The sequence below is a fragment of the Ostrinia nubilalis genome, chromosome W (assembly GCF_963855985.1).
Source record: "Ostrinia nubilalis chromosome W, ilOstNubi1.1, whole genome shotgun sequence".
Taxonomy (NCBI): domain Eukaryota; kingdom Metazoa; phylum Arthropoda; class Insecta; order Lepidoptera; family Crambidae; genus Ostrinia; species Ostrinia nubilalis.
The window spans coordinates 245,346-306,969 of record NC_087118.1 but is presented as its reverse complement, the minus strand read 5'-3'; the positions used below and the strand labels follow the sequence as shown (position 1 = coordinate 306,969).

Below are 61,624 nucleotides of genomic sequence, written 5' to 3'. Positions count from 1 at the left end.
CCCAAAGATAAACAACTCGGGTTCCGAATATACTCTATGGTATGTTTTAACTGCTACTCGTTAAATGTAGCTTAAGCAATCATTTAGAATACGAAAACGATGCCTGTGAATTTAACTCCTATTCCTTCAATTTCAAACACTACTTCTCGTATTGGGAATGACTCTGGAGAAAAACCATGATTTTGAAGTCATTTAGTAAGAGAAATTTGGTAGATGGAAAATCCATCAACGCGGGTTTAGATTTTTATAATGAGAGCACTCTTTTACGCAAAACTGACGCTGATGTACTTAGTTTGGCGAAGCATTTTGACAATATTTCAGTTGCAAAAGATTTAGTCAATTATCATTCTTACCTATAGATAGAACTAACATTTAAGCATGAATGTTAAGATTGACGTTGTTGTAATGTTAGTGATCAATGATGTATAGGTATGTAGACCACTGACAAATGGTCGGAACTTCTCGGAACTGTCATTTCTCACGGGTTTGAATAATAGTTCTACACTAACATTCTATTAAGGTCGTAATCAGAATATTTTTGAGAACCACGAAGACTTTTTGGCACTTTTTGTTACTGATACAATAGAAATCACAGATACAAGCGTACTAATTCTGGTTTTACCGAGGATAGTTACAAATTTCTTAGTCTCCTCTTGATCAAAATAATTTCGTGGGCTTAATTCCCACCTTAGGCAGTTGCGATATCATTGATATTTATTTATTTATTTAAGGTTCGCAAAACAAGTGATATAATAGTGATAGAGGAATATAATGTAACTAGCGCCCTTATGTTTTACCCCTAAGAGGTGGTTTCGTAAAATCCTTTCTTAGCGGATGCCTACGTCATAACATCTACCTGCATGCCAAATTTCAGCCCGATCCGTTGAGTGGTTTGGGCTGTGCGTTTATAGATCACTGTCAGTCAGTCAGTCGGTCAGTCAGTCACCTTTGAGTTATATATATTTAGATTAACCGGATGCCGAGTACCGGATGTTAAGTCCTTTTAATCCACAACGGCATAGAAGTCGTTGTTATTTATGTCTCCTTGTCCAACAATACCTCAGGCAAATATTTTTATAGCTAGAATAATGCCATAACCAAACCACGTTAAAGTTAATAAGAAATTATTTTTAGTGATTCCACGTAATGCTAGATGAGACATTTGTGTGCTTATCGTGATGAAATCGCATTACGGATATTCAAACACTCGTAAGAATACAACAGTATTGGTTTCCAAAACAAAAAAAAAAAAAAAGGTTAGGGCATACTTAAAGTGCGCTTATAATGAAGAGAATATCCAACAAAAAAAAAATGTTGAAGTACAGTTTCGCACTTGAATGGATTATTTGGATTCCTCTGTGAGGACGAAAGACGGTAACACAACCGAACTATATTTTAGGTAAAACACACATCGTTACTGTCGTAGATGCATTTTCTAAAATGTTTTTGTGAAGGCCGTTCGCTATAGAACTGAAAACAAAAAGTGCAAAGATCCTGTCAAAGTTTGTTGGTCCCTATAAATTGACAGAAATTTTAGGAAATACGATACATAGGATAGCTACTGGTGTTTGTAGTAAAGTGATAAATAAATAATGAACAGTATGCTCTTTAGGTAGGCATATTATCATGCTCTCTGTGGGCAATTAAAGTTAATATTATAAGCAATAGGTATTATCTAAGGAAAGTTATTGTGTATAGACTGCTGTACCCAACAGTGTGTGCAAACATAATTCTTATGTAGTAAAGTGATAAATAAATAATGAACAGTATGCTCTTTAGGTAGGCATATTATTATGCTCTCTGTGGGCAATTAAAGTAAATGTTTAAAGTAATAGGTATTATCTAAGGAAAGTTATTGTGTAGAATGCTGTACCCAACAGTGTGTGCAAACATAATTCTGATGTAGTAAAGTGATAAATAAATAATGAACAGTATGCTCTTTAGGTAGGCATATTATCATGCTCTCTGTGGGCAATTAAAGTTAATATTATAAGCAATAGGTATTATCTAAGGAAAGTTATTGTCTATAGACTACTGTACCCAACAGTGTGTGCAAACATAATTCTGATGTAGTAAAGTGATAAATAAATAATGAACAGTACGCTCTTTAGGTAGGCATATTATTATGCTCTCTGTGGGCAATTAAAGTAAATATTATAAGTAATAGGTATTAGGTATATCTAAGGAAAGTTACAGTGTAAAGACTACTGTACCCAACAGTGTGTGCATAGTACCTAAGTTACGTGGATTAGTTTTTAAGTTTCCTAATGTACAATATTAAATAAAATTCAGGATCTTCTACCTTTTCTTAACAAAATTTGCACATGATAATAACACTTATTTACAAGTTGTATAAATAATAATATGATTCATATTGTTTCGAAAATTAATAGTAATGATTTTAGAATATATCTTTATTAAGACTACCAGAAGACTTTTAAACTGCGATCTCCAACCCGCCTGCCTAGCGTGGAGATTATGGCAAAACCCTCCACTATAGTGGAGGAGGCTCATAGTCCAGCAGTGGACTGTAAAGGGCTGTTGATGATGATGATGAAGACTACCAGGCCGAATGTAATGATTTTAATATCTTTATGAGACGTGAATGCCAGGAGGCATCACGGTGACGGATGGCCGAATGTAATGATTTTAGAATTAATATTGTATTTTATACGATTATTAGTTGCTTTTAAATAGTTATTGTAATAATTTTGGTAGAATTTAAAAACCCATTATTAAAATTAAATACTTTACTTGATTACTTCCTGGACATTGTTGCAGATATTAGAATGGTTTTAGAATTTATTCTATATTATATTCAATTACATATTTCATGTTTATTATTTAATGTAATTATTTTAGAATTTTTATTGTATACAATTTAGTATTTTAGATATAAATTGTTATTTAAGTATTGAGTTTGACTACTTCCGGGGCATGCTGTCGATAAGTCGTTTCGAGCCGGTTGACTTTGACGAATGGAAGGGGAAGTTGCCTTATCGCGGGCATGCCGCCGGACAGTCAGTTCGATTGGAGCATTCAAAGCAAGAAGTACTAACTTTAAGGTGTTATAATGTTGGAAATGTATAAATTAGTATCTTGAATAAATAAGTAATTGATCAACAAGTAACTTTTCATTATATAAGTATCCAGACTAACACTCGCTAAACCTCGCACAGGGCGCCGCCCCTCTCGCGGATACGAAAGCTAGTTGACGGGACGCGGACCGGGCGCGTGGCTATCCTTTTCATTGCCATTAATTACAAGCTTTATATTGACTTCACTTGTTAGTATGTGTGGGACAAATCTTGCAACTGAATTTAAGACCACTTCTCCTCAACCGATTGAGCTGAAATTTGGTATACTTATGTAAGTACGATGACAATGCAATGTTATGGTACCATTGAGCTGATCTGATGATGGAGTCAGGAGATGGCCATAGGAACTCCTGAACGAAACGGCGGAATCGCATCGAGTGTCGGTTCGTTGGATTTGTCTTTTTGAGCAGTTTAGTGCTAGATGATGTCTAGGGTCCTGATGATGGATTAGGGAGGTGGCCATAGGAACTCCTAAACGAAACGGCAGAAACTCATCGAGTTTGGGTTCGTTGGATTTTTCTTTTCGAGCAATTTAGTGCTAGATGATGTCCAGGGTCTTGATGATGGAGTCAGGAGGTGGCCATAGGAACTCCTAAACGAAACGGCAGAAACTCATCGAGTTTGGGTTCGTTGGATTTGGCTTTTCGAGCAGTTTAGTGCTAGATGATTTCCAGGGTCCTGATGATGGATTTGGAAGGTGGCCATAGGAAATCCTAAACGAAAAGGCAGAAACTCATCGAGTTTGGGTTCGTTGGATTTGTCTTTTCAAGCAGTTTAGTGCTAGATGATTTGAAGAGACGCGCGCTCGTCGCAGACCGACGTTCGCGATCGGGCAGTATCGAGCGCATAAAGCGCCCGATCAGTGGCGAACCCAACTAGAGGGTTGCCCACCGCGGTGTTGGACCAAAGTCCAGCCTACGGTGGGCTCACTCTAGTGGGCCCGATCGAGGGGGACTACGGACGCGGCCTGAGGGCGCCACGGTAGGCTCGGACCTCGGCTCAGGCCGTGTCCGGGGGACGGATTGGGGAGAACCGGCCCGGTACATGTCTGTACCGTCTGAAATGGAAGGCAGGGCCTCGTACTCGCCGGCGAGTACGGTGTAACGAGCTACTGTGTTGTGGATGTCTGTGTTCAGAAATTCGGTAATAGGATCGTCCGGGTCGTCTAGGACATGCCTAGGTTGTCGGTATTGGGCAGCGACATCTTTCTGGGGTGTGTACGTGGCGGCGCTAACGATAAGAGGGTTCTTGTGGTTGATCGCTTTATCAAAGTAGCGGCGAGAGGATTCTTTCATAAAGTGATCAATCGATGGGATCTCGAAATCTCTATGGAGATTCGTGTTACGTACGAACCACGGGGCATCCGCGGCTTGGCGTAAGAATTTGTTTTGGAGGGTCTGGAATTTCTTAAGGACTGTGCAGGACGTGTGAGCAAACACCGGACTGGGCGTAAGTCAACACTGGACGGATGCAGGTTTTGTAAATTGTCAACTTATTCCTAAGTGACAATTTACTTTTCCTTCCAACTAGGTGGTAGAGTCGGTGGGTGTAGTGGTTCGCATGGCTCAAGACACGTCTGAGGTGCGGAGCGAACGATAATCTCTGGTCGAGGGTGACACCTAAGTACTTGGCCTCACTCTTCCAAATAATAATTTGTTCAAATAAGGTGAGATGGGTGGGGACATTAGGACGAGTGCGAACCGGAGGACGTTTCGCAGACAAAGCCCTAGAAAACTACACTGCTGCACTTTTTTCGGGATTTACCTCGATACGCCACTTCCTGAACCATTCGCCTAATTGTGTGACTGCGCGTTGGAGCGCCAAGATGACGTAATTCCGATTACGTCCGGACTTGTAGAGTGCGGTGTCGTCCGCAAAGAGGGCTAAATCCGTATTCGGATATTTGGGGATGTCATTGACGTACAATGAAAAAAGAATGGGTGCTAGATGATGTCCAGGGTCCTGATGATGGAGTCAGTAGGTGGCCATAGGAACTCCTAAACGAAACGGCGGAATCTTATCGAGTTTGGGTTCGTTGGATTCGACTTCTCGAGCACTTTGGTGCTAAATAATGACCCAGAGATTGAGATACAACTAAAAAGTGTAAAATAAAATTATAATAAAAAAAACTTTTTTAAAAACAAGCTTTATCCTGAAATGCAGTTGTACTAAAACGAAAAAAATAATTGTATGCTTGGTTCAAAGAATTTCGAAAGCTTGTAGCGCAAACAGAAAAAAAGAGGAATAAATTCCATGCGCGATACAAGCTTTCGAAATTCTTTGAACCAAGCATACAATTATTTTTTTCGTTTTAGTACAACTGCATTTCAGGATAAAGCTTGTTTTTAAAAAAGTTTTTTTTATTATAATTATAATTGTGGAACAACCTGTAAAGTAATTACTCGTAATAATAGAGGCGTTTTACCTACCAATAAAACGCTTATTAATTTACTTACCTTATTCGAAGCTTAATTAATTGAGATAGGCACGTCATTTCCCGCCTCATATTGCTATCTCTTTCTACCCTATAGAGCTATCTCTTTCTACCACTACCGCCTGGCAGGGGCGAGACCGACCATTGAAGGAAGGTCCGCCATTTCTAGAAATCATTGAGTCGCTATACTACCAGGCAGAACTTATTCATAAGCTTCGAATAAGGTAAGTAAATTAATAAGCGTTTTATTGGTAGGTAAAACGCCTCTATTAACCCATTAACGCCCGCCGTACAATAAATAGTACACAACTTTAAGTTACGATAAATCTGATTTAGTGGGTATTTTTACTCTGGAAATAATTCCAATCAGTAAACAAAGGTCTATGCATTATATCCTGAGATGAAACAGACCATAATTATACGATCTTAAGGGGGTGTTTTGCGATTTCGTTTCAGTGATTTTTTCGTATCCTCTAGTGGGTACTTGATAATTTTTTATGCAAGGTTTAAGTTACACAAAATACCAAATATGTTGTTTGTGTATTAGCTAACAACATATTCTAATAAAAAATACCTAGAAAAGTTCATTTCATGGATTTTTTTTCATGCTATAACTCCCAAAGTGATGCTGTACTAAGTTTAGTACAATGGGCGCTTGACATGTTACGTAAAATAGTACAATAACGGCATTATTATTAGAGTGTTTACTTGTTTCTTCATAGTTTTTATATGTAATCATTGCTTTCTTTTTTCGATAACATGGCTCTTTATTTATGGGGTTACAGACAACAAAAAGAAACATATTGTTTTCCCAATTACGAGCTGTTTGTCGACCTAAAGAGACTTAGTTACATAGTTTTTGGAACCACACGTGAAAACAGAACCAAACGGTATCCTTTGATTACTTATAAAGATTTTCACAAAAAGCCTAGAGACAGATTCGACAAGGCAAAAATAATTTTATTAGTATTGATTGAAAGATAATAATGTGGGTACTATTGGAACAAATTTTGATGCTTTAGAACCATTGGGAAAGGTCATTATTATGGGGTCTCTTGAGAAAAAAAAGTTGAGTTAGGCACCACAGGGTGTCCAGCTCCAGTATAATAAGAAGATCAGTGGGGTAGATCAGATGGCTAGTCTATAGAACTTTACCAAATTGAGATAAAAGGAAAAAAAGCGGTGGATGGGTCTTGTTCGCTTATATGGTGGACATGACAATTTCAAATGCATGCAGTCTGCACTGCATAGTAAGCCCATATAGTCGCTTAGATCAGTTAGCATTTCGTAAATATATAGTACGCATATATTTGACCTATAAAAGATAAATAAAAGTAGGTAGTCTTGCTCTAGTTGGTGGAGAAAAAATATGAAATAATGGTTATAATCAAAATAAACCAGCAAACAAGCTGATTTGACAGCTTAAAATTACTGTGTGTTTCAATAGAGTCAAAACAGCTTATTGAAAGTGCCTGAAAACACTATGACAGGATGGAGAAGACTTTGCTCAATATGACTCATAAGCGCCCATTGTACTAAACTTAGTACACCCCTGAAAACCTAACTTCTGATTTTGTTTTTGAATTTCTTCCTGTTTAGTATTATTTCTAAAGTATTTTTATAAAGAAAATAAACATTGGCTATGTGAAATTGACAGTAGTTTTGATTTGGGCGTTAATGGGTTAATTTGACTTGACCGTTATTCGAAGCTTAATTAATTGAGACTTGTTTGTTATCGCCTGGTGGTAGTGGAAGGACGCCCAATGTGACATTTTTATTAGGTATATTCGTAGGTACTTTCTAATTCATGAAAATACATTTTATATGTATAATAATGTATATTTAAAAATAAACAAAAGAGAAAAGTATCTTCTACAAAATTATAGGTACATAATAAAAACCATAAATCATAATTCTTAGATCTTGATTAAAAATAATACACATAATTTGTGATATTTTTCAATCTACAGCACTAAACAAAGCCGTCACTGATGGCGTGATTGATGCAGGCATAACTTCGCGTCGATAGAATTTACAAAAGGTATTTGTTGATCGCCAGTTACCTCTTGACAAAATATCTTCAATCGGGTAACTATCCAACCAATTCTTGGAGGCGACAGCAGAACGTATAGGTACTTCCCGGACTGGCAGTTATGCCTGCGTCCTTCAAAAGACTTTTGATCCACCCTGCTATTATTGCCCGCGATGCAGGCCTAGGGACACCTTTCGTGTTTACAACTTACTGCATTTGGCGGAATCTCTATGGGATTTAAGCAAATCAATTGTCTGATTTATCCAAAACACTGGATTTAAATTAATACAAGCCGGATTATGAATCAATCTCCAACCTGATTGCCTGTAGTTAACAGAGTCAGTTTTAGACCCAAATGCTGGCCAGAAAACTACAGAGTCGTCTGAGAGAATATAGTGATTAGAATCAACACAAAGTAAGGTCAGATCATGAATTCTTCGTCCCGAGGTTAGCAGTAAAAGGGCAGCTGTATGTCGTTGTGTTTCAAAGGTATTATTTATATTGACTTTGTGCTTTTCCAAAAAGGACGCTAAAATATCTATATTCCAAACCGGTGGTTTATGACATATTGGTTTTTGTAATGCTATTGATTTTAAAACATGTTTAACCAAAACATGAGAACTTAGCACACCTGCACATTCAGCATTACAAAGAGTAGAGATTGCCGATTTATGTAGTAAGACAGTATTGTATGATAGTTTATGTACTAAAAATAAATCAGACAAGTATCTCGCCAAGTCACTCCCTGAAGGATTAGATGAATCTATTTTGTGCTCCTTAGCCCACACTAACCATTTTTTCCAAGCAGATTCATAAGTTTTCTTGGTCGAGAATCGCCATGATTTTTGAAGAAGGTCAATTTGTTGACTATTCCAACCTTTTAGATTTTTCGTCCACCCCCACATTTCCAGACCTCCAATGTCATGTCGTGTACATTCGGAGGTGGAAGGCCTGTCGACACATCGATCAGGACTTCCTCTAGGTTCAGAAGCGTGAGTGGAGGGGCTATTACTCGTGCTTTCACGTCTGCTCTCCAAAATACCCGATCCCAACGAGGTACTACTAACAGGTAAATTCCCTGACACTGATTGAGATGGTTTAGTACCCTGGGAATGAGGTAGGGTGGAGGAAAAATCCATGCCAGAGGATAGTTCCATGTTCATGAGAATGCATCGTGGAACAATGCCTGATGATCGTTCAGATCCAGCGATGCATAATTGATCACAACATGTGCTCGATTGGATGCAAATAGATCGATTAAGGGGATCCCCCATTGAGAGAATACTTTCAGAGTGCCCTTGGGAAGAAGATGCCATTCTGGGGCTTGTCGCAGCCTCGACAGATGGTCGGCATGTCCATTGTAAATTCCGGGAATGTGATAAATTTTCACATGTATGCGATATTGGTCCAGAATTTGATAAATTTGATATGTCAGGTTTAACAGGGGGGGTGACTTGGTACCTCCCTCGTGTCGAAGATATGCAATTACGGTCTTGTTGTCGCACTGTATTAGTACCGTACTGTGACTCAGGTACTGAGAGTGATCTTGTAAGACTTTTAGGATTGCTAACATTTCCTTCTGGTTGCAGTGAAGGACTTGTTCGTTTTTTGTCCAGAACCCTGTCAATGATAGGTGATCTAATCGAGCTCCCCATGCTATGTCCGACGCATCGGTAGTCAGGTAATGTGAAGGTGGTGGCATGTGAATAGGTGATGGCAGTTTGCAATTCCGTAGCCACCACTTTAGGTTTTCTCTGGCGTCCAGAGGAATGTAGTGTCGTGGTTTGGAGTTCTTCTTCAACATTTTGTTAAGTAGATTTAACAGAGCGCGATAGTTTAGGCGGCCTTGTGGCACAGTAAAACTGGCAAAATTGAGAAGTCCTACCAGACTTTGTAAATTCAAGAGATTTGTGCATCTTTTTTCTAGCATCGCTGTCAACTTGGCTATCAGTGATGGAAGTTTCTCTTCGGGAAGCTGTTTCTGGTTTGTCCATGGGTTCCACATAATTCCCAAGTATGTCAGGGCCTTTGACGGCACTAGAACCGACTTGTCGTAGTTGACCATCCAACCTAATGACTCCAAGAGCTGTATGGTCAGGCGCACGTGATTTTGGAGTATATTCCTGTCCTGATTTGCGATCAGAAAATCGTCGAGGAATACAACTACCCGAATATTAATTTTCCTGAGAACCTGAGCAATCCAATTCGTTAAACTGGCGAACGTTTTTGGTGCTGTACTCAGGCCAAAGGGCAAACATGTCATTTCCAATAATTCGCCTTGATAAATCAGACGAAGGAACCTCCTGTGGCTGTGAGCGACTGACAGGTGGAAGTAGGCTTGTGATAGGTCTACTTTGCACAGCCAATCTGACTGCTGCAAAAAATCTGGTATACGGGTTACATTGATCAGTCGGAATTTTTCCGCTATTATGTAACGATTGAGGGCTTTTAAATTGAATATTGGACGGGGCGTACCATCGCTCTTGGGGACCAGAAAAATTGAGGACAGGAAACTCGGACCTGGTGCAGCACTTTTTAGGACTCCTTGGTCTTTCATTTGAGTTATTACAACAGACATTTCGTCTGAATGTGGCACGCTCAAGTGGTGTCTTAATACTTTTGGATGAACTAGCGGTGGTTTTCGATAAAATGGTATGCGATACCCTTTTAGAATCTTTAAAATGTAATTTGGTGCTTTTAATTGTTCCCATCTGTGAATGAAGTCCTTGAGACGGCCCGCCCGAAATTTGATCGAGTCAGAATTTTTTACGTTTATTATCTTTGTTATATTCGGACTGCGATGATTCTCGCTTTTGTCCAGATCTATTCTGTCCTTGACCTCTTGTGTTTCCTCGCGAGGAACGGCCACGAAAGGAATTTTGATTATTCGCAGTGGCGGAATGAGAATATCCTTGCGAAGGATAGTGTGCATTACATCCACCTTGCGGAGGTGGGTTATGGCAGTAGGTGGCATGTGCGAAGTGCGCACCGCTATAAGGGCCATGAGAACAACCTTGCGTAGGTGCTCGACGGGATGCAACCCCCTGCGAGGAGGTGCTTGGTTTGTTAGGCTCAGCCTGCGAGGTAGAGCTATTTTTTGCCTTCTTTATTGGCTAAAAACACTTTCGGACTCCCCCAGCCTTTTCGATGGCGCTTGTAAATTTTTCGGCATCAAATAAATTTGAGGCTGTCGGTGGAATCTTTTTCAAGCAGGTTTTGACTAATGGATCCTTCACATATTTCGTAACACAGTCCCTTCTCATTTGAATTACTTCAGCTCGATGGCCACAAACAAGCTGTAATAAATCTGATGACGTTTTAATAAAGTCACCTGTGGAAAAAAGGTCATTGATTTTTGCACTTAGTCCCTCATATGAGAGGTTATCAGAATCTTTAGTCCATAGCAATAAATCTCGTAAAGCTTTTTGCAATGATTCTCTCTGTTTAACAGCACACATCGTTAAAGCTGCGAATGCTTTGTCAGCGTGTAATAAATGACGCGGACATTCGTATATTTTCACCTCATCGTTTAAATCCAGATCAGTGTAACCTGGGAAATTATTATATAATTTCTGGGTTTCTAAGTACCTAATATCATTCCATTCAGTACTATCTAAATGCTGAAAATCATTTAGCAATTTTAGATGCTCAACAGAAGTTTTAGGCATAGTAGGCTCCTTGAGCTTCGTTTCAATACCGAAGGTAAAAGGTTCTTGGTCGTTAACAACCTGGCTATCGCGAGGTGAAACTGGCAACTCATTATATAGGTTATGGCTAACTCCCGAAAAAATCGAAATAGCATCATCGTCAGAAACATAATCACGGGTACTTACAGTTTTCCTTTCTTTCCTCATCAATTGTTTCTGTAGGTTTCGCACTTGCTTTGATAATTTATCCACTTTACGATCGGAACGGTGTTTTTTACCCCTGCCTCTTTTTCCTTTTTTGCGGTGAGTACGTCCCCTAGTTGAGGAACTTGACTCACTTGAAGAGGAGGTACTGCTGCTACTGCTGCTGGAAGATGAACTCGTACTATCCTTTCGAAATCGTCGTTTATTACGCCCGGAAGATGGTCCCGGTATTGGTTCCGAAGCTGGCAATTCATCTACATTTTTGTCGTTAATTTCCATGCTAAAATTTTAGAACACGATTAGAAACTCAACTCAATAACTCATAATATTACTTGTATAATGAAAAGTTACTTGTTGATCAATTACTTATTTATTCAAGATACTAATTTATACATTTCCAACATTATAACACCTTAAAGTTAGTACTTCTTGCTTTGAATACTCCAATCGAACTGCCTGTCCGGCGGCATGCCCGCGATAAGGCAACTTCCCCTTCCATTCGTCAAAGTCAACGGGCTCGAAACGACTTATCGACAGCATGCCCCGGAAGTAGTCAAAATCAATACTTAAATAACAATTTATATCTATAAAATACTAAATTGTATACAATAAAAATTCTAAAATAATTACGTTAAATAATAAACATGAAATATGTAATTGAATATAATATAGAATAATTTCTAAAACCATTCTAATATCTGCAACAATGTCCAGGAAGTAATCAAGTAAAGTATTTAATTTTAATAATGGGTTTTTAAATTCTACCAAAATTATTACAATAACTATTTATAAGCAACTAATAATCGTATAAAATACAATATTAATTCTAAAATCATTACATTCGGCCATCCGTCACCGTGATGCCTCCTGGCATTCACGTCTCATAAAGATATTAAAATCATTACATTCGGCCTGGTAGTCTTAATAAAGATATATTCTAAAATCATTACTATTAATTTTCGAAACAATATGAATCATATTATTATTTATACAACTTGTAAATAAGTGTTATTATCATGTGCAAATTTTGTTAAGAAAAGGTAGAAGATCCTGAATTTTATTTAATATTGTACATTAGGAAACTTAAAAACTAATCCACGTAACTTAGGTACTATGCACACACTGTTGGGTACAGTAGTCTTTACACTGTAACTTTCCTTAGATATACCTAATACCTATTACTTATAATATTTACTTTAATTGCCCACAGAGAGCATAATAATATGCCTACCTAAAGAGCGTACTGTTCATTATTTATTTATCACTTTACTACATCAGAATTATGTTTGCACACACTGTTGGGTACAGTAGTCTATAGACAATAACTTTCCTTAGATAATACCTATTGCTTATAATATTAACTTTAATTGCCCACAGAGAGCATGATAATATGCCTACCTAAAGAGCATACTGTTCATTATTTATTTATCACTTTACTACATCAGAATTATGTTTGCACACACTGTTGGGTACAGCATTCTACACAATAACTTTCCTTAGATAATACCTATTACTTTAAACATTTACTTTAATTGCCCACAGAGAGCATAATAATATGCCTACCTAAAGAGCATACTGTTCATTATTTATTTATCACTTTACTACATAAGAATTATGTTTGCACACACTGTTGGGTACAGCAGTCTATACACAATAACTTTCCTTAGATAATACCTATTGCTTATAATATTAACTTTAATTGCCCACAGAGAGCATGATAATATGCCTACCTAAAGAGCATACTGTTCATTATTTATTTATCACTTTACTACAAACACCAGTAGCTATCCTATGTATCGTATTTCCTAAAATTTCTGTCAATTTATAGGGACCAACAAACTTTGACAGGATCTTTGCACTTTTTGTTTTCAGTTCTATAGCGAACGGCCTTCACAAAAACATTTTAGAAAATGCATCTACGACAGTAACGATGTGTGTTTTACCTAAAATATAGTTCGGTTGTGTTACCGTCTTTCGTCCTCACAGAGGAATCCAAATAATCCATTCAAGTGCGAAACTGTACTTCAACATTTTTTTTTTGTTGGATATTCTCTTCATTATAAGCGCACTTTAAGTATGCCCTAACCTTTTTTTTGTTTGTTTTGGAAACCAATACTGTTGTATTCTTACGAGTGTTTGAATATCCGTAATGCGATTTCATCACGATAAGCACACAAATGTCTCATCTAGCATTTATACGTGGAATCACTAAAAATAATTTCTTATTAACTTTAACGTGGTTTGGTTATGGCATTATTCTAGCTATAAAAATATTTGCCTGAGGTATTGTTGGACAAGGAGACATAAATAACAACGACTTCTATGCCGTTGTGGATTAAAAAGACTTAACATCCGGTACTCGGCATCCGGTTAATCTAAATATATATAACTCAAAGGTGACTGACTGACCGACTGACTGACTGACAGTGATCTATACACAGCCCAAACCACTCAACGGATCGGGCTGAAATTTGGCATGCAGGTAGATGTTATGACGTAGGCATCCGCTAAGAAAGGATTTTACGAAACCACCTCTTAGGGGTAAAACAGAAGGGCGCTAGTTACATTATATTCCTCTATCACTATTATATCACTTGTTTTGCGAACCTTAAATAAATAAATAAATATCAATGATATCGCAACTGCCTAAGGTGGGAATTAAGCCCACGAAATTATTTTGATCAAGAGGAGACTAAGAAATTTGTTACTATCCTCGGTAAAACCAGAATTAGTACGCTTGTATCTGTGATTTCTATTGTATCAGTAACAAAAAGTGCCAAAAAGTCTTCGTGGTTCTCAAAAATATTCTGATTAGGACCTTAATAGAATGTTAGTGTAGAACTATTATTCAAACCCGTGAGAAATGACAGTTCCGAGAAGTTCCGACCATTTGTCAGTGGTCTACATACCTATACATCATTGATCACTAACATTACAACAACGTCAATCTTATCAACATTCATGCTTAAATGTTAGTTCTATCTATAGGTAAGAATGATAATTGACTAAATCTTTTGCAACTGAAATATTGTCAAAATGCTTCGCCAAACTAAGTACATCAGCGTCAGTTTTGCGTAAAAGAGTGCTCTCATTATAAAAATCTAAACCCGCGTTGATGGATTTTCCATTTACCAAATTTCTCTTACTAAATGACTTCAAAATCATGGTTTTTCTCCAGAGTCATTCCCAATACGAGAAGTAGTGTTTGAAATTGAAGGAATAGGAGTTAAATTCACAGGCATCGTTTTCGTATTCTAAATGATTGCTTAAGCTACATTTAACGAGTAGCAGTTAAAACATACCATAGAGTATATTCGGAACCCGAGTTGTTTATCTTTGGGGCTGGATGAATCTGATCCTATGATCGATTATTTGCGAAATAAACTGGCTTTAATGAGAACAAAAGTCTGGGCAAGTCTTTGGGTTTTGTTATTTCACGCCTATTTAACCATCCTAGTTCGTCATAAAAAATCATCACGTAAGTTTTCATCCTTTCAAGAAGCAAGATCCAGCATTTCCTCAACCGTAACATACATAATTCTTTTAGCTAGGAAAAAGTCACTGCCACTCACTTCAGGCATAGATTACCATCAAATCCAACAAAGCCTCAATCTATCTTTTGGCTAGGTTAACTAACTTTTGCAATGAAAATTGTACTACTTATTTCTCATTCTAATTATTTGCAGAGTTGAATTCAGGGATTACATTATTAAAGCTGTTATTGAAAGAATAATAACTACTAGACATAAAATAATTTCAAAAAATCTCTTCACTAGAGAGTATTTACGAATCTAAGCTGCTAACCTGCTTCTTCAGTATAGCTGGAAGAAGATGAGCCCCTTTGCATTCTTTTCTTGCAACTTCACCCCATAGAAGACTGTCGTGGTGACGCCTCCTTACTTTGACAACGAAGACAACTTCATCCTTTTAGCTCGCTTATTTGATCGTTGGCTGACGGGCGTCCTCGGTGGTGTACCGGCTTTATTGTATTCAGACGGCATTGTCCTCAACTGTGAAATAAAGTTCTCGACGGAATAAACTGTGTCTGACAAGCATCAACTTAAAATTTTATGGGGCTATGTTCAATTTTTATATCATATTAAGCTCTTGATTAATTTCCTATTCAAAACCAAAAATAAAATCTAAAAATATATTGCTTGACAAATATTGTATGCTCTTCTTTGCTTTGCCACTGTTACATGTAACAATTTTACTTATGCTTTATAAATAAAGATGTTAAGTTTCTATTTTAGTCAGTGCAACCCTCATACACAACTGCGACGACTGGATGGCTCGCTTAACATACCAGCAAAATCCTGCCCGAAGTCGGCAAGCACACCCAGTGCGTATCTTAACCTACAATATTAGGTGGGTAATACATTATGAAAAAGAAACTGGAAAGGCTAAAAGCTAGCTATCAAGCTAAAAAAAATGGAAACAATTATCCACTATGGGCACAACGCTAACGCTTCATAACTAAAATCAAGGACACACTTGGCCCATCGGCACACCTGGCCGCTAGCTTAAAAATTATGGACACACCTGGCCCATCGGCACACCTGGCCCATCGGCACACCTGGCCGCTAAAGTTAAAATCAAGGACACACCTGGCCCATCGGCACACCTGGCCGTTAATATAAAATCAAGGACACACCTGGCCCTTCGGCACACCTGGCCGCTAACTTAAAAATCAGACACACCTGGCCACGCCTGGTCGCTACTAGTTGTGGAACATACATAGCTCCAATGAATCCTACATAGCATTTATGAATTTTACAAATGAAGTGTCTTTTCATCAGTCAAAGCAGTCGTCGGTTCGTAAAATCAAAGTTACCTATCTTTATTCGTGTAGACTAATTAAATTAGTTACTTACAAATCGTCAAAATGTTCTTAAGGAGCCTAGTGCTTCGAGACAAATATTTAGTAAAAGAAGCGTATCAAGAATCGCTTCATAAACTATCAAGGAGTAACCTAGACCGAATAATGAATCATTCAAGTTTTTTTTTTGTGCTAGTATAACTTTGTTCTTCTGTATAGTTTAAATGTACTTTAATGATAGATCTTATCAATTCTACAACAATATAAAAAGTGGCATCTAGCTTTATACCAGAAACGTGTCTAACTTTGTACGAGTAATTGTAGGCGCATCTAACCGTACGAGTACTTTGTAGTCGCATCTTGATAAACTGAAGGCGCATCTAGCCTGATAAACTGAAGGAGCAACTAGTCAATTAACAATCCATCAATGGATCAATTATTTCACTAGCTTTTGCCCGCGGCTCCACCCGCGTGAAATTTAGTTTGTCACAGATCCGTCATAAATCATAGTCTACATGTTATTCTAGGTTATAAAGATTAATACTGGAAAGTTTTATAAAAATCCGTTCAGTTATTTTTGCTTGAAAGAGTAATAAACATCCATCCAGACATCCAAACTTTCGCATTATAATATATGAAGTAAATTTATGAAAATTTAGAGTACCTTTATTGGGGACTTCTAATATTATGCGAACTACTAATCTAATATTATTGATGATTAAACGAACTTACGTAGTACGTGAAGTTCGATCACAATTATACTAAGTGCTTCGTCCGAAGAGATTAGTATACTTACCTATTTATATTAAACCTAACTTTATAACAACACTATGTAGTAACGCCTAGCGTAGCCACTTTTGCACTTAGTTTAAATTTATTTATCACTTCCGGTTTGAGATTAAAATCTTCAAACGGAAGTGATACAACTGACGGTTTCTATTAAAAAATTAAAAAGGAACCGGAAACACGATTTTCCCCCTCCAACCGACCCCGCCTCTAAGAGACACTGTGGCGCTCTCGTCATTCAGTTGAGAGTGTAATATTTCCATAACTTCACGGGAAATGTTACTTAACATTTTTGGGGTGGGAGGGAGAGTGTATACTAATCTCTTCGGACGAAGCACTTAGTATAATTGTGATCGAACTTCACGTACTACGTAAGTTCGTTTAATCATCAATTATACACGTGCTTCGTCCTCGAGATTAGTATACTTACCTATTTATATTAAACCTAACTTTATAACAACACTATGTAGATGTTGAGAGAATTAGTTAGGGAAATATTATGCCTTATCGAATACAAAGACATTTTTATTTAATCAAATATATATTTGCATACAAAAAATAATTTAAATTATCTTTTTGACGAACTCAGAGTTCGCGCAAGCAAAGTAAAATCATCATTGCTTATTACAGGCCTATTATAGAATTGAGCAAAGACTGTGGAATTGCCGCTCCAACCTGCAGTTTTTCTTATCAAATCAATATTGACTCCGTCTCTGTGTGCGAGTGATGTTGATGCATGACGAGTGCTATGAGCGGAAAAAATTGAGACGTCAATTCCACTGTCTTGCATTGTGGATTTAATCCACCTGCTTAATGATTGAGAACAAACAGGCATGTGCGGTTTTCTAAAACTAATGAACAAGGTATTACATTTTCTTATATCCTTAGTTTTATTTATATATGAATTAAGAGTGTGTGCCGGACATATAGAGACTCTATTTTCAAAAAAAGGCAAGTGTAATGTTGGTTGCATAGAACCAGGCCTGGAAGTTTTAATCAAATCTGGAATTTTGATTACAAGTTGTTTTTCTAGTTGTACTAAATTATCAATTTTTATTTTTGATAGAGTCTGAACTCTATGTCCGGTTACTAGAGCCAACAAAGTTGCACATTTTTTCGAAAGATTTTCTAAAGTAATTTCGTCATTTGGATACAAGGAAGATAAGTAATCCAGAACTGTATTTGCATCCCACGTTATATTATATCGTGGTAATGGCGGTTTAAGTTTATAAACGCCCTTGCAAAACCTTGTTAACAAGTCGTCTTCTAAAGACCCCACTAGAAGTGATATTGCAGCCTTGTGACAATTTATAGTTTGGTATTGACTGCCAGTATTTAAGACATCGGTAAGAAATTGAATTATATTCGGAATAAATAGTGTATACATATCAATTTTATTTTCATTGCAGAAGGCAAACCATTTTTTCAGACAGGAATCGTACTGTTTTAAAGTGTTCTCTGATAGGGATGCCATCATGACATCTATGGCAGCTAGCGGGACATCTCTCCGTAGGAACCCCGCGCGGATAAGAGCGCGGCCTCCAGGGTAAGGTTGTGGCGAATGTTCCCGCTGGAATGAGGAATAATTATATCTGATGAACTAAGAACTATTATATCAGAGATAACAAGACGTCTAAATAAAGGGTACCACGGTTGCGATTGCCAGGCTGGTACGACCATTATACCTTGGGCTTTGTCAGATATAATTTTTCTAAGGGATTTTAAGATGATGGCCACTGGTGGGAACGCATAGAAGAAATAATTGGACCAAGAGAATGTGAAAGCATCCGTTGCGAAGGCGTCAGGATCACGAGCCCATGAAGCATATATGTGACATTTTTTATTCAGTCTATTTGCGAATAAATCAATTTGTGGAAACCCCAGTGTTTTAGTTAATTTTTCGAAACCTATGCTTGATAGTTCCCATTCAACATCGGGATGTGAGCGTCTCGATTCCCGGTCGGCTATAACATTATCGGACGATTTTACATAAGCTGCCGTAACATGTATATGGCGAGCCTCACACCACTGCCAAATACTTCGAGTTATATTATTCAGATGGGGATATTGCACTCCACCCATGCGATTTATATAACTCAACGCCGTGGTGTTGTCAACACGTAGAAGTATCTGACAGTCGTTAATATTTTTGGTGAAGGTTTTAAGCGCAAAAAAGGCCGCTAAAAGTTCTAAACAGTTAATATGCAAATTTCGTTCCGATTTTGACCACTGACCGCTCGCTGTTTGACCATCACAAGTCGCTCCCCACCCCGTTGTTGAAGCGTCAGAGTATATTTCCATTAGATAATTATCGTCTTTAATTCTGTGAACCGAATTATCGATGGCTTGTAACCACCAGTCTAAATCAGAATGTAAAAAATCTGGAATATTCATGTCCCTATCATAATCATCGTGCCCCTTAAGATTAAGGTACTTGCAACGTTCCAATTCCTTGGTATATAACCACCCATATTCAATTGCAGGACAGGCTGAGACTAACAATCAGACTAGTTGAGCAAATTTACGAATTTTGCACCTCTTGAGGCTTTTAATTTTTAAAATTTCTGTTTTGATGCGGGAACGCTTTTCACTTGGTAGGGATATGCACCAATTATATGAATCTATTATGTATCCGAGATATTTGCAACTCATGGAAGGTATTAATTTACTCTTTTCATCATTTATTATAAATCCCAAAGATTGTAATAATAATTTAGTAGCTTGAACGCTTTCTAAGCATTTCAAGTAATTTAATTCGGTTATGTATAGGTCATCTAGATAAATGGATGACAAAAAACCACAAGATCTTAACAATTTTACAACAGGTTTCATTAACTTTGTAAATATATATGGTGCTGTACATATCCCAAACGGTAAAACGTTGAATTCGAACATTTGCTCACTATTCGGATTGGATTTGTCCTTTAAAATGAATCTAAGATATTTTCGTGAATTAGGATGAATGTTGATTAAAAAATAGGCGTCTTTAAGATCTATAGTCGCCATATAAGAATTTTTTGTGACTAGTTTTAAAACTGTGCGCAAATCTTCTAATTTGAAATGTTTAACGTTTATATGTTTATTTAATTTTTTCAAATTTAGTATAAATCGCATTTTGCCGTTAGGTTTAGGTACCAGAAATACACGAGAAACATATTGGCCTTGGCAAGGTTCACACGGAGAGATAGCTCCAATAGATAGTAAGTTTTGAATAGATTCTGAAAAATGAGATCTTTCAGACTCAGTCACTAATGTAACGGGAGGGTCTAACTGATTAACTGGCTCATCGAAATCTATTTGATATCCGTCAATCCATGAAAGGACCGCTCGATCTTGTGTGATGAGCGACCACTGACTATAAAAATGACGCAGTCTACCTGCGTAGCGTACCTCGTCGGCGGCTAGCGCCTCCTCGTCTCCCTGCGCCGATAGGACGACGCGGTCGAGTAGTGGCCGCGCGCTGGCTGCGGCGGCGGCGGCGGCGGCTGGTAGCTCGTCGTCGCTCGAGCTGCAGGCGGCTGGTGTCGCGGCGGGCCCGGCGCCGCCCGACGATTCCCGGTGCCCGACTTGCGGTTTAAATTCTTGTCTTGCTTGGGTTTCTTGGCGGAGTCAGCCTTCAAATCTGAAGACGATTTGGAGACGGCTTTTGCTGTTTTCAGGGTTTCGGTTAGATTTTGTCCAAATAAATATCCATCTATCTTGGTACTGGCTAGTTGTTCTCGTAATTCTTTTTTCAGAGAATAGAGTGCGTGGTTTCGTCTGGAACTAGACTGCAAATATTGGACGTCGCATAGGATTCTGCCGACATCCACGAGACTTTTAACTAGTTCATTGTCTCGGGCAGGGTTGTTGATTTGAGCATTTATTATTTGCCCAACGCATGTGATAGCTGCTGCAATTTCCTTTTGGTTGATTTCGATCGACTTATCGCGCTTCTGCACGTACTCCGGAGTTGCGGCTTTTATCTCCGGATTCATTTGAGGGGCAGATAAGTTTTTGCAATTTGCGGGTACGAGATATTTTTGTAATAACTCCTTGCGAGTGTCTTTATCAAGACCCGATGTGGCCATGTAATTGAGGCGGTTAGCTAACTCCTCGTTAATATTAGGTCCGTATTCCACGGTAGCGGTCGGATCTATGCCCAATATATCCAGTATTTCAGGGTCCAAGCCCGTGTCCAAGCTTGCAGGAGTCTGCGTAACTTCAACACTCGCGGCTTCTTGAGGCTGCGTCGCGGGCACACTGTCCGATGTCCCGGCGACAGGTTCGTTTACCGAGGCAGGTATGGGCATGGCAGGGTCTGGACCCATTGAAGAGGCTTCTTTCCGCTGGTTCCGATCTGAGAATAGAACGGATTTACTTATATTGGTATTTCGCCAACATTTAAGCGCCATGGGCGCTGATTTCAGCTATCTCGTACTGATAACACCATAGGTGTCGAATGCAACAGAAAATTTCCATTGGAAATGCATTCTTTAACATTTTAAGTTGTGGCACTATGGGTGCAGAATGTTGCAGAGATAACCGCATACATTCTGAGGCGACTGCACCTCACATCAGTCGTGTAGACTGGAAAGACACCATGGGTGTCGAAAATGCGGGTAGCATTTTGTAAAAACTAACCTTGGGATAACGCCAACAGGGTTTGTGGAGCTGGTGAAGGACTTCGTGAGCTTGCGGGTGAACTTTCTGAACTCGACGTACTGGTAGATGATTCCGAAAGCGTCGTTCGTCTTTTTGAGTGTTTCATCTTCTTTTCAAGTTTCTTCAATTTGCTTGCTAGGTATTCGATGGTATCTCCATGTCTTCTTTTCGGCATTTTGGAATGAAGCGTGCGAAGTGGCTGAGCACTAGTTTGCGAATGACGAGAGCGCCACAGTGTCTCTTAGAGGCGGGGTCGGTTGGAGGGGGAAAATCGTGTTTCCGGTTCCTTTTTAATTTTTTAATAGAAACCGTCAGTTGTATCACTTCCGTTTGAAGATTTTAATCTCAAACCGGAAGTGATAAATAAATTTAAACTAAGTGCAAAAGTGGCTACGCTAGGCGTTACTACATAGTGTTGTTATAAAGTTAGGTTTAATATAAATAGGTAAGTATACTAATCTCGAGGACGAAGCACGTGTATAATTCTAACTATATACTAGTCTTTGAATTATCTTCATCAGGACATAGCACACTTAACTAGTTCTTAACGAAAATAGACTACACACTAAATCGGTCAAAAGTAAAATAAAATTTAATTTTATTAAGTTAGTATCATCAGAGGATAGCCCCGTCATATACGAACATAATAATTTGAATACTAATGTGTTCCGTATTATGTCCGTTCCGCCAGAGAATAGCCCCGACCATATACGAAACACAATACAGCACACAAGATTCGAACATGCACTTCAGTAGGTTTTAAAATATTATTACAGGTACACGCTTCATTATGCTAGTATCATCAGAGGGTAGACCCCATCATATACGAACATAATAATTTGAATACAAATGTGCTGCGTATTATGTCCGTTCCGCCAGGGAATAGCCCCGACCATATACGAGACAATACAGCACACAAGATTCGAACATGCACTTCAATAGGTTTTAAAATATTATTACAGGTACACACTTCATTATGCTAGTATCATCAGAGGGTAGACCCCATCATATACGAACATAATAATTTGAATACAAATGTGCTCCGTATTATGTCCGTTCCGCCAGAGAATAGCCCCGACCATATACGAGACACAATACAGCACACAAGATTCGAACATGCACTTCAGTAGGTTTTAAAATATTATTACAGGTACACACTTCATTATGCTAGTATCATCAGAGGGTAGACCCCATCATATACGAACATAATAATTTGAATACAAATGTGCTCCGTATTATGTCCGTTCCGCCAGAGAATGGCCCCGACCATATACGAGACGCAATACAGCACACAAGATTCGAACATGCAGTAAAAAAAAAAAATGTTTAATACTATCGTAATCTTTTGTACGAAATAAATGTTCTTTTAAAAATATATTGCTACATACCTTTGTTTGTGAGCTGAAGATGTGGATCACATTCCCGCTTCCGATATATAATGAAAAGTTACTTGTTGATCAATTACTTATTTATTCAAGATACTAATTTATACATTTCCAACATTATAACACCTTAAAGTTAGTACTTCTTGCTTTGAATGCTCCAATCGAACTGCCTGTCCGGCGGCATGCCCGCGATAAGGCAACTTCCCCTTCCATTCGTCAAAGTCAACCGGCTCGAAACGACTTATCGACAGCATGCCCCGGAAGTAGTCAAAATCAATACTTAAATAACAATTTATATCTAAAATACTAAATTGTATACAATAAAAATTCTAAAATAATTACGTTAAATAATAAACATGAAATATGTAATTGAATATAATATAGAATAATTTCTAAAACCATTCTAATATCTGCAACAATGTCCAGGAAGTAATCAAGTAAAGTATTTAATTTTAATAATGGGTTTTTAAATTCTACCAAAATTATTACAATAACTATTTATAAGCAACTAATAATCGTATAAAATACAATATTAATTCTAAAATCATTACACTTGTATGAGGGTAGACAAAAAAGAAAAATTTTCGAACGAACATTCGTTAAAGTTTAGCATTTAAAATAAAAAGTAGGGTATAAAAATATTTGTTACTTGCGTTGCAACAAAATTAGTTTATAACGGTTTTGTAAAAAGAAAGAAATCTTTGTTACTTACGTGGGTGTGTGTTATACTCAACTTATTATTATAACTCACTTATTGGATTTTCCAAATATTAAATGTAAATTATTTCGATCCGAACAAAAAATACTCGTAGACCTTTGGACTATAATATTTTACACAGTATCTGTCGGAAGTGCAGAGCTCTGCACACGGCGGGAAACAAGACGCCAATGATTTCTAGAAATGGCGGACCTTCCTTCAATGGTCGGTCTCGCCCCTGCCAGGCGGTAGTGGTAGAAAGAGATAGCTCTATAGGGTAGAAAGAGATAGCAATATGAGGCGGGAAATGACGTGCCTATCTCAATTAATTAAGCTTCGAATAACGGTCAAGTCAAATTAATAATAAACTTAGAGTCAGTGAAGTTAGAATAAGGAACCATTGTGGAACTAGAAATACAGTGTCATTGTGTTATTGATTGTGCGTTTCTATGGTCTATATCCCTGTAGGCATCCCGGATAGGTACACATCCCTCATCGCAGAAGGCGAACTGGGACTTAGTACTAAACAGCGGGCTGTCAGACTGAGCTAGCTAAGACGCCCCGTTGCAATGGCGCCCAACTAAATAACCCACGGAACCTACAGGGACCACCAGATCGCTAGAGAAGCGAAAGACCAAAAAGGAAAGCAAAACTTCGCACCAAATTGATAATCACACATGTCAGAACCGACATCTTGGATATACAAACTCAAGAAGACAGAACTTGAGAACGAGTGCAAAAGAAGAAACATAAAAACGGAGAACAGAACCGTACAAGAACTGAGACAGAACCTCACAGAAGTACTCAGAACCAGAAATCAATCCGAAACAGAAGCCAAGCAGTCCCGCCAACCAGTCCAGTCCGCCAGTAAATCCTCCGAAGAACAGTCTAACAGTGAGTCAGAAACCAACCGATTTTGAAGACACAGAGATGCAGCAAGAACCAAACATGTCGTACACCGTAGATCAGACTGAAAGCATAACGACCAGATGGAACCTAAGTTTTGACACATACAACGACCCAGTGGAGTTCCTAGAGCAACTGGACGAACTCATGTCATCGGGCGAGGTCAAACCAGATAAAGTGCTCAAAGTGCTCCCCAGATTCCTGAAAGGAAAGGCCGTACTGTGGTATAGAAATAATAAAAACTCGTTCACTACATGGAACGAATTCATAGAACTCTTCAAGTTGACATTTGTGAGCTGTGACAGTGACCTGTTAGCTAAAATAGTGAATTATAGGCAACATCACCGCCAAAAATTCACAGACTACCTCATTGAAATTCAAACACTCATGCGCAGACACGCAAAAATGTCAAAAGAGGAAGAAATAACTAGAATCTACGAAAACATGAACGCAAAATACAAGTTCTATATCAAGAAATCAGAAGCAGACTCGGTAAGCAAATTAATACAACTGGCAAACGACTATGAAAATGTCACAGCAGAACGTCAAACTAGCTTCACAGAACGAGAACCACGTAATAACTACCACGAAACAAGCACAAATCAAGGACACAAGGAGACGGCATCATACATACACAATTACAACACAAATACTTGCTGCTGGAGCTGTGGAAAACAAGGACACTCGATGAAAGATTGCAGAAGTAAGAAAATACTATTTTGTAACGGTTGTGGCAAGATCGGCAAAATGAGTAAACAGTGTTGTAAGAAAACAAGTGAGTACACACAGTCCATGACAATGAACACAAATCCGCAACTTAAAGATAACCGTCCTTTCGTAGATGTATCGATACTAGGCGAAAAATATCAAGCACTCGTAGACACCGGCGCCACAAGATCATACATCAACGACCAAGTATACAAGAAATTCGTAAAAAGAAATCTGAAACCGAGAACAGTAAGCATAACAGCTAGCATGACAGATGGACACACAACTCGAATTAAAGAAGCACTAGACTTGCAAATTAATATAAAACAATTAACCACCAAGTGTTATATCATCCACAAATCACGACTATACTGATCGGCATGGACATATTGAACAGAATAGGAGCCAAAATAGAATGGCCTAAAGATAGTATCAAACAAGCGGAACAAATGGGAACGTCAAGAAAAAACACAGAAGCCAACATCGTACCTACATACGAAATGGCCGAAACACCAAGAAAAAACACAAGATCAAACTCGCACACGAAAAACCAATCAAGAAAAAAGACTTTTCACGGAACCCTAAAAATCAAGAAGTAATAAATAAACACGTAACACGCTTAAAACAAGAAACAAAAGAAGACTGGATCCAAAAGAAAATTCAAGAAATACAAAAAACCGGAAACAAGGACTATAAAATGTCAAACAGCAAATTATACAGGAAAATAGTAAATCACGCATACGGACCAAGAACAGAAACATCATCAGACTGGAAATTATGCATAAACAACAATGAAAAAAACCAGATTCTGAAAGAAAACCACGATACACCAACCGCAGGCCATCTAGGAACAGCAAAAACACTGAACAAAATATCACAGAGATATTATTGGCCCGGTATGTACAGAGATGTGTCAACGTACGTCAAGAACTGCAAAACCTGCCAAGTTAACAACGCACGCAAACCCTGGAGCGCAGTGTCTACAGACCCGAGTAGACCACTAGCCAGATCATCAAACCGGTCCACAGACTGGACCGAAATCCTCGATGTCGACACCGTCGACCACCCACAAGACCTGAACTGGCGCGAGTCCGGCCCTGGAGAGGAGCCGACCCGAGCTGAGGACCAGACCAGGAGGCGGCCGGGGAGAAAGAAGAGGCGCGGCCAAATCCAGAACCAGCTAAACAAGGCCAGTAACATTTACTCGTAGCTTAACTTTATACCTAAGTTAGGTTTCTAATAGATAGGTACAAAGTACTTAGTAATTGCCTAGTCAGTTCTCGTTAAAGTAAATTCATCAATATTAAAAACAAGTCAATAATGTAAAATTATTAATTAACATTACAAAGCAACCCCGTATAACCTAGATCATTCAGTTCTTGAATTTAATCTCGTTAAATACCACATAATAACCTATAAGTATTAATTATCATTAGAAAGTAACCCTGTATAATTTAAATCGTTCAATTGTTCTATTTAATCTCGTTAAATAACTATTGACGCAAATCGCATTGTTATTTACTCGTAACTCGCAACCTAAACTCACATAAATAACAAACCGGTTTGTTACGCACCAATAGTACTACCAGTTTCTCGATAACTTTTAAATAGTAAACAAACATTGTAAGAACGCTTCACCGAGCGAACTCATTTGCATATTATCAGTGAAACGCATTTTTTCTATTCGCCACGGGCGATCAACAGCACTCGTTTACTAGATGAATCATAACTAGATTTTGCCTGCCTAATGTTTGCGCGCCGCGCCAGGCTGCATTCCATTTACGTTAAGATATAATATGTATTATTGTAATTAAAACTTAACCCCTTAACTGCCATTGTCTTGTATAACTTTTAATAATTGTAGAAATTATTAACATTAATCAGATACTTACTCTGAGTATGCTAGTTAAAATAATTAAACCAGTTAACTAGAAATAATAATAACAAGTGCCATACATACTATTATTGTATTAAAGAAATATTTCAAATAATAATTGAATACTCGTAATAACAAAGTAAACAACTCGTTAAATTAGTTCATTGTAAGCAAAAAAATTAAAGGTATCTTAATAACATTGTTTCAAAACTAAGTTAGCTAAAATTAGCGTTTAATTAGTTCATTGTAAGCAAAAAAAATTAAAGGTATCTTAATAACATTGTTTCAAAACTGAGTTAGCTTTTGGGGCGGGTCACTGTCTATGCTTTAATAGTTGCGTTGCCTAACTTGCACTTTGCTTCTGCTTTGCTGCTTGTCTAGTATAGATGCTGGCCTTCCTTATCCGCATCACTGCGGGTGAGGAGGCGAATGGTCTTGAGGGAGAGCGCAACGGTCGTGAAGATCCTCAAGGCAAGACTGAAGGATTGTCCTGCACGTGGTTGCCGCCCTGCTATTGGTCTAATTCCTTATGAAATAGACGTAACGGAAACCTTCTGTCGGAGTACCGCCGGGATGTCGAGGTCATGTCCTTGCGTGTCTATCATCAAAAAGACGATGGTAGATGGTAGAATGACATCCTGCACCTAGGTCACACCTGAGGGTCCATTCTCAGGGGGCAGGCCTGATGCCACCGGGATGCAGAAATCGGGCAGCTCATCTTGAAGGGTGCTGGGGAGCCAATGGTGTGGTATACCCCCTAAGAAAAAGCGCTGTAACCTGATGATAGATGAGTCATAGCAGCGAACTTTTATAGGCACCGCTGCTGAAACAAAAGTCCTAAGCTACCGAATCAATGGCGGTATAACCATTAACCAACCAGAGGTTGAGGAGGCGCGGGCGGCCTTGGATGGACACAGAAAGGACCCAACCGAACAGTGGCGGTATAACCACAACCGGCTACCACAAGCCATGCGATGGAAAATCTGAGCAAAAAGTGTGGCAGTGGTGCTAGGGGAGGCATCACGGGTTTCAAAAATATCCCCAACAACCAACATGAGCGCAAAAGCAAAAAGTGATTTACCCCAGGAGGGTACCAGCAAGGCTGGAGAATCCCTCCCTGAGCATCGCTCAGGCTGCCCTACGTATTCTGGGGGGGGGCAAGCAATTGCGTGTTGGAGGAGCTGCAGGAGGCAGCAGGGGCCAGACCAAATTGGGAGGGCCAAAGGTCCCGAAAGGGATAAAGGCACCGAAAGGTGAAGTGGAGGGCGCACCAGGTGCAGGGAGTGGGGTGGCACCGTCGGGGAATGCTCCCCACATGGGGCGGGCACCTAAGCGGAGCGCCGAGAACCCACGGGGTCTCGTTGTGCGAAGCGAGGGCGGCCTGAACCAGGGGGGCGGCTCTGGCAGTGTAGCTCCACACAGTGCACCACCCGAGCAGCGACTGCCTGATGTGCGTGAGGCGCTAGGGCCGCAGGGTAACACCAGTGGCACTGCGCTTAATGCAGCGGAGGGCGGCGATCTGCAGGGGAGAAGGAGGCGCAAAAAGCGGTCGGGATGCCAGAGGAGGGTGAAGGCTGAGTTGCGGAGGCAACAGGCTGAGGACGCCACCTCAACGGCAGACCGAACTAAAAGGGCGAGGGAAATCAGCGGTGAGAGCCAAGTGCTGGTCAGCGCCAAGCGTGCTAAGACTGAGGAAACTCAGTCCTATGCCGCGGCTCTGAACATCTATAAGATGGCGATCACCGCTAAGGACTTTCCAGGGACCTGGCTAGGCGAGGAGGAGTATCTGGCGCTTCAGGGTATCATTTTTGATAAACTGGAGATCACGCCGGACCCCATCCCCGTCGTCAGCATGGGAAACCTGAAGTCAGGGGCAATTCTCTTCAGGTGTGAGGGGGAGAGCTCTATGAAGTGGCTTCGCACACTTGATGGTACTGCCGTCAATGGTGTGGAGCTTAGGGTGGTGGAGGCTAAGAACCTCCCAAAGCCGGTAAAGATGGCCTGGAAATCCAGGAACGTCACGAGGCAGGACACAGGGCGGGTCATGAGGTTGCTGCAGAGGTTGCATCCGAGCCTGAAGACCTTGAACTGGAGCATTGTTGGCTCCACTGTAGAGGGGATGACGGTCAGGAGAATCGTCCTGATGGACGAGGCCTCTGCGGCGTACATTAAAGCCCGCCAGTACATCCTGAACACTGGGATTGACCGGAGCATCTTCAAGCTCCTCGAGTACGATGTGAGGCGTGGGGATGAACCGGTCAGTGCCAGTGTGACGGCTGAACAGCGGGGGGATGCGGTGGCGGTGCCGGAAGACTGCCCGGGACAGAGGAGCAGGCCTTGGAACCGATAGCGGGACCTAGTGCGGGTGAAGGGCTATCCGGAGGGACTGGGGGTGGGGAGGAGGAGCTGGTGGTAGATGAACCTGCTGCCGCCCCGTCTCCCGCATCCATAGGCTCGCTGGAAGCCATAGCTGACCTGGACCTGGGACGGTCCTCGCCGCTGGAGTATGATATCTCCGCGGATGAGGAGACCGAGCTCGGGGACAGAATTTGACGTCTGCAGCTCTCTTCGGGGGTTTAAGGTGCGTTCAAATTAATCTGCATCACTGCAAAGCGGCGACTGCCATCATGGCACGAGAGCTCAAGGTCAAAAGATATGATATCGCCTTAATCCAAGAGCCCTACCTGTACAAAGGTGTGGTGAAAGGACTCGGCGGCACAGGTGGAATATTAATATATAATTGTTCTACTAATGATACGAGGACTTGCATTTATGTCAGAAATGGGATAAGTGCGATTCCTCTATCCAGGTTTTCTTACAGGGATCTCACAGCAGTGAAGATCCAAAGGGAGGGGGATTTGCGAGGAGTGATAGTGGCATCGGCATATCTCCCATATGAAAAGGCAGATCCTGTGTCAAGGCAAATGCAGGATCTGATACAACACGGCAACCAAGAAGATCTGGAAACCATCATTGGCTGCGATGCGAATGCTCATCATGTTGTGTGGGGCAGCTCAAACAACAACGCCAGAGGAGAGAGGTTACTGGATTTTCTGGTGAGTTCTGAAACACATATTATTAACAAGGGTAACAAACCTACATTCTTCAATGCCCGGAGGGCAGAGGTGATTGACCTGACGCTTGCATGTAAGAAGGCAGTCCGGAAAATCACTAACTGGTATGTTTCGGACGAGATATCATTGTCTGACCATAACTATATATGCTTTAGGTATAATGCTCCTATAAGAAAAGACGCAATAAAAAGAAGGAATCCCAGGAACACTAATTGGGAAGACTTCAAACGGGACCTAAGGACGGAACTTAGTGAACCAAAATGCAAACTTAACTCTGTGCTTGAAATAGAGTTTGACGCTGATCGAATTACCAATGCCTTGAAGACTGCCTGGAAGGATAACTGCCCGGAACGCGAGGCGGGATCGAAGAAACTTCCATGGTGGACCAAGGAAATAGCCCTCTTACGAAGGGAGACAAGAAAGGCATTCAATATAGCAAGAGCTAGGAATGACTTTGCAGAGTATAGAAGAGCACTGACGGAGTATAGCAAAGCGGTGCGAAAGGCAAAGAGGAAGGCATGGAGGGATCATTGTGAGATGATCAACTCAGTTCCCGAGGGCATGAGACTGACAAAGGCCATGTCAACAACCAAAGCGAACCCACTCACTACAGTATGGAGTGAGAGGGGGGGATATACGGAAGCAGGCAAAGATACGTTGAAAACAATGATAGCAACGCACTTTCCTGAATCACAGGTCCTAAACGATGATCAAGATCCAATCAGCGTGGAGGAACAAAATAGAACAACAAACAAGCTCGACTGGGTTACGGCTAAAAGAGTAGTGGATGAGACTAAGGTGAGATGGGCAATCGGGAGCTTTGAACCATACAAGGCACCAGGCCCAGATTCGATCTACCCAATTCTCTTGCAGCAAGGAATCTCCATTCTGAATCCTCATCTATGCAGGTTATACAAAGCCTGCATAGCATTTGGATACATACCTAAGGTATGGAGAGAAGTCAAAGTGATCTTTATACCTAAACCAGGTAGACCGGATTACAACGACCCTAAGGCATATAGGCCAATAAGTCTACAATCTTTTCTTCTCAAATCGCTTGAAAAACTTGTAGATAAGTACATAAGACAAGGACCACTAAAAAGATTTCCTCTACATGAGCTACAATGTGCATACCAGGCAGGGAAATCTACAGAAACTGCGCTACACTATGTAACCGGCAGGGCGGAGGCGGCTCTTGAGAGTAGGGAGGTTACTGTTGGGACATTTGTCGACATAGAGGGGGCATTTGACCGCACTACCTTCGTCTCTATAGGAGCTGCTGCTTCTGACCACGGGGTACCACTACCTCTATGCCGGTGGATAGACTGTATGCTTAAAGGCAGGATTATTCAATCAGAACTGCAAGGAGAGTGCATGAGTGTAAGGACTGTCAAGGGCTGCCCGCAAGGGGGGGTACTCTCACCCTTGCTATGGAGCCTGGTCGTGGACTCACTACTTGTGAAACTTAACAAAGGACCACTCTACACGGTTGGATATGCAGATGATTTGGTAATTATGGTAAGGGGCAAGTTCCCAACTATTGTGACAGACATCATGCAAAGAGCCCTCAACACACTGGAAGAGTGGTGTGACGAAAACCACCTCTCGGTGAATCCGGGAAAAACGAATGCTATTGCATTTACAAAAATGAGAAATACAACAGGGCTAGGACATCTCTACCTTTTTGGTAAACAAATAACCTGGACCAATGAAGTGAAATATCTAGAGGTAATCCTAGATAAGGAACTTACATGGCGTAAACACCAAGATACGGTCATAGCTAAGGCTATGAGAGTGCTGGGAATGTGTCGTGGTGCATACGGGAAGACATGGGGACTTAGTCCCAGAGTGATGAGGTGGATCTATATAACTATGGTGAGACCAATAATACTTTATGGCAGCATTGTCTGGTGGCCTAGAATTAGGTTACAGACGTGCAGAACGGCACTGGGCAAATTGCAAAGAACTGCATGCCTAGCAATAACGAGTGCGTTTAGAACTACGCCAACTGCAGCACTGGAGATTATTCTGGGATTGCCCCCACTGCACTTGGCGCTAGAAGTAGATGCAAGGAAGGCGCTGCACAGACTGAAGGGGGCGGGACTTTGGAGTACATCCAAACCTTGCACCAAGCACACAAGGATGGGGAGCGATCCTCAATTAGATGCAATAATGGACATGGGTTGTGATACAATGCAGCCTAGGTACATGTTTAGCAAGGATTTTAAAGTGTCTATACCAACAAGGGAAGACTGGAAAAGAGGACTAAAACGTCAACAAGACAGCCTGATCTGGTATACTGACGGCTCCAAGATGAACTCAGGAACAGGAGCGGGCCTCTACTCCAAACAATCTGAGCACAGTGAAAGCTTAGGGAGGTTTGCAACAGTGTTTCGAGCTGAAACCTATGCTATAATCATGTGCGCAGTAAGGAATATAGAACAGGCGCATAAAAAGCGTGACATTTACATATTAAGTGACAGTCAGGCAGCACTCAAAGCCATTGCCTTAGTGAGGGTTGGATCCAGACTCGTTCTGGAGGCAATCTTGGCACTGAATAAACTTGGAAGGCACAACAGGGTGACCCTCATGTGGGTACCTGGACATACTGGAATCGAAGGCAATGAGAGAGCCGACAGTCTAGCGAGACAAGGGTCAGAGGCGGCACCTATTGGGCCAGAGCCGATAGTGCCCTTATCTATGAGCACTTTACACATGGCCATGAGGCAATATATATCCAGGAAGCACAGAGCTGAATGGGAAAGCTCCAACGGTATGAGCCACTCCAAATTATTCCTAGTTGGAAACACAAGATCATGGGAAAAGCTCATACTCAATGGAAACAGAAGGCAAGCCCGAGTGATCACGGATGCGCTGACAGGACACTACACTACAAACCACATGCTCCACAAAATGGGCCTAACTACGGATGACAGCTGTCGAGCATGTGGAGAACATGCGGAGTCCATGAAACACCTACTGTGCGAATGTGACGCGCTAGCTAGAACTAGAATGGGTCTCCTGGGGTCGGCTTATCCGACACCAGAGGAATATAGGTCCTTCTCACCCAAGCTCTTGATCCACTATATGGATAGGATCTTTGCGGATGAGGGGGGATAAAGGTATAGGGAAGCACAAAAGATCCCGACGTGCACTGCGCTCATGCGCGGCCCTAAATAAGATAAGATAAGATAAGAGTTAGCTAAAATTAGCGTTTAATTAGTTCATTGTAAGCAAAAAAAATTAAAGGTATCTTAATAACATTGTTTCAAAACTAAGTTAGCTAAAATTAGCGTTTAATTAGTTCATTGTAAGCAAAAAAAAATTAAGGGTACCTTAATAACATTGTTTCAAGACCAAGTTAGCTAATATTGTTATAAGTAAATAAATGTACTGTCATGTTTTAAATAAAGAGTTATTATTGGGCTAATGATTAAATACAAATTCAGTCATGTTTTACATTTTTAATTTATACTCGTTATGAAGTTACCCAAAAATAACTTATTATTGACATGAATTATAGTTGTTCTTGTAGAATCTTTATGTACCAGACTTGTGATTTTTCCAGGTAAAAATCTCCAAAACAAGGGAGGATGTGACGCGCCCCGCAACGCATCGACAGCCCTAGCACCGAGCACGGAGATTTTGACTACCCTACGGCTGCGCGGCCGCACGCCGCACGGACCGAGCTAATATAAGAGACGGCGGCGACCGCGGGCGCCTAGCGGATTTTCGCTTCGCATCGCTCGCACGGTACGGACGTGCGCTCCGCCTCGCCCGCCCGCTCGCATGCGCTGCGCTCCGAGTTCCTCGAGCTTATCGCCTTCGCTCTGCGAGTCTTGTTTCTGTGGTTTTTTGTCACAATTACGTGGCTTGCCCGCGGCTGCGCTTGGGATACCTAACGGTGATAACGAACAAGCGTAGTTAAACGCCTTTCTAAAGGCGGTTCGGTTCGATTGGGAGCGACCGACAGTGCCTTTTTCAAAGCGCTGAAGTTTCCTGCCGCCGCCGGTATATTAGGCTGTGAACCTTGGCCTCCTGGAAGGCACGTTTGAGAGGGTGAGGCGTTCCTCCTCGCCCTTGAGACACTCGGTTTCACAGTCTTTTCACTGCCGGGCGTGACCCCCCCTACCCCTCCCTATTTTCCATCCCTGAAGGAGCGTATCCCTGGTTGTTTTTGCGACCGGGGCCCTCCTGAAGGACTGCTAGGAGTAGGTACTCACCCTACGTCGCGGCGTTGCTACGTTGCGGCGTAGTTACATTGGTTAGGGCACACTTTTCCCACTCACCCCGCACGGTTTACACCGACTGTGCGGGACTTACACACCGCTATAACCACCGAGTTTCTTGCCGGCTCTTCTCGGTGGTTGCAACTTGCGAACCGGCGTAGATTCACGCGTCGCGAAACTCAACTCCATGCCATGGACACGGAGGAACTCTTAAAGTTCCTCCGGGCCACTCACCCGGAGGTCCTCTCCGGGTTTAAAGCCCACATACGGGCAAAGACCCTCGCAAGCTCTGTGTATGAGGAGCCTGCTTCCCCTTCATGTCCCGAGGACGCCATGTGCGATCCGAAATCGGCCCCTCTACCAATCCCGCTCACGAACGAGCACTCTATTGTGATAGATCACCAATCCCATGCCCCCAGTAGGGACATGGAATGTGACTCTGTCTCAGACGCCGATGACGGTGGCTTCACCACCGTCAGTCGTCCGAAGAGGACCCGCAAATCCGCGGCCTCTCCCCCTCCTTCCCCCCCTGCGAAGGCGCTGAAGGCCAACTCGGGCCTCTCTCAGCCCTCGCAATCTTCCCAGCCATCCGGCTCGCAGTCGAGCACCGGGCGGACTGTCAGAGTCCCCCCAGTCTTTGTCCAGGACAAGGCGTCCTGGAACAAGATTTCCGGCGCGCTCAAGGAGCGTCACATTAACTTCTCGCACGCTAAGTCGTGCAACGTAGGAATTAAGGTGTCCTTGTCCACCTCTGACGAGCACCGAGCCCTAACGCGCTTCCTAGATGAGAACCGTATCGGTTATCATACTTTCCCCCGCGAGGAGGAAAGGGAGCTGCGGGTTGTTATCCGTGGCATTCCCAAGGAGCTAGACTCCGCCTCCATCTTGGCCGACCTCAAGGCCCAAAACTTCCCCGTCAAACAGGTTCATCGTCTGTACAGGACTCGTACACGTGAACCTTTTGACCTTGTCCAAGTAGTCTTGGACTATTCCGACGAAGCGAAATCGATTTTCAACTTGAAATCGGTTTGCTTCATCTCCGGGCTCAAAGTTGAGCCACCCCGAAAGCGCGGCGCTCCCGGCCAGTGCCACCACTGTCAACATTACGGGCACGCTGCCCGTAATTGTCACGCCCGTCCCAGGTGCGTCAAGTGCCTAGGCGATCACGGCACAGCCGACTGTGTCCGTGACAAGGCCACAGCCACCGAACCACCGAGCTGCATACTGTGTGGTACCCAGGGTCATCCTGCGAATTATCGCGGTTGTCCCCGGGCCCCACGCACTCAGCCGCGTGCCCCCATCCCCTCTGCCCCCAGGCAGATCAATGCTACTCGCAACTTTGTGGTAGCAAGTGAGGCTCCTAGCCTCCGTCCCAATAGGCCCAATGCTTGGGCTAGGCCTCTGGCCTACACCCAGGCAGCCAGCCTTACTCCCGCACCCGCCCAAACAGCTGTGGCCCCACCCACGCCCCAGCAGGCTCCTCAACCCCACCCAGCCCCTAAGGCTACGCCAAAGGCACCTACCCATCAGGCGCCTAACCCTAGTCCCCCTGCCCCTAAGGCACCGGCCCACAAAGTCCCGGCCCCTCAGGCCAAGCCCCAGCCTACACATTCACCTGCGGCTGACATTAAATTGGTCAGAGACTTCTTTGGCCAAATTAATGTCGGCGAGATGTTTGTGATCGCCGCAAAACTGCGCGCGACTAATGGCGAAGGCAACATCATGGATAGGTTATCTATCCTCGCCGAACACGTAGACTTTTGCTACGCTATCTCTTCTTTCCACGCTCCGTAATGGCTAATCCCACCGCTAGGATCAAACCCCGGTCAATCACCTTAGCTTTTTTCAACGCTAACGGTCTTAGACAGCAGAAGGACGAGGTTACTCAGTTCCTTACCGACCACCAGGTCGACATCTTTCTGGTTCAAGAGACCCTCCTAACACCCTCTATTCGCAATCCTAGGATAGCGAACTACAATATCATTAGTCACGATAGGCCCACACGTGGCGGCGGCACGCTTATTCACTATAGAATAGAATAGAATAGAATACCTTTATTCAGCATTAACATTTATATGCATACATGTACAGAGGTTAAATTACTGAGCCATGCTGAAAAGGCGCCCGCTCAGCGAAAATCGTGACGTGACACAAGTCGTCAAGTCACGAAGCTGGTTTTCAGCTGGTACCAACATGGGGGTTACCATAGAGAAAAGTAATACATGTTAAACTATTCTACGCCAGTTACGCGCCCTTTTGACAGTGACGGTTCATCGATAATATTCGTGTCGATTCGTTACACTTCCTGGCAAAAAGGCGCGCAACAGAGGGCGCTGCAGTTACAATAAAAAATCAATCAATTTATTTAAAAAATACAAAACAAAACAAAAGGTAGACCTAAAAATATAACATTTACAAAATATTAATAAAAATAAACTCCACAATTGTTCCATGTACACTAAATAAAATAACGAGAATAGAATTAAATAATTAACGGTATAACGATATTTTTACCAAAAACAAAAAAAAGAAAAAACTATAATACATAGTGGGGCGGCTTCGGACTGCTGACCTGTACTGTACTGATTCGGACCGTAAAAAGAGAAAGAAGAAAAGAATAATAAAAAAAAGAAAAAGTCAATACTCAATACGGAAAAGGACGCTGTGTTTTTCTGAATTGGTTAATACGAAAATTTTTCACGGTGCGAAGCGTCAAAGCGAACAAAACAAAAACCCGGCGGAAACCGGAAAGGTGCGAGGTGACACACGAAATGCAACACACGGCCTGCAGGGCCGATGCTATTGAAATGGAGCAAGAGGAGCGAACAACTACGACCAGCACGACGCGCAAAGCCCCCTGGTGAGTCCAAAGTATTAGTGCCAGTAAAGCACGTGTAATATGTATCACACAACAAAGATCAACCATCACTGTGATCATACTCCACAGGGCGCGCACAAACGACGACCAAAAGGGATAAAGCGATGACCATGCTGAAGCTGTCCCAAAAGCCATCGGACTGTTAAATGCGGCGGGATCGACCCGCCAACCCCTGCAAGCGCGACGACGACATATAGGTATGCGATGCAATGCCATCTGACCTCTGTGACGTGAGCAAGTATTTCTTGACATGTGTTCTAAAAGTGTGTTTTGTTTGCAGGTTGCGCAAAGGAGGTGGCAGGTCGTTCCAACACCGTGTGGCAGCAAATCTGAAGGATCCTCTGAACGCCACGGTGCGATGCTTTGGGGTGACAAAGATGTGTGAGCAGACCCTTCTGGAGTGACCCTCCCTGCTCCCGGCCCAGTCAAGCTTATCGTACAAATACCCTGGTCTATGTGTGGCAATGATACCAAACATCATGGTAGCAAGATGTAATTTTCTACGAGCAGCCATTTTCAATATATTGGCAGCGTTGAGAAATGGGGTGACATGTGCTCGAGGTGGCACTGTGAAGCAGAAGCGGGCACAAGCATTTTGCACTCTTTGCACCAGCTTGGCAGACCTGGCCATGAGACAGGGTCCATACACAGTGTCGCAGTAGTTGAGCTTACTGAGGACAAGGGACTCACATAGTGCAATTCGTATACTCTCGCATAGGTATGGCCTTAGCTTGTATAATATTTTGAGTCTGTAGAAGCAGTTTCTTGCGCATTCAGTAACGTGGGCCTCAAATCTTAGCTGGCTCTCGAAAATGAGTCCCAGATTTCTGGTCTTATCCACTTTCTCGATCTGTTTTCCATTAATCTGGATATCGAGAGACTTATTCGCCAGCTTAATAGTGTTTTTAGGAGTTCCTATCAGTATTAACTGAGATTTTTTTGGGTTGAGGGTAAGACCGTTCGAGATGCACCAAGCTGAAACCCTCTCCAAGTCATCATTTACCTTGATCACAGCGTTATACAACTATAAGCGTTCTCTGCACTGTGCTTTAGTCGATCCCCCTTCTCTCTCTAACCTAGAAGTCTCACTCTGCCGGCTAGCCATGACTGAACACGAGCCCATTCTCATCGGCTCGGTTTACCTCTCCCCGAACAAGACTCCCTTAAGGAGCGACTTTGAGGCCCTGTTTGCTATGAATAGTGCAGTCATTCTTGGCGGCGACTTTAATAGCAAACACACTCATTGGGGTTGCGTAACATCCACTGCCAACGGCATGATGCTAAGCGAACTCTCTGAGGAACTCATTTTTGACATCTTAGTCCCTATGACGCCCACTCACTATCCTTACAATGTCGAGCATCGGCCCGACATTCTTGACATGGCAATTCTAAAGAATATAGGCCTCCGCCTACACTCTATAGAAACCATGCACGCGCTCACTTCTGACCATCGCCCGGTCGTACTCCAACTAGGCTCTCCTGAGTCTACACCCACTATGAAGACAGTTGTGGACTGGGACAAACTCAAGGTAAAACTTGGGAACTGTCAGAGCCCACAACTGTCCTCAATCCCCGACGATATAGTTTCGCCTCACGAAACTATTCACGCGATCGATGCCCTCACTAGTCACATCTCGGTCGCCATCGGCGACTCGTCTAGGCAAGTGCCTGCGATGGCTAACCACCGTCTCAGGTTGCCTGACGACGCGCGAGAGCTATTGAGGGCAAAGAACGCAGCCACTCGCGATTATGACGCTTATCCAACCGAGGAAAACAGAGCCCGCCTACGTTCCTTACAGCGCTCTGTCAAGGCTCGTATCGCGGAACTCCGTAACAATCAGTGGGATGATCTACTTAAAGAAATCTCGCCATCTCACCAAGCCTATTGGAAGTTGACGAGAGCCTTTAAGTCCGACACCGTAGCGTCCACGCCACCGCTTTTACGTCCCGATCAAACGCTTGCGTTTGACGACGACGCCAAAGCCGAATGTCTAGCCGACAGTCTAGAAGCACAGTGCTCCCCCAGTACCCTCCCAGTAGACTCTGCCCACCTCCGCATGGTGGACAGCGAAGTCGAACGTAGAGCCGCCCTCCCTCCGACCACAACCCTAGACCCGACTAACGTCGACGAGGTGCGAACGATAATCAAAGGTTTCCGTCCCAACAAAGCCCCCGGCCCGGACCGTATCTCTAATAGTCTTACGCGCCCTGCCCGCCCCCCTAGTATACCTCTTAGTTGCTATTTTCAACGCGGCCATGTCTCACTGCATCTTTCCTGACGCGTGGAAAGAGGCAGAAGTCATTGGCATTCCGAAGCCCGGTAAGAAACTGGCAGACCCCACAAGCTACAGACCCATCAGTCTCTTAAAGACCATGGGTAAGTTATACGAACGTATAATTGTTTCTCGATTAAGAGATTATGTTTTTTCTAATAATCTCTTAATAAACGAACAGTTTGGCTTCCGCGCCTCACATTCCTGCGTACAACAGGTGCACCGCTTAACGGAGCATATACTTAGCGGCCTCACTGCTAAGTCACCCGTAGGGACAGGAGTGTTATTCTTCGACGTAGCGAAGGCATTCGATAAAGTCTGGCACAACGGCTTGATTTACAAGCTTTACGAACTCGGTGTGCCGGACAGTCTCGTGCACATCTTACGTGACTTTTTATCGAATCGCACCTTTCGTTACCGAGTAGATTGGTCCCTCTCCTCCCCCCGCCCCATAAGAGCCGGAGTCCCCCAGGGCTCCGTGCTCTCGCCCATCCTCTTTTCATTGTACGTCAATGACATCCCCAAATATCCGAATACGGATTTAGCCCTCTTTGCGGACGACACCGCACTCTACAAGTCCGGACGTAATCGGAATTACGTCATCTTGGCGCTCCAACGCGCAGTTACACAATGAGGATCATTTCGATTTTTAGCTGTGAATGCAGATTTATAGGGCTAAGAAATCCTTAATACACAGTCCAAAAATTTTTGTTCTACGACAAAAATTGACGAAGTTATGGCCAAATTACTAAAAAAGTTCACTGACCGCCCGGCGCGGGGACGATGACGTCATTGTATCCGATCCGAACGCTGCCGGCGTACTGCGTGGATAGAAAATATTTTTTTCTAGCCAAAGTATCAGTTTTAGAGAAAAACTTGTAATGACATTTATTCATCAGAATAAAGTAAGCTATCGATAGGTAATTTTTAAAAATAGAAATTGTGAAAAATAACGCAAAAAATCCATACGCTCATACGATTCAATGGAACGCAGAGACGCGATTGGGGTCTCCGCGGTGGTATATTTGGCGATTTATTCAAATAAAGTGTTCATAAAGTGTTCATAAAGTGTTGTCTTCTTCCAAGTAAAATATAAAAATGTATAAGTATTAGTTTATTTACTTCTAACAATAAGGTATAGCTGAGGCAGATACACTCTGCCTAGGCTACATACAAGACATTGCTATGAAGATCATTTCGATGTACACGCAATACCTACCTGTTATTTAGTTTTTCTGAGTTAAACCTACGTACCTACCTATCTATTCGCCGTTCCCATGGGCGGCCAGCTGCTGCAGGAAAGGACAGCTGCTCCCTCCTGGAAATCTATTTAATCTTAGCCTAGAAGCTGGGTATGACTCCCCCGCCCCCCTCCTCTCCCCAGGTCATAAGCTGGGTATGACTTCCCCCTCGGACAGAAGTTGGGTATGATTTACCCCCCCCCCCCCAGGCCCGAAACTGGGTATGACTTGACCCCTCCCCCTCCCCCCAGGCCAGAAGCTGGGTAAGGCTTGCCCCTCATACACCTCCCCCCCCATGCCAGAAATGCCAGAAACTGGGTATGACTTGACCCCCCCCCCCTCCCCCCAGGCCAGAAGCTGGGTAAGGCTAGCCCCTCCCCCCAGCTCATAAGCATAAGCTGGGTATAACTTACCCCCCCCCCCCCCCCCCAGGCTAGAAACTGGGTATGACTTGCCTCTCCCCCCCTCCCACCAAGGCCAGAAGCTGTTTAAGGCTTGCCCCTCCCCCCAGGCTATAAGCTGGGTATGACTAATCCCCCCCCTCTCCCCCCCAGGCCAGAAACTGGGTATTATTAGCATCATATTATGTATTATTATGTTCAATACAAACAATCATTAAGTTACACTCACCCAACAAAATGTGGTTTTTGGACATAGCGATACTTATTTTTCACAATTTTTATTTTTAAAAATTACTGGTCGATAGGTTACTTTATTTTGATGAATGCTGGATTCTCGTCCAAGTAGTCTTACAAAGTGGACGTGTTATCGGGCTCGTCTGCAAATTGTCAGTGATTGTGCGCGCGAGTTTGTTGCTTATGGCGAGCGTGCGGCACAGTAATATCAACTAGTATTCCGTGAGTGCAACAAAGTGAAAGTAAATCGGACCGGCCGCACCCGCAACGTCTCGCTCGCCACGTCGCGCGGGACGCCCTCCTGCACCCCCGCCACGATAAGAGACAGTCGACATAATTGCCGTCCCTCTCTCACTCCGCTGCGCCTGCTCTCATCGGGACCGCCCCTCGCCTGAGTCACTCGTGCGTACGTAAGATAACGTAATGAATAAACAACACCGATCTGCGCATCAATGCGCCGCTTGCAAATCGGTTATTGAAGATCATGATTATATGGAATGTCACACATGTTCGGCCTTCTATCATGGCCTTTGCATCGGTATATCGCCTAAAGAGTTAGAGAATCTTTCGTCCGACATCAAGTCGAGTTGGTTGTGTCCAGAATGTCGTAACAAACAACCGCGAAGCGACAATTCGAATACGCCGGTCCGGCCCACTTCCATGGGCGCGCGCGCCGATCCAAACGTGACCGTGCGCCTTGGGAAACGGGGCCCGACTAAAAAGCCGAACGCGGCTGCTCCTGCATCTGCGCCGACCGCGCCCGCGGCCGGTTGCTCGGGCGCGTGCGTCTCGCGCGCAGAGTTGCGGACCATTATGCAAGAGGAACTGCAGGGATTTGTAAAGGAATGCGTAAGGGAGTTAAAAAGCGATATAAACAGGGAATTGGGAGCCATTAGAAGCGAGGTAGGTTCCTTGAAGGAATCAATGAATTTTATAAGCGAATCCTTTGATGGCTTCAACACAGAAATAGCCACCTGGAAAAGCAAACTCGAGTCCATCACGAAGGAGAAAGAATCCCTCCGCAACGAATTGAATATTATCACAAGTCGATTCAATCAGCTCGAACAAATCTCCCGCGCCTCAAATTTAGAAATTCAATGCGTCCCGGAGCGGAAAACTGAGAATCTTTTAACCATCATCAAACAATTGGGTAAAACCGTGTCCTGCCCTATCAGCGAATCGGATATTTCCTATTGCTCGCGCGTCGCGAAAAAGAACCCTGATAGTCCTCGCCCCCGCTCAATTCTGATAAAACTGAACAGTCCTCGCTCCCGGGATACCCTTCTGGCTGCTTCAATCAAGTACAATAAATCCCACCCTCAGGATAGATTGAACACGGGGCACCTGGGCTTCGGGACCGATAAGAAGACCGCGATTTACGTCACTGAGAACCTATCGCCAGAAAATAAGCTCCTCCACGCTGCAGCGCGCACCAAAGCTAAGGAGCTGCAATACAAACACGTCTGGGTTCGTGGAGGACGTATTTACATGCGTAGGACGGACACGTCAGAGTATGTACTTGTACGTAACATATCGACACTGGAACAGTTAACCTAAGTGAATATTGTATAATTATTTATTTACTCTCTTAAGCTAAGCGTGTAGTAATTAAAGATTAAAATTCGATAATTTAAGTATTTACAATCAGAACGTCCGTGGCCTTCGCACGAAGACCACGGAATTTTACAAAAATGTATTGTGTACTGACTATGACGTCATATGCTTGTGTGAGACATGGCTTAACAGCTTGATTTATGACGGGGAGCTATTCGATGACCGGTACTTGGTGTATAGGCGTGACCGCGAGACTAGCGGCTTTCACACTGTCAAATCTGGTGGCGGGCGGGGTGCTCATTGCGGTGTCTAAACGTATTGGTTCTAGAAGGTTGCCCCATTTGGAAAGCGACTGCGAGGACTTGTGGGTCGAGTTGGAAATGCGCAGTACAAGTGGCTCTACTGATAAGTTGTTATTATGTGGTGTTTATCTTCCGTCACCTATACAAAAAAATATTTTAGATTGTTACATCAATAACACTAACCGCGTTTTTGAATCGAATGCACGGACCTTGATCTTAGGCGACTTTAATTTGGGTAACATTTGTTGGAACAACGAAAACTATACGCCTACACCTAATTACACCGCAGGGATTCCATTAGATAATACTTTGCTCGATTTCATCGCCCTGAACAGTCTTACACAGTTTAATAGCATCTTAAATGATAGAGGTAGGATTCTGGACCTTGTTCTTTCCAACGTAGCGGTCAAAGGTGTTGTTCGTAGTGACTTCACATTAAGTAATCTCGATTCCCATCATCCTGCCCTGAAGGTGACCGTCTCTTGCTGCGACCCCTGTAGTCTACCGCCGAACGCCGCAAACAGAAGATTCAACTTCTACAAGGCGGACTATGACAAAATAGTTAGGCATTTGAACACAATGCCTTGGGAACATGAACTATCTTCATCTTCAGTCGATGTCATGGTCGACTCATTTAATAGAATATTAAAAGAAACAATTGCTAGGCACGTTCCTAAATCCAAACCAACCTCAAAAAAGTATCCAGTTTGGTACACAACTGAGCTCATTCGACTTTTAAAGGAAAAATACAAGCTACGTGTCAAGTTCCGCAAATACAAAAATCCTCTGGACGAGCTTGCTCTGCGCTCGCTCAAGGGAAGATGCGTTGAATTGATAGATACATGTCATAAAAAATATCTCACAGATTTAGAAGACTCTCTTAGCGAAAACCCGAAATTATTTTGGACATTTTTAAAAAATAAAAAACGGAATAGTAACTCCTATCCGTCATCCATGACCCTCGATGACTGCATGGCGGACAGTGGCGAGGGTATATGCGACTTGTTTGCCTCTTTCTTTGCCTCAGTATATAAGACCTGCTCCCATTTACCCGTGACTTCTAATGACCAAATTATCACGACGAATTACCTCGTAAACCTGCAATTTTCACAGCGAAGTACTTAAATCTCTAGACAAAATAGATCGGCGCAAGGGAGCTGGACCCGATGGTATACCGCCTTTGTTTGTGTTCATTTGTCGCAAAGCGTTATCTCTGCCTCTTACTTTAATTTTCAATACATCTTTGAGGACAGGTATTTTTCCTTCAGCCTGGAAGGAGGCACGAGTGGTCCCCATCTTTAAGTCAGGTGACGTCGGTTCAGTTGAAAACTATCGACCAATATCGATTCTTTGTGTATTTGGCAAGGTGTTCGAGTCCATGGTGTGCCCTGCGCTTGCTTGGCATATAAAACAGATAATTTCACCCCAACAATCCGGCTTCTTGACTTCTCGCTCTACCACCACTAATCTTGCCTCATTTGTCGAGTATGTCTCGGTCTCTCTTGACTCACGCTTATCAGTGGATACCATTTACACAGACATCAGTAAGGCTTTTGACACCGTGGATCATAATATCCTAGTACACAAACTCTCTACATTCGGTATTTCTGGTAATCTTCTTGAATGGTTCTCCTCTTATCTTAGACAGAGGAATTCGAGGGTGGTGGTGAACGGCTATTCTTCGCGGCCATTCCTGTCAACATCCGGCGTGCCTCAGGGTTCCCATCTTGGCCCGGTCCTCTTTAACATGTTCATAAATGACATAACTTCCAGCTTCAATCACGCTAAGTGTTTTCTGTATGCAGATGACATGAAACTAGCTATGCAAATCAGAGATCAGAATGACACTTTATTATTGCAGGAGGACTTGGATGGTCTGGCTCGGTGGTGCACCAAAAACCAATTATTCTTAAACCTTAATAAGTGTCATTTTATCAGATTCTCAAGAAGGAAAGAAGTTCAGCTGCCAACTTATAATATTGATGGCCACCACTTGGTGGAGGTGGAATCTATTCGCGATTTGGGAGTTATCTTGGATAGGAAACTGCGTTTCCATAAACACATCGACCATATCGTCACCAAGGCTTTTCAGATGCTCGGCTTCGTCTTGCGCAGTACGAAGGAATTCAAAAAACCCTCCACTAAAGTGCTTTTGTACAGGTCCTTGGTCCGCTCTGGTCTCGAATATTGCAGTCAGATCTGGTCACCACATTACGATGTTCACATAAAGCGTATAGAGCGCGTTCAGAAACGTTTTTTGTGGCATTTATCATACCAGACTAGAATGGCAAAGGAGCTGCCCTCATATGGAGAGCGACTGGCCTACTTCAAACTGCACAGCTTGCGGGAGCGTAGGATGCTCTTGGATTGTATGCTATTGTATAAACTCATCAACGGAGCCGTCGATTGTCCCTCACTTTTGAGCTCAATTAATTTTAACGTACCGCTTAAGCTCCCACGTTCCTGCAAGTATGTCCCCTTTGCAACAAAATTTAGTAAAACCAATCTGGGTTACCACGCCACCATGAGCAGACTGCAAAGGGAGTACAACAGACTGTGCAAAGCATGTGACGTCGACATCTTTCATCATAAGCCATTGAAATTCAGGCGCTCTGTGCTGAGGTCCCTTACAGCCACAGCAAATAATGTAAAAGAAATGTATTCATAATGTTCATTACATTTCAATTTTTCACTGTGTTACCTACTATCTCTTAGTTCTTATTTTTGCAACTGTCCACATTGCATGCCGTGGCAGCCTTTAATTAAGACAGCACTTAGTTTTAAGCACTTTTAGTTATAGTAATTTCATGTATGCGTGTTTGTCTTGTTGGTTGTCCTAATAAATAAAATAAAATAAAAATAAAATGAATAAATGTTATTAAAAGTTTTTTTCTAAAACTGATAGTTTAGCTGGAAAAAAATATTTTCCATCCCAATAGTACGCCGGCTGCGCTCGATTCGGATATAGTGACGTCACGCGGCCCTGCGTACTTTTAGCGGCAAAAACTGCCTATGTTTATTACTTAATATCTTCGTAAGTAATGGTCCGATTTGGATAATTCAAAAAGATATATCTTTCTTATGTCTTAAAGATTAACGTAGATACTAGTTTTATTGAATTTTCTACAACAGTACTTTATTTATTTTATTTTATTTGTACAAAAAACACATACAGAGTACAATCAACAAGATACATTTACAACCAACAATAAATACAGTTTTAATCTAGATTGTAATCCAAAAAAGTGTTTCTGACATGTTCAACAAGGTATGTTTAATAAAATTGGATTTTAATAAAATTGCATACTTTGTACAATTGGTGCGAACAAGGCATACTTACATAGTGCATCAGATTTAGAAGAGTGAAGAAAGAAAAGTTAAAAGTATTACTTCAATCATTAAAGTTATTTAGATTATGATATACATATAAAGATAGATTGATAAATTAACTACCTACTAAGAAACGCTGTTGTGAGACTCCTCCTGAAGACATTCAGACTAGCAACGAATATATCAATATCGATATCGATATCCGACGACCGCTGTGTTAAGTCATTATATTGGCGACACATACGGACTATGGGATTAAAGAAGGATGTATTATTGTGATACACCTGCAGGGAAAACAACTTAGGGTTACGAGTTCTAAACACAGTGTTGAAGTTAATGGAAGAGAGAAGCGGTGGTGAGTCGATATTGGAATGCAGGATTTTATGTAAATATATTAAGTCAGCCTGTTTGCGTCTAGTCTCTAAGGACATAATATTATATTTTTCCAATCTGTCTCTGTAAGACGACAGTTTTCTATGAAAACCTTGTCTGAAGGAAAGGATTTTCAGAAATTTTCTTTGAATTGATTCTACAAGATTCGAATGAACAGCGTAGAAGGGAGACCAAACAACCGCACCATACTCCAAATTACTCCTAACAAGTGTATTATACAAGTATATAATAGTGTGCGGATTTTTAAAATGTTTTGTAGTTCTCATAATAAAACCCAACATCCTTGCGCCCTTGTTATAAACATGTTCATAGTGTTCTCTAAATGATAACTTTTGATCAAAAATAATGCCAAGATCCCGAGCTTTGCTTTGACGATTCAAAACCTGGTCATTCAATTTGTACTCAAAACTTATTTTGTTTGATTTTCTAGTAAATGTCAAGACAAAACATTTTGCAGTATTTAGAAACATCCGATTTTCTGAGCACCACCGAGAGACCGTGTCGAGATCGTTTTGTAGGGATTCAGCTTCATTCGGACCACGGATAGAAGAGTAAATCTTAAGATCATCAGCATACAATAGACATGGGCTCCTGAGATCGTCTACCAGGTCATTGATAAAAATGTTAAAGAGCAAAGGCCCTAAATGCGAGCCTTGAGGTACACCTGAGGTAACATTGGCCGGTTCCGAGATCTCACCCTTCAGGGCCACAAGCTGACTTCTACGAGATAGGTATGATTCAACCCAGCGAAGCAATGAGCCATGTATACCCATAGTCTCCAGTTTTAGACATAGTATAACGTGATTTACCTTATCAAATGCTTTTGAGAAGTCTGTGTAAATAGAGTCCACTTGGATATTTCTAGCAAAAGCTTCACATAGGTAATTCTTGTACTCTAGTAGATTTGATATGGTGGACTTGTTTCTAATAAAGCCATGTTGCCGACTAGAAAGCAACGGGAAAACATGAGAGTAAATAGAATCATAGACTAAGGATTCGAAAAGCTTGGGACAACAAGATAAGATGCTAATAGGTCTATAATTTTCGCACAAAGATCTATCACCGCTTTTATATATGGGAACGATATGGGCAATTTTCCAAGAATCGGGAAAGATACCTGAACTTAACGAGAGGTTGAATAATAAATATAATGGGAGAGACAACTCATTTGCGCAGTGTTTAAAAAATATGGGTGGGATACCATCCGGTCCTGCACCTTTATTCGCGTCTAACGTTTTTAATTTCTTGCATATATCCTCTTGTGATATTACAATGTGAGAGAGACAACTGTACGACATTTTTTTTTTTGACACCAGAGTCGGAGTGTTGAAGTTTATAGGATCCTCAAATACAGAGCCAAAGTATTGTGAGAATAACTCACAGACACCTTTAAGATCAGAAGCCTCGATATTGCCGTATTTCATGACTTTAGGAATCACGTTGCTGACCGCCCGCTTACTGTTCACGTATGACCAGAAATATTTGATGTTGGTTTTAGAACCCTCTTCCACTGAGGACAGGTAGTTTTTATGGCATTCACTGATTAAGCGTTTGCAACGAGCTCGTAGCATAGAAAAAACATCGTAATCGCGAGGATTATGATATTTTTTATAAAGTTTGTGATATTTGAGCTTTTCAGTTAGGCAGCGTATTAGAGAGCCACTAAACCAGTGAGGATACTTATTGGCCTCCGAACAGGTGGTAGGAGTGTGCTTTGTTATAATACCCATTAAAGTTTCGCTAAAGGCAGCCACGTTCACTCCTACGTCCATAGAGGCAAGTACTGTATGCCAATCGATATTTTTAAGCTCAGATCTTATTGAATCAAAATCGCTCTTTCTAAAATTAAGGCGTTTAGGGGGCTTAGAATTTATAGGCTTAGGACAGACGTTTAGGCTTATAACTAATGCAGGATGATGAAGGTCAAGACGGCTGAGTGGGGCACATACATCCACCGCTATATCGAAGTAGGTACTCAACACAAGGTCAAGTTGTCTATTATTTTTGTTTGGGATGCCATTAAATTGATGTAAGCCACACAAAGTCATTGTGTCCACCAATATTTCAGACCGCCCATCGGTCTCTGGAGAGGGAGTAAAGTGAGAAGAAGCAAGTGATTTAGTCCACTGAATATTTGGTGTGTTGAAGTCGCCAATACATAAGAATTCGTCAGTGTCATCGGATCTAAGTATTAGGTCTTGGCAATGTTTATAAAATTTGGTTAAATCGTCTATATTTATATACGGAGGAATGTAGCATAGAAGTATATTTATATTATTGCTTTTACGTTCTGTATTAGAAATAGTAATCCAAATGTCCTCAAGATCAGTCTCCCATGATAGTTGACGAATTACATTATAATCTTTTTTAATGGCTAGAGCGACTCCGCCTCCATCTTTTTTTAAGTTGGCAGAAGTACATCTATCACGTCTGAAGACATTGTATCTTGTATCAAAGATTTCAGTATCCGATATTGCATTAATTAGATTAGTTTCAGTTAAACAGATTATATCATAGTTATTACTAAGTATATTTATATAAACATCCTGGAGCTTAGACCTTATTCTGTTAACATTCTGATAGAAAATTTCCATAAAAAATTGACATAGTGAACAAATGTAAGCGCTACCTAATTAATTAACAGACAAAACAATTATTTTTGTAACAGTTTCTTTAGGAAATCTTCATTCTTGATGTGTATGGCACTGGAGGAGTCATCTTTGCGTACATAAATCTTGCCAAATCTAACCCAGACGTACTTATAGTTGCTGCTTAATGCCATTCTACGGGTCTCTGCATGTAACATTTTCAATTCGTGTTCAGCTACGTAAATTCTGCAGGCCGCAGTTAGTGGCAGACCCAGATTAGTTGAGTTAAGCTTTGCGTCAGGGTACTTTTTGTTGAAGCGATGAACAGCAGATATCACCTCATCGCGCTGACGCGCGGATGCCAGCGTCACTAAGATGTTGCGAGGGCGAGTGGATCCATTGTTCATTTTAGCAACCCTGCGGCACGCGCGCAGCGACGAGTCATCAATTCTCACTCCGATTACTTCGCAAAGCTTTTGAAACAGAGTAACAACGTTCTCATTTTTATTTTCCGGGACTGCTTGAATCTCAATATTGAGACTGCGGGACAAGTTATCCATGTTGCATAGCTTGTGTTCGACTTGATTAAGTTGTCTCTTAATGTTGCAGTTTTGCTGCTCTAGATCACGAATTATTGCGTTCTGTGAGTTAATTTTGGCTTGAAGGTCTTTTTGTTCAGAGCTGAGATAGTCTGTAGTGACAGTGAAGTCATTTTTTACCTCCTTCAAAGCCTCCTCGACTTGACATTTAACCATTGTTTCAATGTCCGATTTTAGTGCAGTACGTAGGGAGGACATATAGAATGATAATGCCGAATTTAATTTCTCGTCCATCATTTGACTTATTTTTTCCATCGTCACCGACGGGTCTGAGGAATGAGAGGTATTTTGTTGTTGCAAATCAAATTGTTGTGAGCGACTGGCCATAGAAGTATTCAGATCTTGGTCATAGGACATATTCATTGAATTTTCAGCGTCAGAGATCTGGTGCTGGCGGACAGGAGTATTACAGTTGCTCTTGTTGCGCCTTGTAACATTTGTGCACGCTGGGCAGACCCACGACAGAAGAAACTCCTCAGATAGCGCAGCGAACTGGCTGCTTTTAATGTTGAGACATTTGTAGTGGTAGTCTTGTTTACACAGCCGGCAATGTAAAAAGCTGTTAGGTTCCAGTAAGCATCTGCAGGCGTTGCAATTCATTTTTGTTATTATTTAAAAAATACAAAAACAAAAAAAAAAATATATAAAAAAAATTAATATCAGAAAAAAAAAATTTTTAGACTGAGATTTGAACCGCGAATCACTGAAGTATGCACCGAGTACAAGCGCGCTCAGTCCATTCGACTTCAAGTGTGTGGTGTGAAAATAAGCAGCAATAGTCTCAGTGAGTACGCGCCGACGATTCCACGAGCGGGTCCAAAGTCCAGTCAATTGTTTGTATCCACGTTAATGTTTTTAAAATGTTGACAGTTTCACACAAAGTTCACACATATTTGAGCGTTTTATGCACTGTTTACGCACTTTTGATACATGTTCATTGTAGTGGCACTTAGGTAACGTTTTAAGGAATAAATTGGTGCAAATTGTAGATCAATTCGAGCACTTTTTACACAGTTTTTGATTAAAAATTGAGGAGCACCGAGTAACACGTCCTTGTTTTTTAACAACCACCGTCGAAAAACGTACGAAAGTACTGATCCTCATTAGGCAAATGGTTCAGGAAGTGGCGTATCGAGGTAAATCCCGAAAAAAGTGCAGCAGTGTACTTTTCTAGGGCTTTGTCTGTGAAACGTCCTCCGGTTCGCACTCGTCCTAACGTCCCCACCCATCTCACCTTATTTGACCAAACTATTCCTTGGAAAAGTGAGGCCAAGTACTTAGGTGTCACCCTCGACCAGAGATTTTATCGTTCGCTCCGCACCTCAGACGCGTCTTGAGCTGTGCGAACCACTACATCCACCGACTCTACCACCTAGTTGGAAGGAAAAGTAAATTGTCACTTAGAAATAAGTTGACAATTTACAAAACCTGCATCCGTCCAGTGTTGACTTACGCCAGTCCGGTGTTTGCTCACACTTCCTGCACAGACCTTAAGAAATTCCAGACCCTCCAAAACAAATTCTTACGCCAAGCCGCGGATGCCCCGTGGTTCGTGCGTAACACGAATCTCCATAGAGATTTCGAGATCCCATCGATTGATCACTTTATGAAAGAAGCCTCTCGCCGCTACTTTGATAAAGCGATCAACCACAAGAACCCTCTTATCGTTAGCGCCGCCACGTATACACCCCAGAAAGATGTCGCTGCCCAATACCGACGACCTAGGCATGTCCTAGACGACCCGGACGATCCTATTACCGAATTTCTTAACACAGACATCACTGCCTTAAGCACGCCAACTACTCCACAACACAGTAGCTCGTTACACCGTACTCGCCGGCGAGTACGAGGCCCTGCTTTCCATTTCGGACGGACGGAACTAGGTCCGAGCCTACCGTGGCGCCCTCAGGCCGCGTCCGTAGTCCCCTCGATCGGGCCCACTTACGGCTTCGCTTCGCGAAGCCCACACTCGGCCTCGTCGGCACGCGCACCGACGATCGCCAAACGGCTAGAGTACCTTATGTACTCGCCACTCTGCCCGGTGAAGCTGGAAAAGCTCCTCAAGCTACCAGCGTGCGTCCCTTCAAAAAAAAAAAAAAAAAAAACAGCCTGACGTTCGCGCGCGCGTCTATCGTTCCCTCGGCTGCATTGCACAGAGTCCCTAGCGAATAGCTATCCACATTGTTCCCACTAACCTTGACTGTTCGACTCTGGCTTGATCCGATACCTCGTCACTAATCCGCGGCGCCATAAAGCGTCGTGTCGAGACGTTCTATCGTTGATAGCCTGCCGGTTCTCGTCCTTACCGAGTAGTGCATGTGATACTCATTCCCGACCTGCGGTAGCAATCCTGCTGCCACCCTTCCTGAACTTCACACCCCCTCACCACGTAGGTCCAACGCCTTTCCCCAGTGGTCGCGCTCACTATGAAGGCTTCGGCCTCTGGCTCGAGCTAATCGGACCACATCCTACCCCCCTAGTTATAAGTATCCAGACTAACACTCGCTAAACCTCGCACAGGGCGCCGCCCTTCTCGCGGATACGAAAGCTAGTTGACGGGACGCGGACCGGGCGCGTCGCTATCCTTTTCATTGCCATTGATTTATAATTGTGGAACAACCTGTAAAGTAATTACTCGTAATAATAATAAACTTAGAGTCAGTGAAGTTAGAATAAGGAACCATTGTGGAACTAGAAATACAGTGTCATTGTGTTATTGATTGTGCGTTTCTATGGTCTATATCCCTGTAGGCATCCCGGATAGGTACACATCCCTCATCGCAGAAGGCGAACTGGGACTTAGTACTAAACAGCGGGGTGTCAGACTGAGCTAGCTAAGACGCCCCGTTGCAACGTAATATTTCTCGAACCATGACACTACTTGTTCGGCTTCTGCTGGTATTACTTCATTGCTTATCATGTCGAAAGCAGCGGGGATTTCAAAATCAAAATCAAAATCAAAAATATTTTATTCAGTTTAGACCACAAGTGGCACTTATGAACGTCAATAGAAAATAATAAAAAAAAGGTAGCCCTTATGGGGCACTTTATATGTCTCCTTATCTTTTGGGCCCTACCAGCGCTTCGAGACAAACATATTATGGCAAGTGCTGAGAAGAAACGCCGGAACAAACTCAGTCACCACTTATTGCCAGGAATTATCTAACGGTAAGAATAGTCAAATTTAAGTACATCAAATATGTGCAGACTGAACTGACCACGCATCCTTGTCATCAATATAGTCTCGAACCTTGTAGTACCCTTTGGACATAAGGGTATTTTTTATATGTATCTTAAATTTGTTTATTGGCAATTCGACAAGGTTGTGTGGTATTTTGTTAAATATGGTAATACATTTCCCCAAGAATGAATTACCTATCTTATGCAACCTAAATGATGGAACAGCAAGTTTATTCTTATGTCTCGTGTTAAATGAGTGGACGTCACTTTTCTTAGTAAATAAATGTATATGTTTACGGACATACATAATGTTATCAAATATGTATTGCGAAGCCACAGTCAATATATTGATTTCTTTAAAAACTTCTCTAAGCGAGTCACGTGGTTTAAGACCGTATATTGCCCGAACAGTTCTTTTCTGTAAAATGAAAATTGATTCTATGTCTGCTGCTGAGCCCCACAGTAAAAGACCATAAGACATAATACTATGAAAATAACTAAAATATACAAGCCTTGCTGTTTCAACATCAGTCAAGTTTCTGATCTTTCTCACCGCAAAGGCAGCTGAACTAAGTCTTCCCGCCAAGGCAGCAATATGGGGGCCCCATTGTAATTTACAGTCTAGGGTAATACCTAGAAAGACAGTAGAGTTTATCAGTTCAATGCGTTCATTATTTACTGTAATATTAGTATTAACTTGTTTGACATTAGGCATAGTGAATTTTAAACATTTAGTTTTTTTTGCGTTTAATAGCAAATTATTAGTTGTAAACCAGTCTAATACTTTGGAAAGAGCATTATTCACGTCGTCAAATATTTCCTGACGCCTGTCAGTTTTAAAAATTAAAGAAGTGTCATCAGCAAATAATACTATCTCACAAAGGTCCTTTGAATAAAAAGGTAGATCATTTATATAAATCAGAAAGAGCAATGGTCCCAGTATTGAGCCTTGGGGCACTCCCATTTTTAGGGGGGCGCCCGAAGAGTTAGTTCCGTGAATATTTACTTTTTGTAATCTGTCTGAGAGGTAAGAGTGTAATAGGCTTAAGGCCTTGCCTGATACGCCATAATGTTCTAGCTTAAATAACAGAGTTTGATGATCAACACAGTCAAACGCCTTCGATAAGTCACAAAATACACCAATAGCATCTTTTTTCTCCTGCCAAGCATCGAAAATGTGTTTGATAAGAGCAACCCCTGCATCGGTCGTACTTTTCCCTTTTGTGAACCTATATTGTTTTTCATGAAACAGTTTATTTAAGTTAAAATGAGACAGTAGTTGATTGAAAATAATTTTTTCAAATATTTTACTGAGCGCAGGTAGTATCGATATAGGTCTAAAGTTGGATGGGTCACTTTTGTCTCCTGCTTTAAATAATGGTATGATTTTACTATGTTTCATCAGGGTAGGGAACTGACCTTCGTTAATACATTCATTAAAGATATGAGCTAAATGGGGAGCTATAAGAGGAATGATGGGTTTTATTGTTGCTTTGTCGGCCGTTTGGTGTAGTGGTTCGAAACGGACTACTATTCCGGAGGTTGCGGGTTCGATTCCCGAACAGTACAAACATTTGTGTGCATGAACATATTTGTTTGTATTGGACTGGGTGTTTTCTATGTATAATAAGTATGTATTTACAAAAAAAAAAAAGTATTTAAGTATGTTTATATCCGTTCTCTAGTACCCATAGTACAAGCTTTGCTTAGTTTGGGACTAGAAGCGCAGTGTAAAATGTCCAAAGATATTTATTTATTATTTATTATTATGTCTGTTGATATGCCCCATATATCCTCTGTCTTTTTTATATTTAGTTCTTTGAAAGTTTTTATAATAACTATGGGGTCTATTTGTCTAAATTTTAATGGGCTATTGGTTCTAAGAATGCCAATGAAGCCAAGTGCCGCATTTTATGTGCAAAAGTTGAGTCTGTGCTATAACGTTTTGCCAAGCCGGAGTCCTGAATGTGTCTCCATATGCTTTGGTTGAGATGGAGAAAACACAACTTGTTTATGCAACCTGGGAAAGATTTTTTGCTAGCATTAATTGCAGCGGTTTCAAAATCTGTAAGTATAAGTTTTGGTGCCAAATTTTTATTCAATTTATGATGAACGTATCTTTTTAATAATTAAAAAAAAATCATGTAGCATTTTTCACTTTTATGGGATAATAGTCCATAAAAAAGTGGCACAATCTTAGGTGCTCCCTCTGTTGTGCCAATTACTGCATGAATTGAGTAAATTTGAATGAATGGGACAGGGGTTTTTTTTTTTTTTTTTACTTTATTAGGGTAAAAAAACAATGTTGAATACAATGTTGCTTAAGAAATCGAATTGCAAAAAATTAGTAAATTCAACATCAGCATCATTTACCACAGCTTACTTACTTTATACATAAGTCATTGAGAGTGATAAAAACTGCAACAGACTTTACTTAGAAGGATCACACATTAGGATGATATTATTTATTAACCTAAATATACAGTGGCCTGCAAAACCAAGCATCACACCTTAAAGAAAAACCCTTCAAATGCTTTGTAATGTGTGACGATCGGGAGACACAATAAAACAGTAAGATGTGCGCACTGTAGGTTTATTCGTAGTTGAATCAAGATTATCCTAAGCTTATATACTAGTGGTTTATCTAATTATATAAAAGGAGAAACTGACTGACTGACTGACAGATCAACGCACAGCCTAAACGGCTAAACGTAGGCACTTGAAATTTAGAAGGGACGTAGTTTAGGTACCGTATAGGTGCACTAAGAAAGGAAATCCCGAAATTACCACGGGAACGGGAATTAGCGGAAAAATCCTTTTGTATGAAAAATCTAAACCGCTTAAGTTAGATGCTTGAAATTTGGTGTGCAGGTACCTTAGTAAATTTAAAGCTTAGGTACAACAGGATATCGTAAAATTCCCACGGGAACGGGAGTTAGCGGGAAAAAACATATGTATGAAAAAATCTAAACTGCGTAAGATAGACGCTTGAAATTTGGCATGCAGGTACCTTAGTAAACTTAAAGCTTAGTTACAACAGGATATTGCAAAATTCCTACGGGAACTGGAGTTAACCGCTGAAGATAGATGAAGGGGGTAAAACGGGATCCACGCGTACGAAGTCGCGGGCGGCCGCTAGCTATCATCTATCTATCTATATAGGGTGGAAACGATAAGTGATCTCACTCGATTATTTCTAAACTATGCAAGATATCGAAAAACTGGTTACTGATCCTGAAAGTGCTTAACGAGCTCTATCCAACGGTACCAATAATAGGTTACAAAATAAACGGGATCTATCTGAAAATTCAATGTTTCCAGCTTCCATACATTTAATAAAACCACTTAATATTAAAAACTATACAAACTATCCAAAAACTGGTTACTGATCCTAAAAGTGCTTCATGAGCTCTATTCAACGGTACCAATAATAAGTTACAAAATAAACTGCATCTATCTGAAAATTCAATGTTTCCGACTTCCATACATTTAGTACTGCCACAGTCATGGCACTCATGTCTTGATAATATTATAGCAAGTAAAGCTTAGAACCAATGTTTTCCATGAATAATCTAAATATATAAAAGGAGAAACTGACTGCCTGACTGACAGATCAACGCACAGCCTAAACGGCTAAACGTAGGCACTTGAAATTTGGAAGAGACGTAGTTTAGGTACCGTAGAGGTGCACTAAGAAAGGAATTCCCGAAATTCCCACGGGAACGGGAATTAGCGGAAAAATCCTTTTGTATGAACAATCTAAACCGCTTAAGTTAGATGCTTGAAATTTGGTGTGCAGGTACCTTAGTAAACTTAAAGCTTAGGTACAACAGTATATCGTAAAATTCCCACGGGAACGGGAGTTACCGGGAAAAAACATATGTATGAAAAAATCTAAACTGCGTAAGATAGACGCTTGAAATTTGGCATGCAGGTACCTTAGTAAATTTAAAGCTTAGGTACAACAGGATATCGTAAAATTCCCACGGGAACGGGAGTTAGCGGGAAAAAACATATGTATGAAAAAATCTAAACTGCGTAAGATAGACGCTTGAAATTTGGCATGCAGGTACCTTAGTAAACTTAAAGCTTAGTTACAACAGGATATTGCAAAATTCCTACGGGAACGGGAGTTAACCGCTGAAGATAGATGAAGGGGGTAAAACGGGATCCACGCGTACGAAGTCGCGGGCGGCCGCTAGCTATCATCTATCTATCTATACAGGGTGGAAACGATAAGTGATCTCACTCGATTATTTCTAAACTATGCAAGATATCGAAAAACTGGTTACTGATCCTGAAAGTGCTTAACGAGCTCTATCCAACGGTACCAATAATAGGTTACAAAATAAACGGGATCTATCTAAAAATTCAATGTTTCCAGCTTCCATACATTTAATAAAACCACTTAATATTAAAAACTATACAAACTATCCAAAAACTGGTTACTGATCCTAAAAGTGCTTCATGAGCTCTATTCAACGGTACCAATAATAAGTTGCAAAATAAACTGCATCTATCTGAAAATTCAATGTTTCCGACTTCCATACATTTAGTACTGCCACAGTCATGGCACTCATGTCTTGATAATATTATAGCAAGTAAAGCTTAGAACCAATGTTTTCCATGAATAATCTAAATATATAAAAGGAGAAACTGACTGCCTGACTGACAGATCAACGCACAGCCTAAACGGCTAAACGTAGGCACTTGAAATTTGGAAGGGAAGTAGTTTAGGTACCGTAGAGGTGCACTAAGAAAGGAATTCCCGAAATTCCCACGGAAACGGGAATTAGCGGAAAAATCCTTTTGTATGAACAATCTAAACCGCTTAAGTTAGATGCTTGAAATTTGGTGTGCAGGTACCTTAGTAAACTTAAAGCTTAGGTACAACAGGATATCGTAAAATTCCCACGGGAACGGGAGTTACCGGGAAAAAACATATGTATGAAAAAATCTAAACTGCGTAAGATAGGCGCTTGAAATTTGGCATGCAGGTACCTTAGTAAATTTAAAGCTTAGGTACAACAGCATATCGTAAAATTCCCACGGGAACGGGAGTTAGCGGGAAAAAACATATGTATGAAAAAATCTAAACTGCGTAAGATAGACGCTTGAAATTTGGCATGCAGGTACCTTAGTAAACTTAAAGCTTAGTTACAACAGGATATTGCAAAATTCTAACGGGCACGGGAGTTAACCGCTGAAGATAGATGAAGGGGGTAAAACGGGATCCACGCGTACGAAGTCGCGGGCGGCCGCTAGCTATCATCTATCTATATAAATAAAAATGAATTGATGTTCGTTAGTCTGATTATAACTCGAGAACGACTGGGCCGATTGAGCTGATTTTGGTTTTAATATGTTTGTCGTAGTCCAGGTCTACACGATGAGTAAATACGCGCGCGATATTGTTTTTCTGAGACAGACAAAATTCCACGCGGGCGAAGCCGCGGGCGGAAAGCTAGTGTCTAATATGGGGAAAGGATGCGTACACACTACACCTCCCCCCTTTTTTTTTTAGAAAAAAAAATGATAGTTTTTTTTTATTTGATTAAAAAAAAATATACAATACAATAATAATTTTGATTTTAAATTAGAATTCAAATCAAATTAAATTTTGTAAATTCCAAATATGTATGTTTATAGACACAATACTAATATTTCATTAATATGATTGAAATTATATTGATAAAAAATACATTTTCAAATAGGCTCAATTCATTAAATTTTAAAATGCAAATGAAATAGATAAAATACTCTATAGATGTAATAAAAAGCTGTCTCAGTTGAACATTATGATTTTTAGAAATGATAAACTTTGAATTTTACATTGTTGGAGTAGAATGGTATATTTAAAATATTGATTTTGAACATTATTATGTTACTGTTTTGTTACATCAAGATTTTAACAGATTGCTAAATAATTTCATCACAATATCAGCCAATAAAAATTAAAAGCCTGCTGCTTTTGAACCTGAACTGAATTTCCAATAAAATAGTAAAATAATCAAGTTGAAATATAGGCAATTACAATTAAAACAATTATTGTAGAGACTGTATAAAGTATACAATATAAAAAAGTTAGTACATTATTTCATTACTAAGTGATTTTGTATAAATTTTCACTTTAAAAAATATACTAAAATTATTATGTACCTATGTTATGATATAACTTTAATTCCAAATTAATGTTACATAACAATTACATTTTTTATGGTTGGAAAAAATTATAACTTTTTCTAAATACACTTTGCCAAAAATTGTACATTGGTTATTTTAATAATTTAGAATTTTAGAATAATTTCGTTATTAACTGATAAACCAAATCTTATATTAATAGCACATTTATGTAATTTAAATCAAATTAATAATGAAATACAAATAAACATTGAAATTCACAGTAAAATAAGAAATAATTTCACATGAACAATTAGGTTATCATTCATTAACTGAACAGTCATTTCAATTTATAATTTTGATTAACATAGTTACAATATTATTATTTTTATTAGGCTACAAAAAACCATTATTTTATTATAAAGAATATTATTAATCACTATGCTTAACTAAATAAGACGAAGACGAATCATTTAATTTTTACAAAAGTTACTAACAATGTTATTGGTACCTACTCAAAAATTTAAAGAATCATAAAATATATAAATATATACTTATTTAAGAGTTTTATGATCCTATTTTTTTTTTTTCAATTAAATTGTAAAATAATCCCAATGTATAAGTTATAATTATTTTGTTGTAAAAATACTTAACTACAAAATTGATAAAGACATTTGAAATAGTTTAAGTAGTGTTTGATTTTATAGATATTTAAAAAAAAAACTAAGTGAATGAAATGGCAGAAACATTCCTTTTTAATTTACCTAATACTCTTCTTTATGATATTAGTTACTTCATATTCATATTGATTAGCATCACAGTTACTCATAAGATTTCACACTTAAAATCTTGCCTCAATAAGCCTTATCCTTATCAGATATCCGGTACATACTCATAGTTCATAATCATAAGTTTAGTCATAGTCATTGTCTTAATATAAGATCATTTTTAGCACGGTCATTTTAACTCGTAGCTTATAAATAAGTCTTCATTAGGTACCTATTATGTATTATCATTTTGTCAATATTCATTACACAATATTTTCACTGGGCCGGCCCCTTTATTTTTATAAACTTTCATAATATTTGGTACAGTTTTTTTTTTTATTTATAGTCGACTTTTAATTATATTTTATTAGACATTTAGTCATTTGCTATGCATAGTCTTATAATTTATAGGGACATGTTTTAAGATCTTTATTTATTTATTTTGATCTCCAACTATTTTCACGGAGAGAAGCTCGTCTGCACCATGATCAAATGAAGGATCTGACCCTATACTGTACCTTGTACCATTTATTTATCTTTATAAATTATTTATTATTTTACTAACGGGTCCTCTTTTAAGATTTTTATTAATCTCCAACCGTTTTCACAGAGAAATCTCGTTTACACCGTGATCAAAACCGAAGGATTCGACACCGTTTTATACCTCATACTTCTTTCATGTCTTTACAATACTTCTATCATCTTTGTCACAATAATGTCTTTAATTTCTCATTCATTATTCTATTCACTTCAAACTTGCTATCACACACTTTACTACTATCAAAATGAATCCTTTAATATCAATGATGTTGTTTAACCTTGGGTGATCAGTCCAATGTCATAACAAAACATTTCTACTAAAGTATTCCCTGCTTTTCAAATTCAGTCTAGTCAGTCATACTGCAACCTATGTTTCAATCGCATTCACAACCTCTTTTATTTTTCTATATTCAATATTTGTAGGTGTAACTAATGCACTCAGTTGGCACAAAAGATATTTAATACACCTGTGTCGTCATTCTATATACGTCAAAATCATCGTAATATTTACCACTACAATATTAATCTCCTAATCAATGCCATTTTTTCAATTATTAATCATAAAGATAATAATGTTAATAACACTATTAAATACGAAAAAATAAACATAATGCATTCATAAAGTAAATTCAAATACAGATAAATCTATTGTGGGATCATAAAGTAAGAATTCGCAGAACTGCTT

General features: G+C 40.9%; 2 protein-coding genes across 2 annotated transcripts; one reads left to right on the top strand and one right to left on the bottom strand.

The window, feature by feature from the left end:
• Nucleotides 1-20,421: 20,421 nt before the first annotated feature.
• Nucleotides 20,422-22,123, bottom strand: LOC135086394 (uncharacterized). Its single transcript, XM_063981128.1, has 2 exons — nucleotides 21,644-22,123; nucleotides 20,422-21,359 (listed from the first exon to the last, which is right to left on the bottom strand). Exons 1-2 carry the CDS (start codon nucleotides 21,837-21,839, stop codon nucleotides 20,422-20,424), a joined length of 1,134 nt encoding a protein of 377 aa, XP_063837198.1. The 5' UTR covers nucleotides 21,840-22,123.
• Nucleotides 22,124-32,452: 10,329 nt separating this feature from the next.
• Nucleotides 32,453-33,430, top strand: LOC135086393 (uncharacterized). Its single transcript, XM_063981127.1, has one exon. It carries the CDS (start codon nucleotides 32,453-32,455, stop codon nucleotides 33,428-33,430), a length of 978 nt encoding a protein of 325 aa, XP_063837197.1.
• Nucleotides 33,431-61,624: the final 28,194 nt, after the last annotated feature.

What these genes read in the sequence shown, in the direction of transcription:
- LOC135086394 (XM_063981128.1), bottom strand. Translation starts at nt 21,839, where the DNA reads ATGCCGAAAAGAAGACATGGAGATACCATCGAATACCTAGCAAGCAAA. An exon ending in CCTGTTGGCGTTATCCCAAG is followed by an intron (nt 21,360 to 21,643) that starts GTTAGTTTTTAC and finishes TTCTATTCTCAG; the next exon opens with ATCGGAACCAGCGGAAAGAA.
- LOC135086393 (XM_063981127.1), top strand. Translation starts at nt 32,453, where the DNA reads ATGGGGAGCGATCCTCAATTAGATGCAATAATGGACATGGGTTGTGAT.